The 72,089-nt window shown below is 36.2% G+C and overlaps 1 protein-coding gene and 1 non-coding gene across 2 annotated transcripts; one reads left to right on the forward strand and one right to left on the reverse strand.

Annotated features, from left to right (window-relative positions):
• Positions 1 to 29,319: 29,319 nt before the first annotated feature.
• On the forward strand, positions 29,320 to 29,426 carry LOC121218069 (small nucleolar RNA R71). Its single transcript, XR_005914334.1, has one exon. It is a non-coding gene; the product is annotated as a small nucleolar RNA R71 (small nucleolar RNA).
• Positions 29,427 to 49,030: 19,604 nt separating this feature from the next.
• On the reverse strand, positions 49,031 to 50,577 carry LOC107902287 (uncharacterized). The gene is made up of 3 exons (XM_041092709.1): positions 50,312 to 50,577; positions 49,262 to 50,059; positions 49,031 to 49,214 (listed from the first exon to the last, which is right to left on the reverse strand). The coding sequence occupies exons 1-3, from the start codon at positions 50,575 to 50,577 to the stop codon at positions 49,031 to 49,033; spliced, it is 1,248 nt and encodes a 415-aa protein (XP_040948643.1).
• Between the last annotated feature and the right edge of the window lie 21,512 nt (positions 50,578 to 72,089).

A 72,089-nucleotide genomic window follows, 5' to 3' on the forward strand; every position in this document is an offset into this window, starting at 1 on the left:
ATGGCTTACCTAATATAAGATAGAAAATGCACAACTGCAAATTTCACCTATTTACATCATCATTTACAACACAACATCAACTAAGCACTTGATCATAATAAGCTTATCACAAACTCAAAACATCAAAGAACCAAGATTTTATATAAGCCCTAAACATGCCATTTATAACCATTAGCTGAAATAACCAAAACCTACCAAAATGGTCGGCGGATAGTGTGAAAGAGCTTCGACAAGATTCCAACCGATCGATCTTTCCGATGACCTACAGGATAGAGAAAAATTACTATATAAAGAACCAATGCCTAGTAAACTCGTATAAAGGAAACTTAAACTTACCGAACATTTTAAGTTGAAAAACAAAGCATAATGTAACACCCCGAACCCGAGACCGACACCGGAGTCGAACACGAGGTGTTAGCAGACTTTAAACCCTTTATAAAAATATTTCTCAGACACTGCCAATCTGCGTACTAGTCGCTTTAAAAATCATATCTTGAGTTTCACAACTCAAAAATCAGTTTCGTGATTTTCCCTGAAACTAGACTCATATGCCCATCTACATATTTTTTTCTAGAATTTTTGGTCGGGCCAATTAGTACAGTTTATTAGTCAAAGTCTCCCATGTTACAGGGATCGACTACACTGACCTTTGCGCATTACGACCTGGATATCTCCCTGCACAGAGCTTCAATACTGATGCCGTTTGTTTCTATAGAAACTAGACTCAGAGAGGAATCTATACATATATCGTATGACTCCTAATTGTCTCTGGTTAATTTATAATGAATTTCCAAAGTCGGAACAGAGAATCCAGAAACCGTTCTGGCCCTGTCTCACGAGAACCTGAATATCTCTTAACATACTGTCCATATGATCTTTTCGTTGCTTCTATATGAAAATAGACTCATCGAGCTTCGAATACATAATTTATTCATCAATTAATCCCACTCCTACTATTTTTAGTGATTTTTCAATCTCACGTCACTGCTGCTGCCAGCATCTGTTATGAAAGCAACTATGCCTATTTCGTGATTTCTCCTTGATCTAACTAGTGATTGGTCATACATATCACAAATTATGATCATGACTAGCCATGCCAAAGGCTAATCATTGTCAAACATCCCCCTACTACACTATTGCCATATCGTGAATTTTAACACCAAAATAATCAACCATGACATATGGCATAAAAATCGTATTACCAAGACTTACGACCCAACATTAGAACCAAATTCAACCGAACATTATGCCATTTTCGCATGGCTAAAAGTTTACATACCAAATTTCAACAAAACATATTAGCCTATACATGCCGAAATGTTCTCTTAGACCAACTAAGAAGAAAATACCAAAGGTTGCTAGCCGGTGTGATGACTTCGACGATGGCACGATCACGCAAAAAGAGACGAGTCCAAGAAACCTAGAATAGGTGACAAGCAAACACCGAATGAGTATATAACTCAGTAAGCCATAAGCATTCCACAACCATCCATTAATAAAATTATCACAACAGGAAACAATGAAATGAGGTTAAGTACTCCATCCATACCAAACTATACCATAGTTCCTTAAACCCTATGGTTCAATCTCATACCAAGTCCTACATTGGCCTTTCATACATCATTTTATTTTCGTTATAATCATACAATTAAACGAACTTTCACCTATTCCACAATGAACCTTATGTACGTGACTTCAACTATAATCGTCACATAGGTTCAAAACTTACCAAGCTCAACTCCAAATATAAACATAGCGCCTATTAGCCATGAACTCAAGGTACTTACCTTTTCCGCTGTCCAAAATTGACTCGGTAAAGTCGCACCCTTCATGTAAATAATTTATAGAAAATATATATTGAGTTCGCACACATAGTGCTTAATAATCAACCGCGCACACTTAGTGCCATGTACTTTAAACTCACACACTTAGTGCCATGCATTTCAAGTTCGCACACTTACCTTTTCCGCTGTCCAAAATCGACTCGGTAAAGTCGCACCCTTAATGTAAATAATTTATAGAAAATATATATTGGGTTCGCACACATAGTGCTCAATAATCAACCGCGCACACTTAGTGCCATGCACTTTAAACTCACACACTTAGTGCCATGCATTTCAAGTTCGCACACTTACCTTTTCCGCTGTCCAAAATCGACTCGGTAAAGTCGCACCCTCAATGTAAATAATTTATAGAAAATATATATTGGGTTCGCACACATAGTGCTTAATAATCAACCGCGCACACTTAGTGCCATGTACTTTAAACTCGCACACTTAGTGCTGTACAATTTAAACCCGCACACTTAGTGCCAATCTCATGACCGTGAACACTTATTGCCCGCACACTTAGTGCCGAAAACCAGCCACTCAATAGGCTTCACTTCCTTTTTACATTCGACAAATTTCATCTCTACTTACATATTCATTTGTATACATTTCATCTCATTAAACACAATGGTTTAGGTATTACGATCTTTTAATCAATACCAAAGATATGCTTAATGACTTACTTGTGTTGGGTAAGATGGTTCCAACTCGGCTACTCGATGATCTTTTCTTTGCCTTTGCTCGATTCTCCTCCTTTAACTCCTTGAGCTTAATCAATAAATCAACTAGTTTAACCGCCTTGCTAAATATTTACAATCCAATTACACATGCATATGTATGTTAGTATATTCGGCAATCACCCTTACTAATCACCCACTTGATCAATTATAGAGAATCAAAGTTAATATCACAATGTGTACCCTATATGGCCCATTATACATAATCAATTTTAACATCATCTATATATTTACTCATATGGCCGAATATACCTAATCATACATACACCTAACCAAAAAATAATTTCTAAAATCTTTATATCATTTATACACTAGTAAAGCATCCTCTCCCTTTCCATCAATTTAGCACATGCATTACTCATTAACCTACAAAAATTATATTCGGCCTTAGCACACAACTTGCTAGCCGATTCTTCCCCATCTAGCAACCAATGCACATATGTGCTCACTCAAAAATGCTAAAAAAAAAAGAGATTCAAGAATCATCAATCCACCATCACATGCATCATTAACAAGCTTCATATTTAGCATGCAACGGCATTAACACAAACTCCACCTAGGCCGAATCTTAACTCATCTTCATGCCTCATCACCACAACATCAAACATCAAAATACCAACCAAGAATGTAACATGCATGGCCGAATATCATCTCCATCATTTAACAAAGTTTGAACCATGGCTAGGTAGATTTCAAACTTACAACTTAAAATATACATGAATCTCAAAGAATAATATCAAACATACCTCAATCTAGTTACATGCATGGCCAAACTTCCTCCTAATTCTTTTCCAAACCAAACATGAAGCAAGAACTTCTTCCTCCTCCCTTAGAATTTTCGGTCAAAAGAGGATGAAAAAGGATGAACAAAATTTTTCTTTTCCTTTCTTTAGCTCACGGCAATGGGGGGGAAACAACCACTCATTTTTTCTGTTTTTCCTTTCTTTATTACCCATATTCCTTATTTTATTTTTTTCCTACATACCTCACTAGGCCAACATGTTCCCAACATGTTTCCACCCATAGCATGGCCAACCACTAGCTCAAATTTTGGGTAATTTGACATGCAAACCCATCATTTTCACAACATGCATTAATAGACCATTACAAATTAGCCTATCATATTTTCACCATGTCTCATATCGATCCCTATTTAATAATTTCTCATGCAATTGGCAAAATTGGAGAATGAAACTTCCACATACTCATGTACACACATAATAAGCATAGAATATGGAAATTAATTATTTTTATGACTCGGTTTTGTGGTCCCAAAACCACTTCCCGACTAGGGTCAATTTTGGGCTGTTACAACTCTCCCCCACTTAAGAAATTTTCGTCCCCAAAAATCTTACCGGTAAATAGGTTTGGGTATCGTTCTTTCATCGAGCTCTCGATTTCCCAAGTAGCTTCCTCTATCCCATGTTTGAGCCATAACACCTTCACTAATGGAACCCTTTTGTTTCGCAACTCTTTCACTTCACGAGCTAGGATACGTATCGGTTCTTCTTCATAACTCATATCGGCTTGAATTTCAACCTCTGATGGGCTAATTATATGCGATGGATCAGATCGATAGCGTCGAAGCATCGAAACATGAAAGACGTCGTGAATCTTTTCAAGCTCAGGGGGCAAAATCAATCTATACGCAACCGGACCAACTCTTTCGGAGATCTCGTACGGCCCAATGAATCTCGGGCTCAACTTGCCCTTACGGCCAAACCTGAGTACCTTTTTCCAAGGCGAAACTTTAAGGAACACTTTATCTCCCACCTGATATTCAATGTCCTTTCGTTTCAAGTCCGCATACGATTTCTGACGATCTGTGGCTGCCTTCAGACTTTCACGGATTACCTTTACTTTCTGTTCGGCATCTTTAATCAAATCAACTCCGAAAATTTTACTTTCACCGAGCTCGGTCCAAAACAATGGTGTACGGCATTTACGACCGTACAAAGCCTCGTAAGGTGCCATCTTAATACTTGATTGAAAACTATTGTTGTAAGCGAATTCAATCAAAGGTACATACCGTTCCCATGAACCACTAAACTCAAGGATGCAGCATCTCAGCATATCCTCGAGTATCTGAATTATCCGCTCGGATTGACCATCGGTTTGGGGATGAAAAGCGGTGCTAAAATGCAGCTTGGTACCCAAAGCTTCTTGCAGTTTCTTCCAAAATCGCGAGGTGAATCTCGGATCTCTATCCGACACGATAGAAATAGGTACTCCATGTACTCTCACAATCTGAGAAACATACAATTCGGCTAGTTTATCCAATGAAAAATCCGTACGCACGGGGATAAAGTGAGCCGACTTAGTCAGTCTATCAACAACAACCCAAATCGCATCCTTCTTACTTGTTGACAATGGTAGTCCGGACACAAAGTCCATTGTGACTCGATCCCATTTCCACTCGGGTATCATGATTGGCTGAAGTAATCCTGAAGGCACTTGATGTTCCGCTTTCACTTGTTGACATATTAAACATCTCGAAACAAAGTCGGAGATGTCCCGTTTCATACCATGCCACCAAAATCGACGTTTCAAATCGTTGTACATTTTCGTACTCCCCGGGTGAATTGACATTCGGCTACAATGGGCTTCGTTCAGAAACATCGAAATGAGTTTCGAATTTCTTGGAACACACAAACGACTTTTGAACCTCAAACAATCGTCCTCATCAATTTGAAATTCGGATTCCATATTCGGAATACATTCAGCCCGTTTTGCAACCAATTCATCGTCGACTTTCTGAGCTTCACGAATTTGATGAATCAATGATGGTTTGGCCTTTAATTCAGCTACTAACACATTGTCGGGTAGAACAGACAAGTGCACATTCATCGCTCGTAAAGCAAACAGCGATTTCCGGCTTAAGGCGTCCGCAACCACATTAGCCTTTCCCGGGTGGTAATCAATGACAAGCTCGTAATCTTTCAACAACTCAAGCCAACGTCTTTGTCGCAGATTTAAGTCTCTTTGAGTCATCAAATATTTGAGACTTTTGTGATCCGAAAATACATGGCACTTTTCGCCAAACAAGTAATGTCGCCATATTTTCAAAGCGAATACGATGGCGGCTAGTTCGAGATCATGGGTTGGATAATTTCTCTCGTGTGGCTTCAATTGTCTCGACGCATAGGCCACAACTCGGCCTTCTTGCATCAATACGCAACCCAACCCGAGTAGGGATGCGTCACTATAAATGACAAACTCTTTCCCTGATTCGGGTTGCACTAAAATTGGAGCTTCAGTCAAATGAGTTTTCAGTTGATCGAAGCCTTTCTGACATTTCTCCATCCATTCGAACTTAGCATCCTTTTGAAGTAGCTTCGTCATTGGTGTGGCTATCATCGAGAAACCTTTGACAAATCATCGGTAATAACCGGCGAGTCCCAAAAAGCTCCGAACCTCAGTACTATTTCTCGGAGGTTTCCAGTTAAGTATGGCTGAGATTTTGTTCGGGTCAACACGAATACCCGATGCGGATACCACATGACCCAAGAAGCTAACCTCTCTTAACCAGAACTCACACTTACTGAACTTAGCATATAACTTCTTATCCCGCAAAACTTGCAACACTAATCTCAAGTGTTCAGCATGTTCGATCTCATCTCTTGAATAAACCAAGATGTCATCAATGAACACAACTACGAACCGATCCAAATATGGTCTGAAGATCAGATTCATCAAATCCATAAATACTGCAGGGGCATTAGTGAGCCCAAACGGCATCACTAAGAACTCGTAGTGACCGTACCTCGTTCTGAAAGCAGTTTTGGGTATGTCCGAATCTCGAATTCGCAACTGATAATAGCCCGATCTCAAATCTATTTTTGAGAACACTGAGGCTCCCTTCAGTTGGTCGAACAAATCATCGATGCGCGGCAACGGATATTTGTTCTTTATCGTCACTTTATTCAGTTGACGATAGTCAATGCACAATCTCATGGTTCCGTCCTTCTTTTTCACGAACAATACTGGTGCACCCCAAGGTGAGAAACTTGGTCGAGCAAAACCTCTATCCGTTAATTCTTGCAACTGAGATTTTAACTCTTTTAACTCGGTTGGTGCCATACGATACGGAGCTATCGAAATCGGCGTAGTCCCAGGTACAAGCTCAATACCAAACTCTACCTCCCGAACAGGTGGTAAACCCGGTAATTCTTCAGGAAAAACATCCGGGTATTCACAAACCACCCGCACAGATTCGGGTTTCTTTTCTAATTCTTTATCATCAAGTACATACGCAAGGTATGCTTCGCACCCTTTTCTTACATATTTCTGGGCCAACATTGCTGATATTACAGCTGGCAACCCCTTCAAATCCGTAGACTCAACTCGGATTACCTCGTTATTTGTGCACCTCAAATCAATAGTCTTGCTTTTGCAATTCACAACCGCATCATGCGCGGTCAGCCAATCCAAACCAAGAATAACATCAAATTCGTCAAATGGCAAAAGCATCAAGTCCGCCGGAAAACAAGAACCTCGAATTACTAGGGGACATCTCTTACACACTTTGTCGACAAGCACGTAACGACCCAAGGGATTTGACACCCGAATTACGAACTCAGTAGACTCAACAGGTAGAGTCTTACTGGATGCTAAGGTTTCACATACATATGAATGAGTAGAGCCAGGGTCAATCAATGCAATCACATTAGTATCAAAGAGAGTGAAGGTACCAGTGATGACGTCAGGGGAGGATGCCTCCTCTCGTGCGCGGATGGCATATGCTCTAGCAGGAGTGCGGTTCTCGGCTCGAACAGCCGTATCAGAGGCCCCTCTCTGACTACCACCCCTACCTCCTAAAATTCTCGGTGGTCTACCTCTAGTTGTCACTCCACTAGGTCTTGCACCTTGAATCTTATTCTTCTCATCAAGCTCCGTGCAATCTCTAATGAAGTGGTCCTTCAAACCGCATCCGTAACAGGCCCTGTTAATAGACTTACCCCAACATTCACCTATGTGTCATCTTCCACATTGGGGACATTCAGGTTTCTCTAGACAATTATTGCCCACACTAGCTACCGAAGTAGCTCGGGAGTCCGTCGATGGTCTTGCTCTGATGGAAATTCCCGCAGTGTCCTCGACTTATTAGTGTCCTCCCTGAACTTCTTTACGGCTGAGAACGGAGCTTTACCCGTTGATCTTTTACGGTAGTCTCTAGCTTCAAATTCAGCCTTCTTCTTCTCCTTTCCAAGTTCTTCCGCCTTGCAGGCTCGTTCGACTAGTGTTACGAATTCTTTTATTTCCAAAATACCCATTAGTAGCTTTAAATCTTCATTCAATCCTTCTTCGAATCTTTTGCACATAGCAACCTCATCAGCTACACACTCCCGGGCATACCTACTGAGTCTTACGAATTCATGTTCGTATTCAGATACTGTCATACGGCCTTGCTTGAGTTCCAAGAATTCCTTACGCTTTTGATCAATGAACCGTTGACCAATATATTTCTTTGAAATTCCGTCTGAAAGAAGTCCCAAGTTACTCGTTCGTTTGGGACTATGGAAATCAGGGTCCTCCACCAATAGTAGGCTGAGTCCCGCAACAAGGATATAGCACACTTTAGACATTCATCGGGTGTGCATGACAGTTCATCAAACACCCGAATGGTATTATCAAGCCAGAACTCGGCCCTTTCAGCATCATCAGTAACTATGGCCCTGAACTCCTCAGCCCCGCGCTTCCTAATCAAGTCTACAGGTGGCTTACTCAGCCTCACAGGATTAGTAACTGATGGCATTACTGGCTCCGGGGGTGGATTATTCAAATTCGGGAATTGTTGGACAGCCGGATTGGTTCGGGCATACTGCGCGACCCACTCATTCATCATGGTAAAGAAGGCTTGTTTAGCCCCCTCACCTTGATTATTCGCAGATGACTGAGGTTCAACAGGCGGTGTCCCTCGTGCAGGAGCAGCCGCTACACTTTCAATGTCATCCGCCAAGGTTCTCTCTACACCGGGATCCATTTACTAATCAAAACATAAATTTTAACCGTCAGAAGTCATCACACAGTTAAACATTAACATTCGGCATGTATAGCTAGACTCATACGTGCTATGGTAGTCCTAGAACCGACTAAACCATAGCTCTGATACCAATCAAATGTAACACCCCGAACCCGAGACCGACACCGGAGTCGAACACGAGGTGTTAGCAGACTTTAAACCCTTTATAAAAATATTTCTCAGACACTGCCAATCTGCGTACTAGTCGCTTTAAAAATCATATCTTGAGTTTCACAACTCGAAAATAAGTTTCGTGATTTTTCCCTGAAACTAGACTCATATGCCCATCTACATATATTTTTCTAGAATTTTTGGTCGGGCCAATTAGTACAGTTTATTAGTCAAAGTCTCCCATGTTACAGGGATCGACTACACTGACCTTTGTGCATTACGACCTGGATATCTCCCTGCACAGAGCTTCAATACTGATTCCGTTTGTTTCTATAGAAACTAGACTCAGAGAGGAATCTATCCATATATGGTATGACTCCTAATTGTCTCTGGTTAATTTATAATGAATTTCCAAAGTCGGAACAGGGAATCCAGAAACTGTTCTGGCCCTGTCTCACGAGAACCTGAATATCTCTTAACATACTGTTCATATGATCTTTTCGTTGCTTGTATATGAAAATAGACTCATCGAGCTTCGAATACATAATTTATTCATCAATTAATCCCACTCCTACTATTTTTAGTGATTTTTCAATCTCACGTCACTGCTGCTGCCAGCATCTGTTATGAAAGCAACTATGCCCATTTCGTGATTTCTCCTTGATCTAACTAGTGATTCGTCATACATATCACAAATTATGATCATGACTAGCCATGCCAAAGGCTAATAATTGTCAAACATCCCCCTACTACACTATTGCCATGTAACACCCCGAACCCGAGTCCGACACCGGAGTCGAACACGAGGTGTTAACAAACTTTGAAAAATTTCCAGACACTGCCCAATCTGTGTACTAGTCGCTTTAAAAATCATATCTTGAGCTTCACAACTCGAAAATCAGTTTCGTGATTTTTCCCTGAAACTAGACTCATATTCCCATCTACATATTTTTTTCTAGAATTTTTGATCGGGCCAATTAGTACAGTTTATTAGTTAAATTCTCCCATGTTACAGGAATCGACTACCCTGACCTTTGCGCATTACGACTTGGATATCTCCTTGTACAGGGCTCCAATACTGATTCAGTTTGTTTCTATAGAAACTAGACTCAGAGAGGAATCTATACATATATGGTATTACTCCTAATTATCTCTGGTTAATTTATAATCAATTTCCAAAGTCGGAACAAGGAACCCAGAACCCGTTCTGACCCTGTCTCACGAGAACCTTAATATCTCTTAACATACTGTCCATATGATTGTTTCGTTACTTTCCTATGAAAGTAGATTCTTCAAGGTTTGTTTACATAATTTATTCACTATTTAATTCCATTCCTACTATTTTTAGTGATTTTCCAAATCTACGTCACTGATGCTGTCAGCATCTACCTTTAAGGTAGGCTTTACCTATTTCATGGTTCAACTAGCCCTTTTTGCATACATAGCACAATTTATGAAAGTGATTAACCATCCCCGTGGCCAATCCTTGTCAAGCATATCCACACTAAATGATTATAACATTATACTTAAACACATATAAGCCATTTTCACATGGCTATCCAAAACTTATACATCACATAAAGTACTCGAAAACAACAATGGGTCGTCCTAAACATGCCATATCAAAATTCAACCAAAAGAGTACCCAAAAGAGCCTTTGATAGTGTGGGCGACTTCGACTTCAAGATCCCGAGTCCGATAGCTGGAGAACCAAAAATCTATAAAACAGAGGAGCAATGGAACGAAGTAAGCAATTTATGCTTAGTAAGTTTTGAGCAAGGAATTCCAGCATAACGAAAGAATAGCACACATTTAGCTAAACGGAATATTTCATAATACACAATTTTCCGATATCAAACTTACTTCACAACGTTAACCCTTATGTACATACACAAAAGACCAACTTAGCCGAAGGCCGGTAGCTCGTTCATCAACTGAGCGAATATTTATTTGTAAGGGCTCGATTAAATTCAACACATACGTAACATATCCCAATATTGGGATGTTTTTCGAGTATTAGCTGAAATTTTACAGCAAGCTCATTCATTACCAAAATCACGTACCTTCGGAATTTAACCGGATATAGCTCCTCGTTCAAGTGCCTTCGGGACATAGCCCGGTTATAGTAACTCATACAATGCCTTCGGGACTTAACCCGGATTTTTAAACTCGCACGAATGCCTTCGGGACTTAACCCGGAATTAGTATCTCGCACAAAGGCCTTCGGGACTTAACCCGGAATTAATAACTCGCACAAATGCCTTCGGATCTTATTCCGGATATAGTCACTTAGCACAAAGCCTTCGGGACTTAGCCCGGACAGCATTCAATTAATCATGCACATCTAACAATAATTCATGGCACATTCGTATTTCATTTTCATTTGCAAAACTCAAACACAAGGCACATATCATCCTTGCACGTTCGGCTCAATAGCCACACATAGAGCATGATTTTCATTTGCTTAAAACATGATTTAATCACATCGTAATTTAAGCTCTCTTACTCAAGAACTTACCTCGGGTGTTGTCGAACGATTCCGCTAACTATTCGACCACTTTTTCCTTCCCTTTATCGGATCTATTTCCCCTTTGCTCTTGAGCTTAATTAAACAAATAAATTGATTTCATCATTTAGGCATCGAAAAGATGAACACAAGGCACTTAGCCCATATTTATACATTAGACATTAAAGTCACATACATGTGAAATCATGCATCAACACAACATATTAGCTAATTTTTCCCCCTTGGCCGAATATGCATGTCTATTTTTGGGGTCGATTTCAACACTTAATACACACATACACACACTAGTAAAGCATCCTCCCCCTTTCCATCAATTTAACACATGCATTGCTCATTAACATGCAAAGTTACATTCGGCCTTAGCACACAACTTGCTAGCCGATTCTTCTCCATTTAGCAACCAATGCACATATGTGCTCACACAAAAATGCTAAAAAGGAGGTTCAAGAATCATCAAGTCATCATCACATGCATCATTAACAAACTTCATATTTAGCATGCAATGGCATTAACACAACCTCCACCTAGGCCGAATTTTAACTCATCCTCTTGCCTCATCACCACCACATCAAACATCAACCAAGAATGATGCATCCATGGTCAAATGTCATTTCCATCTAGCAAGATTTAGACCATGGGCTAGGTAGAACTCAAGCTAACAACTAAAACATGCATGCATCTCATGGAACATCATCAAACATACCTTAGCCTAGCTACATGCATGGCCGAACCTCTTCACCTTTCTTCTTCCTTCCTCCTTAAAATTATTGGCCAAGGATGAACCAAAGGATGAGAAATTTTTTTTTTCTTTGTTTTTCTTTCTAGTTTCGGCAAGTATGAAGATGAGAAAAGGATGAACAAAAATTCTCTCCTTTCTTTTCTTTAGCTCACGGCAATGGGGGGGACAAACAACTACACACACATTTTTTTTTTGTATTCACCATACTCCTTTTCATTATTTTATGCCCATGCCCCTTATTTTATTTGTTTTATCCCAACATTTTATGACACAAATTAACATATTTTATTTGTGCCATACTTATGCCATAATTTCCATAAAAAAAAATTGCACAATTGCTCATCATGCCCATCATGGCCGGCCACCTTGTTTTAAGGTGGGAAATTTGACATGCAAATCCACCTATTTCATACTATAAGTTATTTGGCCACTACAAATTAGCCTATAGCATTTGCAAAAATTTTCACATGAGTCACATTTCAAAATTTCACTCACAATTGGCAAAATCAAAGCATGAAATTTTCACACATGCACTTTCACATGAAATAAACATAGGATATAACATCTAATTATTATTGTGACTCGGTTTAGCGGTCCCGAAACCACTTCCCGACTAGGGTCAATTTTGGGCTGTCACATGCCATATCATGAATTTTAACACCAAAATAATCAACCATGACATATGGCATAAAAATCGTATTACCAAGACTTACGACCCAACATTAGAACCAAATTCAACCGAACATTATGCCATTTTCGCATGGCTAAAAGTTTACATACCAAATTTCAACAAAACATATTAGCCTATACATGCCGAAATGTTCTCTTAGACCAACTAAGAAGAAAATACCAAAGGTTGCTAGCCGGTGTGATGACTTCGACGACGGCACGATCACGCAAAAAGAGACGAGTCCAAGAAACCTAGAATAGGTGACAAGCAAACACCGAATGAGTATATAACTCAGTAAGCCATAAGCATTCCACAACCATCCATTAATAAAATTATCACAACAGGAAACAATGAAATGAGGTTAAGTACTCCATCCATACCAAACTATACCATAGTTCCTTAAACCCTATGGTTCAATCTCATACCAAGTCCTACATTGGCCTTTCATACATCATTTTATTTTCGTTATAATCATACAATTAAACGAACTTTCACCTATTCCACAATGAACCTTATGTACGTGACTTCAACTATAATCGTCACATAGGTTCAAAACTTACCAAGCTCAACTCCAAATATAAACATAGCGCCTATTAGCCATGAACTCAAGGTACTTACCTTTTCCGCTGTCCAAAATTGACTCGGTAAAGTCGCACCCTTCATGTAAATAATTTATAGAAAATATATATTGAGTTCGCACACATAGTGCTTAATAATCAACCACGCACACTTAGTGCCATGTACTTTAAACTCACACACTTAGTGCCATGCATTTCAAGTTCGCACACTTACCTTTTCCGCTGTCCAAAATCGACTCGGTAAAGTCGCACCCTTAATGTAAATAATTTATAGAAAATATATATTGGGTTCGCACACATAGTGCTCAATAATCAACCGCGCACACTTAGTGCCATGCACTTTAAACTCACACACTTAGTGCCATGCATTTCAAGTTCGCACACTTACCTTTTCCGCTGTCCAAAATCGACTCGGTAAAGTCGCACCCTTAATGTAAATAATTTATAGAAAATATATATTGGGTTCGCACACATAGTGCTTAATAATCAACCGCGCACACTTAGTGCCATGTACTTTAAACTCGCACACTTAGTGCTGTACAATTTAAACCCGCACACTTAGTGCCAATCTCATGACCGTGAACACTTATTGCCCGCACACTTAGTGCCGAAAACCAGCCACTCAATAGGCTTCACTTCCTTTTTACATTCGACAAATTTCATCTCTACTTACATATTCATTTGTATACATTTCATCTCATTAAACACAATGATGTGGGTATTACGATCCTTTAATCAATACCAAAGATATGCTTAATGACTTACTTGTGTTGGGTAAGATGGTTCCAACTCGGCTACTCGATGATCTTTTCTTTGCCTTTGCTCGATTCTCCTCCTTTAACTCCTTGAGCTTAATCAATAAATCAACTAGTTTAACCGCCTTGCTAAATATTTACAATCCAATTACACATGCATATGTATGTTAGTATATTCGGCAATCACCCTTACTAATCACCCACTTGATCAATTATAGAGAATCAAAGTTAATATCACAATGTGTACCCTATATGGCCCATTATACATAATCAATTTTAACATCATCTATATATTTACTCATATGGCCGAATATACCTAATCATACATACACCTAACCAAAAAATAATTTCTAAAATCTTTATATCATTTATACACTAGTAAAGCATCCTCTCCCTTTCCATCAATTTAGCACATGCATTACTCATTAACCTACAAAAATTATATTCGGCCTTAGCACACAACTTGCTAGCCGATTCTTCCCCATCTCGCAACCAATGCACATATGTGCTCACTCAAAAATGCTAAAAAAAAAGAGATTCAAGAATCATCAATCCACCATCACATGCATCATTAACAAGCTTCATATTTAGCATGCAATGACATTAACACAAACTCCACCTAGGCCGAATCTTAACTCATCTTCATGCCTCATCACCACAACATCAAACATCAAACATCAAAATACCAACCAAGAATGTAACATGCATGGCCGAATATCATCTCCATCATTTAACAAAGTTTGAACCATGGCTAGGTAGATTTCAAACTTACAACTTAAAATATACATGAATCTCAAAGAATAATATCAAACTTACCTCAATCTAGTTACATGCATGGCCAAACTTCCTCCTAATTCTCTTCCAAACCAAACATGAAGCAAGAACCTCGTCCTCCTCCCTTAGAATTTTCGGTCAAAAGAGGATGAAAAAGGATGAACAAAATTTTTCTTTTCCTTTCTTTAGCTCACGGCAATGGGGGGGAACAACCACTCATTTTTTTTGTTTTTCCTTTCTTTATTACCCATATTCCTTATTTTATTTTTTTCCTACATACCTCACTAGGCCAACATGTTCCCAGCATGTTTCCACCCATAGCATGGCCAACCACTAGCTCAAATTTTGGGTAATTTGACATGCAAACCCATCATTTTCACAACATGCATTAATAGACCATTACAAATTAGCCTATCATATTTTCACCATGTCTCATATCGATCCCTATTTAATAATTTCTCATGCAATTGGCAAAATTGGAGAATGAAACTTCCACATACTCATGTACACACATAATAAGCATAGAATATGGAAATTAATTATTTTTATGACTCGATTTTGTGGTCCCGAAACCACTTCCCGACTAGGGTCAATTTTAGGCTGTTACACATGATTTCATTATGTCATAGGCCAACTTTCCTTTCTTATGCACACTACCTCACAAGGTTTGTTGGTGTAACATTGCATATATAAATCCAATCAAAGCATGGCATAAAACATATCTAACATTTCACTTTCATAATTCATCACTCATACATATATAATAAACCATATTTTCCTTTCAACTACACATTTAATCATAATCCATATCATTACTCAAAAAATCATGGTTCATTTCCTGTAATCACAAAACCTTTAAATTTTTATTTACCAATTGAACCAAATAGAATATCATCAGATACTTGGGAAATGCTCACACAAAGTGTGCATGTACATGTAACTGTAAACGTCACTATAATGCTGACATGAGCTGTGAAGTGGATCTACTCACATGAGCTGTGGGTTAGGATGTTAGCTACACAATGCTGCTCACACGAGCTCTGGAGAATTCACAACAAATGCAAGACCTCATCCATTGGTAGGACAACCAAGACCAACACCTGAAACCATATAATCCCTAGTGCCATGTCAATTGTATCTAAGAATTCTCAAGGTTCAAACAGAATAGTTTTATATATCAATCCTTTAACTTCTTCCCATTATATCATTTCAATTATATATATCCATGCAACTCACATTTTTCACCAATATCCATCAAATAAATAAACATTACATATTAATCCAAATCACTAATTAACATGCATATTCACTAATAATTAAAAAAAGTATATCATTAACAAATCATTCATTCAAATTAGAAATTTATCATTTTACCATTATACGAACTTACCTCGACTACAACAGTTGTAAAAACTAAATCAAGAACTAATCTGAGGCTTTAGCTTTTCCACGATTCAAGTATTGTTGTTGCATATCTTGATCTAAACAATATTTTAATTCAATTGCACAATTTAATTTACTTAAAATAACTAATTCAAGCCTATAATCCATTTTAAGCTAAAATTATGAAATTACCCCTAACATTTTAACTTTTGTGCAATTTAGTCCCTAATCTCAAAACATGCAAATTCACCATTTTTAACCAAAAACCATGCTAGGTGATTTTTAATAGATTCACAAACAACCATATTTTTTTCTCTTTCACATAATTACCATTAAATTTTACTATTTTCTTAAATAGGTCCTTAAACACCAATTCATCAAAAATCACTTAACAAAATAAGTTTATTCAACAACCAAGCTTAGTATTATATCAACCAAATTCAAAAAACAATCGAACTCATTCATGGTGAGTCCCTAAACCTTTAACAGTTTTACAAATTGACTATCGGGATAGCTAGACTAAGCTAAAATGAGCTAAAAACATAAAAATTACTAAAAACGGGCATCAAACACATACCATGCATGAGTGATTTAACTTGGCTAAATGTTCTCCATTCAAAAATGGCATTAAATGTGTAATGCCCCAAAAATCTAAGTATTTAATTTTTGCATGATTTGACACAAATTGCTTGTTTGCTTTAATGGTTAAGTGAATTCGGTGTGTATCGGGGTGTTTGAGAAGCCTGGGTTCAAGTCTTGGCTTTTGCAAAATTTTTAGTTTTGCTCTTGAATGAATTTGGACTTGGGCATATAGGCCTTATAAATATTAATGTTGGTTTTAGACACAAAAAGAGCTTGTAGTCTAGTGGCAAGGTGGCGTGTTGTGTAACTTTGAGGTCTGAGGTTCAAGTCTTGGATTGTGCAATGGAGTATTTACTTTGGTACTTGAGCTGTGTAGGTAGTGGAGTTGGACTGAAACACAACTAAGGGGAGTTTTAATGGAATTTGAATGGAGTGGTTGGGGGAGTTGAGGAGAATTTGGTGGAGTGATTCAAGGAGGGATGAGGGGAGTGATTTTAGGAGAAAATTAAGGAATTTGATTAGTGGAAGTATGTGCCGTTCGGGGTAATTCAACCCTTGAGATTTTAGCTAGGGAAAAGATTGTTATTTTTGGTATTTGGAAAAACTTTTTGGGGAGCATTTACCGAATTTGGTCTTTAGGTACTAAAGATATTTAGTTTTTGGGTCAGTTTCGTGTTTCACGAATTAGCTTTCGGTGCCAAATTTTGCCAAATTTTGGGATGTATTTCTCGGGTTTGTTCACTTTTCTTTTCTGCTCTTTTCTTCTCTTTTTCCCTTTCCTCTTGTTGCCGAATCCTCCCTTCTCTCTCTTTCCCTCTTTTATTCTCTGTTGGCTGAATCTCTCTTCTCTTCTCTTCTTCTTCTTTGGCTGAATCTCTCTTCTCTTCTCTTCTCTTCTTCTTCTTTGGCTGAATAACTTCTTTGTTTTCATGCTTCTTGCCATTCTTGTGCTGCAGGTTTTTAACTATCAGTAAGTGGTTATACTCCTCACTTAGGTAAATTTGTTATCTTCTTTTCTTTTTCTCAAAATTCAATACTCTTCTTTTTTACTGTTTGATTGCCTATGGTTGATTTCTTACTCATATGGTGTTAGTCGTTACGGTCTTAGGGTTTCCTTTGAGGAGTAGTGGTTTGTAAGTGATTTGAAATAGTCACAACCTTTGTGCTCAACGTTCAATCAAGGTAAGGAGGGTGTTTTGGATTAAGTGTAATAAGAGGGCGTTTTACCCTAGTAATTAATGGACTAACTTTGGGTCATGCTTGCTTTTAGGTGGGCATACATGGAGATTTGTGCTCTTCTCGTAAACAGGTGTATAATCACCCCACTGCAACTGTAGATCGACAAAAAGCTAAAGAACTAAAAATAGACGTTTGAGACCGTACAGGCGTGCTATCGCTCGAGTGGTAAGCCCAACTTGTGATTCATGGGCAGATGACCGAAATACCTCCATAAAGGGTAAAATGACCGAAATACCCCCGAAGGGTAAAATGATTAAAATTTTGCCAATGGTTAAAATGACCGAAATACCCTCGAAAGGTAAAATGACCGGCACTAATATTATGTTGGCTGGATTGGGATGAGTTACATTATCACACTGTTATTGTATTAGGCTAAGGCCCACACTATTACTATATCGAGCTAAGGCCCACACTGTACTATTACTGCATGTGGTAGGCTGACTGTTTGGTAGGGGATTACACATTGAGTTTCGTAAACTCACCCTCTCCTTTTAACTATGTAGGTAATCCTCAACCATAGGTGATTCGGTGCTGCGAGGGACTTAGAGGTGGCCACACAATTGTTGCTGTTTAGACTTGCTTTTATTTTAATTTAACTTATATATTGGGTTTTGTTTTTGTAATAAGGCCTTTAAGTTTGTTTAAATTTTTAATTAGGCTTTTGCTTACTTATTTTCAACTGCTTGTTTAGGAGAAGACAGATTTTCAAAATAATTATTATTTTTGAAGACAAGAGACCTAAACAACAGAGTTTCAAAAGCTTCCACAATTTTAGATCAACTTACTATAACAAAATCAAGACAATAGGGTAAACCTTTTGGCTAGAAGATTTGTTAAATAAAAGTTAAGAGGTTTTTACACTTAAAAATGAAATTTTTACCAACAAGACCAATTTTCAAAAGACACTTCAATGTGACACGTCAGATTCGACTATAACGTCTAGGTCGGGTTTGGGGTGTTACATTTAGTGGCATCAGATCCAGGTTGCAAAACTCGACTGTGGAATGGGTTTTGAAAATGTTTGGAGTTTTTTGGAAAATTATTTCTGAAGTATTTTGGATGGTTTACATGTGTGGCACACTGAGTCTCCAGCATCGAATCTGTAAGTTTCTTTATACTGTAGACTGTTTGAACTAAAATACGTTAAGAGATTACTATAGGTAGTAGGACTGTGCTGAAACTCTTAAATTAGAGAGAACTGAGACTGTAGGAAAACTAGAAATTGAAGGGAGGCTCTTGAATTACGAAAACAAACTCTGATTATTGCTTCTCATAAGACATCTATTAATAATTACTGGAATTACTAACTAATACATAAAAATTTGTAAACAGATTATATGTTATTCGATATAAGCACTAGAGGTGCTCAGGGAAGGGGTACATGAGGCCGTGGTAGAGGCCGAGGAAGTGCTAGGGCTGGGTCTTCAGCGTTAGACCACATGCCTAATTTTGGGGCTAGGGAAGCACCGGCTTCACCGGTGACTGAGACTGGATCATTCGATCAAGCGGCTGGGGATGATGGACTATTCGAAGCTATGTTTCGTATTTTGGAAAAGGTCACAGGGACCAGTAATGGTGTTATGGGCCGTGGCTCAATTTCTGAAGGACTCCAGTCGAATAGGGCAAAAATTTTCAGGGGTGGTTCTGGAGTATCCCCTAATGTGGCTGAATACTGGTTGGAAGCCAGAGAGAGAATAATGGATGACCTCGACTACATTACCGAGTAAAAACTAAAAGGTGCAATGTCTTTACTGCGAGATGAAGCTTATCAATGGTGGCTTACCGTGAGAGAAGGTACTCAGGCCGACCGGTTAACGTGGGATTTCTTTAATGTGCCATTTCAAGGAAAGTATGTGGGCACAAGTTATGTGGACGCCCAAAGAAAAGAATTTTTGAGTTTGATCCAGTGGGAATAAAACTGTGGCGGAATATGAGGCAGAGTTTCTACGACTGAGTCGTTATGCTCGTGGGATAGTAACGACTGAATATGAACGCTGTGTGCAATTTGAGGACGACCTCCAGGATGAGTTGTGAGTCTTGATAGCTCCACAGAGGGAGCGGGATTTTGCTACCCTAGTTGAAAAGGTGAAAATCACCGAGGATGTGAAGTGCTCTGAGCGCCAGAACCGTGAGAAGGATAGGGGAAAATATAAGAGGGATTTAGAGCCCTCAAGTTTTTCTAGAAGGCCTAAAAAGAAGGACTGGTTTGATGGGCCAGTCTAAGTTGGGGCTCCTACTACAAAACCACAGTCTTGTGTTGATTTTGGAAGACATCATCTGGGTGAGTGCTGGAAGAAGATTGGGGCATGTTTCAGATGTGGGTCTATGGAGCATCAAGTTAAGAATTGTCCTCAGAGGCCTATTCAGATGCAATCTGTAGGTTAGGGTTTTGTGCAGCCAGCGGGAGGTGGTCAGCAGCCACCGAGAGGCCGTGGGCAGGTTAGAGGTGAAAATGGTGTGGGACGAGGTCGTGGAGTGCTGGCAGAGGTGTTGGTAATTTTGAGGCGAGGTAACCAGCACTGGCCTATGCTGCTCATCACCGAGAGGATGGTCATGCTCCAGATGTTATAACCGATATGTTCCTAATTCATAATGTACCTTACACTGCTCTAATTAATAAAGGGTCTACGCATTCATACATTGCATGCACTGTGTCTCGCACCTTGGGTATCATGTGTGAAAGTATTGGTAATAAGATGAGTGTGTCAAGTCCACTGGGACAATCAATAAGGGTAGCAAGTTGTTCAGAGATATACCCCTAGAGGTTCAAGGAGTTATATTTCTAGCGAATTTGATGGAGCTACCCTTTGGTGAATTTGACCTAATCTTGGGGATGGATTGGTTGGTTAAACATCGTGCAAGTTTGGATTGTGCTGCTAAGCGTATGGTATTAAAGACTACTGAGGATGAGGAGGTGGTTGTGATTGGGGAGCAAAGGGACTTTCTGTCTAATGTGATCTCTGCATTAAAGGCCAAAAAATTGGTTCGCAAGGGTTGTGAGGCGGTTCTAGCCTATATGGGTGTATCTGATTCTGAGGGTCCTTCTGTTGGAGATGTCAAAACTGTTAAGGATTTTTTCGATGTATTTCCTGATGAGCTCCCTGGGTTGCCTCCGAGCCGCGAAGTTGAATTTGGAATTAAGCTCCTTCAAGGAATAGCTCTAATGTCCATCGCCCCTTATAGGATGGCACCGAAAGAGCTGGTGGAATTAAAAGCTCAAATCCAAGAATTGTTGGATCGAGGTTTCATTTGACCTAGCGTGTCTCCGTGGTGACCACCAGTGTTGTTCGTAAAGAAGAAGGGTGGGACCATGCGCATATGCATCGACTATCGGTAATTCAATAAACTGACTATCAAGAATAAGTATCCTTTGCCGTGGATAAATGATTTATTTAATCAATTGCAAAGAGCTTTGGTTTTCTCTAAAATAGATCTTCATTCTGGGTACCATCAGCTGAGAGTTAAGGAGGCTGATGTGTATAAGACTGTGTTTAGGACTTGTTATGGTCATTACGAGTTTCTAGTGATGCCATTCGGGTAGACGAATGCACCAGCTACCTTCATGGACTTGTTGAACTGAGTATTCCAGCCCTAACTGGACCAGTTCGTGGTGGTATTTATAGATGATATCTTGGTGTATTCGAGAACCGAGGATGAACATGGTGCACATCTCTGAATTGTTCTGTAGATTCTAAAAGAGAAACAATTGTATGCTAAGTTTAGCAAGTGTGAGTTCTGGCTGCGAGAAGTGACATTTCTGGAAGTTGGCTAAACTGTATGTGGCTAAACTGTATCTACCCATTTCATACCAATCCGTACTGATTACTCTTTGCAGAAGTTGGCTAAACTGTATGTGGATGAGATTGTAAGACTGCATGGGGTATCAGTTTTCATTATATCAGACAGAGATCCTCGCTTCATGTCTCAATTCTGGAAGAAGTTACACGAGGGTCAGACAGATGGTCAATCGAAAAGAGTGATTCAAGTATTGGAGGATATGTTAAGGTGTTGTGTATTGGATTTCTAAGGCAGTTGGGAAGACTATTTGCCATTAGTAGAGTTTGCGTATAATAATAGCTATCAATCCAGTATTCAAATGGCACCGTATGAGGCGTTATATGGTTGAAGGTTTCGTACTCCTACCTGTTGGACTGAGCTAGGTGAGTGACGAGTTCTAGGGCTTGAGTTAGTTTTTGATACAAAAGAAAAGACAAAACTGATTCGAGACCGGTTGAAGGAAGCATCTGATAGACAGAAGTCGTATGCGGATTTTAAATGTCGAGAGATTGAGTATTCTATGGGGGACTTCGTATTTCTTAAGGTCTCCCTATGGAAAAAGATATTGAGGTTTGGGCGGAAGGGTAAACTTAGCCCTGGGTACATTAGGTCTTACCGTATACTAAATCGTGTGGGCCAGTTGCATATCAACTTGAGATGCCTTCAGAATTAGACCGGATTCACAATGTTTTCTGCGTCTCCATGCTGAGGTGTTATCGCTCTGAACTCACACACATAATACCAGTTGAGGAGATCGAGGATAGGCCAGATCTAACCTTCGATGAGGAGCCAGTGCAGATATTGGACGGTGAGGTTAAAGTATTGAGGAAGAAATCTATTCCGCTAGACAAAGTGCTTTGGCATAATCATAGTTCAGAAGAAGCCACGTGGGAACCTGAGGAGGTGGTGCGTCAACAATACCTTCATCTATTCTTATCAGGTATATTTTGAGGTCAAAATTTTGCATGATTTGACACAAATTGCTTGTTTGCTTTAATGGTTAAGTGATTTTGGTGTGCATGAGGGTGTTTGAGAAGCCTAGGTTCAAGTCTTGGCTTTTGTAGAATTTTTAGTTTTGCTCTTAAATGAATCTGGACTTAGGCATATAGGCCTTATAAATATTAGTGTTGGTTTTAGACACAAAAAGAGCTTATGGTCTAGTGGCAAGGTGGCGTGTTATGTAACTGTGAGGTCTGAGGTTCAAGTCCTAGGTTGTGCAATAGAGTATTTATTTTGCTACTCGAGCTGTGTAGGTAGTGCAGTTGGACTGAAACACAGCTACAGGGAGTTTGAATGGAATTTGAATAGAGTGGTTGGGGGGAGTTGAGGAGAATTTGGTGGAGTGATTCAATGAGGGATAAGGGGAGTGATTTTAGGAGAAAATTAAGGAATTTGATTAGGGGGAGTGCGTGCCGTTCGGGGTAATTGAACCATTGAGAATTAGGCTATGGGGAAAAAGATTGTTAGTTTTGGCATTTAGAAGAACTTTTTGGGGAGCATCTGTCGAATTTGGTCTTTAGGTATTAAAAATATTCGATTTTTGGGTCAGTTTCGTGTTTCACCTATTAGCTTTTGGTGCCAAATTTTGGGAAGTACCTCTCGAGTTTGTTCACTTTTCTTTTCTACTCTTTTCTTCTCTTTTTCCTTCTCCTCTTGTTGTCGAATCCTCCCTTCTCTCTCTTTCCCTTTGTCTTCTCTGTTGGCTGAATCTCTCTTCTCTTCTTTTCCCTTCTTTGGTCGAATAACCTGTTTGTTTTCATCGGTTTATCTCTATCAGGTTTTTCTCCTTTTACCTCCTAGACGAATATTACCCATTCACTGTATCGTTCTCAACGTTGATGTTTCTCCCCTGCTTATTGCCGTTCTTGTGCTGCAGGTTTTTGACCATCGGTAAGTGGTTATACTCCTCACTTGAGTAAACTTGTTCTCTTCTTTTCTTTTCCTCAAAACCGAATACTTTTCTTCTTTACTCTTTGATTGCATATGGTTGATTTCTTCCTCATATGGTGTTACTCGTTGCGGTCTTAGGTTTTCCTTCGAGGAGTGGTGGTTTGTATGTGATTTCAAATAGTCGCAACCTTTGTGCTTAACATTCAATCAAGATAAGGAGGGTGTTTTGGATTAAGTGTAATAAGAGGGTGTTTTACCCTAGAAATTAATGGACTAACTTTGGGTCATGTTTGCTTCTAGGTGGGCGTACGTGGAGATTTGTGCTCTTCTCGTAAACAGGTGTGTAATCACCACACTACAACTGTAGATCGACGAAAAGCTAAAAAGCCGTAAACACAATGTTTGAGACCACACGGGCATGCAATCGCTTGAGTGGTAAGCCCAACTTGTGATTCATGGGTAGATGACCGAAATACCCCTGAAGGGTAAAATGGCCGAAATACCCCCGAAGGGTAAAATGATCAAAATACCCCTAAAAGGTAAAATGACCGTTATACCCCTAGAAGTCGAAATGACTGTATGGCCTTATGTATGTATGACCGATTTGCTCTATGATATGTATGTTATAATTGAATATGATACTCTGCATACACGTATGATTTATGACATGACATACTGCATGGGGTTGGGATGTTGATATGGGGAAGTATACTGTACTGGTGGCTTTGCCACATATACTGTTACTGGCAGCTTTGCTGCGATATTGGTGTGTTGGCTGGGTGGGTCGATTTTATCCCCACATGGTGTGTTGGTGGTACGGAGTGGTGTGTTGGCTGGATTGGGATATGTTACATTATCACACTATTACTGTTTGGGCTAAGGGCCACACTGTACTATTACTGCATAGGGCTCAGGCCCAAACTGTTACTGCATGTGGTAGGCTGACTGTTTGGCAGGGGATTACACACTAAGTTTTCTAAACTCACCCTCTCCTTTTAACTGTGTAGGTAATCCTCAGCCATAGGCGATTCGATGCTGCGAGGGACTTGGAGGTGGCCACACAACTGTTGCTATTTACACTTGCTTTTATTTTAATTTAACTTATATATTGGGTTCTATTTTTGTAATAAGGCCTTTAAGTTTGTTTAAATTTTTAATTGGGCTTTTGCTTACTTATTTTAAACTGCTAGTTTAGGAGAAGCCGGATTTTCAGAATAATTATTGTTTTCAATGACACGAGACCTAAACAATAGAGTTTCAAAAGCTTCCACGATTTTAGATCAACTTACTATAACAAAAGCAGGACAGCAGGGTAAACGTTTTAGCTAGAAGATTTGTTAAATAATAATTAAGAGGTTTTTAAACTTAGAAATGTATTTTTTACCAACAAGACCAATTTTCGAAAGACACTTCAATATGACACGTCAAATTCGAACATAACGTCTAGGCGGGGTTTGGGGTGTTACAAAACGACTCGGAGAACAACATCAAATAACCATGATCTTTTTGTTTTCTTTATTATAATATTAACTTAAATTTTTCTTTAATTAATTAAATAAACATATATTAATATTACAATTATCTACCAACTGCACTTACCAATTAATTATGGCATAATTTCCACATAAACTCGTCTAACTTTAATAGCTAATCAATTAGCTAATAAAAATTAATTTTTTTTGTTTTTATGATTTAGTCATTTTTACTTAATTTACTATTTAAATGTTAAAATTTTTTAACCAAATTTTAATATGACCCTAATAACACTCTGTAAATATTTAATAAAATATTTATGAGCTCATTTTATAGAATTGAGGTCTCGATACCTCCTTTTCTAGAACCACTTGACTTTAGGGATATACCACTTGAACCTAATTATTCGTTCAAATAACATAAATTATCAAATAAAAATTTATTATAACACTATACTTTACTTTTAAATATTAAATAATAATATTTACAGACCCGCTCATCAGATTTATGGCCCCAAAACTACTATTTTCGACAGCACAGAAAAATGGACTGTTACAGTCAGTGAGAATGAATTCACATGGGATATACACTGGGAATTAAAAGATGCAAAACTAGCAAAGTCTAAACTAAAAGAATAGATCTACCATAATCTGGAGTTGACAACAGTGGACTTGGTTGAAAACAATGAAGATGAATCAAAAGAAAAAGGGTTGGATGACGCTGAACAAGAGAATAAGGAAATAACCTGGGAACTTGATTGGTGGCGTCAAAGTAGAGGACAACTAGAGCATGTCATCCCTACTACAACAAAAATGGTTCCTTCTATTGTCAAACCATTAGAACAAAAATTGAAACCATTACCTGAACATTTGAAATATGGGTATTTGGGAGAGAAGAACGCCTAACCTGTAATAATAGTTGTAGGACTAACTTCTAAATAGGAAGGAGCACTACTAAGTGTATTGAGGACACAGAAAAGAGAAGTTGGATGGACTATTTTTGATGTGAAAGGGATTAACCCTGCATTATGTTAACATAAGATCAGATCGGAAGAAGGAACGAAACTAGTGGTGGATGCATGACATCAGCTAAATCCAACCATGAAAGAAGTGGTGGAAAAGAAATTACTTAAATGGTTGGATGCTGGTATTGTGTATGCAATTTCTGATAGTGAATAGGTTAGCCTTACACACTGTGTTCCAAAGAAAGGTGGGCTAAAAATTATAGAAAATGATAACAATGAGTTAATCCCAACAAGGATGGTCACTGGTTGGAGGGTATCCATTGATTATCGGAAACTAAATGATGCAACAAAAAAAGATCATTTTCCTATTTCTTTTATTAATCAAATGCTAGACAAATTTGAAGGTAAAGAATATTATTGTTTTCTTGATGGATACTCGAGATATCATCAGATTCACATACATCCAGATGATCAAGAAATAACTACATTCACATGCCCTTTCAGGACATACGCTTTTAAAGGGATTCCATTCGAATTATGCAATGCCCTAATAACATTCATGAGATGCATGACCTCTATTTTTGCTTATATGCTAAATGAAGGCATCGATGTATTCATGGATGATTTTTCAATTTGGTGTTTAATTGGGAAAATTATCATTTTATGGTAAAAGAAGGGTTGTTGTTAGGACATCAAATATAAAAAAAGGTTTGGACGTGCACAAAGAAAAAATTAATGTTATCAAGAATCTCCCCAATCCCACTATAGTCTGGGGGTAAGAAATTTCTTAGGACATGTTTGGTTTTTCAAACGACTCATAAAAGATTTCGCTCATATATCTAAACCATTGAATCAACTCCTCCAGACGGAAATACCTTTTATGTTTGACTTGGACTGCAGTAAAGCTTTCAGGGTAATAAAAGAAAATTTCATCTCTGCCCTTATTATCGTTACTCTTGATTGGTCAAAACCCTTTATTATATCGTGCGATGCTAGTGATTATGTTCTAAGAGCAATGCTAGGTCAAACAAAAAAATCTTTTACGCTATTCATTATGCAAGTAAGACACTTAATTGAGCACAGTGTAATTACACTACTTCAGCCATAGAAAAATAAAGTTTATGTCCACACTGACCATTCTATATTAAAATATGTTATGAAAAAGAAATAAACAAAAGCTAGACTAATGAGGTGGATGTTATTGCTTCAAGAATTTGATTTGTGGACAATGGATAGGAAAGGAACGAAAAATTAAATTCCACTTGTCCAGGATAGTAAATGAAATAGAGAAGTAAAATTGTGAAGAAATGAAAGAAACCTTTATTGATGAGCCGTTATTTAAGGTAGACATACATTAGGCAAAGTATAAAGATAATAAGATACTCTGGCAATCAGATTACATGAATTACATTGCCAAAGGGGTTTTGTGATCAAGGTATCCTAACAGTAAAAGAAGATAATCACGCATGAGTCAAGAAATTATATTTGGAAAGATTCTTACATATTTCCACAATGCACAGATCAATTAGTACGACAATCTATGGCTGAAGAAGAAATAAATTATATCTTACAAGGGTGCCATAGCTCACCATGTGGTGGGCAATTCAGAGGAAAAAGAACTACTTAGAAGATACTACAATCATGATTTTACTGGCCAACTATGAATAGAGATGCTTATGAATTTGTGCAAGGGTGTGATAGATGTCAAAGGATAGGAAGTATATTGAAAAAAGATGAAATGCCACAAATAGGGATCCTTGAAGTAGAGATATTTGATGTTTGGGGGATTGATTTTATGGGACCATTCCCAAGTTCTTTTGGAAATCAGTATATTTTGTTAGTTGTTGATTACATTTCTAAATGGGTTGAAGCGATAGCCTTACATACAAATGACATGAGATCGGTAGTCAAATTCTTAAGGAAAAATGTCTTCGTTAGTTATGGAACACCCTAAGCTTTGCTCAATAATGAAGGATTTTATTTTTGCGGCAAGTAGTTTGAAGCAGCCTTAGCCAAATACAGTTTGAGATATCGAATGACCACAACATACCATCCACAGGCTAATGGACAAGCAGAGGTGTCTAATCAAGGGATTAAGCAGACTTTGGAAAGGATGGTCGATCCAAATAAGAAAGATTGGGTAGCAAGATTAGATGATGCATTATAGGCTTATAGAACAGCATACAAAACCCCTCTAGGCATGTCCCCTTAGAAATTGGTTTATGGAAAACAAATTGTCATTTGCCAATTAACTAGAAAAGAAAGCATACCGAGCAATAAAAGAATTGAATCTAGACCCAGAATTGGCCAAGAAAAAAAGACTATTTCAGTTGCAGGAGCTAGAAGAATTCTGGTTTCTGGCCTATGAAAATGCCAAACTGTATAAGGAGAGAAGCAAGTGTCGATATGATGCTTGGATAAAAAAATAAGAGTTCTCACTAGGACAAAAGGTATTTTTGTTTAATTTAAGATTGAAATTATTCCCTGGTAAACTTAAATCAAGATTGATAGGCTCGTATAGTATAAACCAAGTGACACCTCATGGGGCAATCGGACTGATCAAAAAAAAGGGCAAACTTTTCTCGTCAGTGGACAAAGAGTAAAACATTATTTTGGTGGGACGACGAAAGAAGTAATTGAAACATAAAAGTTGCAATGAAAGGTTTTATAGAGTCAAACTAAAAGAGGAGAAATTCTAGGAAAGGAATGGGATATAAATAAAGAAAGTAAAATAAACGAGGGTATAGCAACAACAATCACAACAGACAAAAACTGCTCTCCATGTCGTGACACCAGACCACTACTTGATTACTCCAACTGAAATTAGGATGTTGTTTCCATCTTGGATTGTATGTATGGGAATATGAGTTACTGTTTTCATTGAAATTCCCATGTAACATACTAAAGCTGGGTTCAATGGGCATTCATCAAAAACATGATCTTCCCCATAACAAACATATGTCAACTTTGTTGCTTTCATTTCCTACACTACAACTTGTCTCTTCAATGTTTTAATCATATTAGTTAGGGATGATACCTGAGATGTTAAGGAAGTTATCGCATGAAGCTCCATAGCTCTAGCAACTCTTCTGCCTGTACTCACTCTTGTAGTTGAAGATTGATAATCATTGTTAGCTATCCTTTCCTGAATTTCATATGCCTCATTATACGATTTATCTAGAAAAGTCCCATTGGCAGATGCATCAACTACTCTTTGTGTATATGCATTCAGTCAATTATAAAACATTTTCATTTGCATCAAATGTTGGAAACCATGTATCGGGCATTTTCTAATGAATTCCTTGAATCACTCCCAAGCTTCATACAATGTCTCATCTTCAGATTACTGAAAAGATGTAATATCATTCTTGAATTTGGAATTCATGTTTGGAGGATTGTATGGCAACAAAAACCTTTGACAAAGTTCATTCCAAGATGCCATCGTTCCTAATGAAAAAGCATTCAACCATGATCTGGCACGATCTCTCAATTAATAAGGAAATAGCTTGAGTCTTAGGGCATCTTCAAGAACACCCTGCTGCCTGAATGTATCATAGACCTCCAAAAAAAGTCTTAAATGCAGTCACGGGTCTTCAATAGGTAATACATTGAATTGTCCTACTGTTTGTAGCATTTGAAACATCACTAGTTTCAATTCAAATTGCTGAGCTTGAGTATGTGCCCTAACAATTCATGGATTCATATCATCCAAGATTGGCACTACATGTTCTCTAATGGGTTTTTCCCTATCATCTATCACACAAGGAATATCAACATCCCTACCATTTGGATATAATGGATCTTCTCTGCCTGGATCATTTCCAATCCTTACCATCTCTCTCAATTCTTTTCTCCTTCTTCTCAAGGTTCTCTCAATTTCAGGATCAAAATAATACTCTTCATTCTCAAGAATACCTCTACTCATAAACTAGCAACAAACCTGAAAAAAAACAAAAAAAAAACTAAGTAAGCTAAAACCAACAAAATTAAATATATAATAACAAACCAAAATTCACCAATTTTGCCTATCCCCGGCAATGGCACCAAAAACTTATTGCGTGTGAATATATAATGCAAATGTGCAAGTATATGTTGAATATTGGCAATATCCCACATTAGGAAAAGATAGAAAGGGAGGGGGTTTTGTTTGTTATATATAGAACCCCTCCCCCTTAGGTTTCATCATCCCAAAAATCTCATTTTGAAAATCCAAGTAGCTAATTGTAACTTGGTGTTGATCTTCTCTTTTGTAATATTTCTAGCGGAAATATTAATTTGGTAGTGTCCGAGGACGTAAGCTAAATTGGCCGAACCTCGTTAAATTCTAGTGTTTTATTTCTTATTTGTTTGCTTATATTTAATAGCTTTATGTTGGTTATATTTATTTAGTTATTATTGTATAAATAACTAAGTGAGTTCTGTCTAGCTGTTGGGTTTTAAGTGGGACCATTTGTGACCCCTCCAATTTAACTGGGAATTTTCTTAGTATAATTGTTGGCATAATAATTATCTAAATATTTTTGATAATATTGTTATTAATATTATCGTTGCTTCCGTAATAATTGGTATCAGAGCCAAGGTTTTGTAGTATGCTCTGTGTTTGCAGCTTAGTCTGATCTTACACATCAGAAACATTTCCTAAAGCTTGTGGGTATTCCGCATTTGGTGGCTATTAAATAGAAGCTATGGCAAAAATGACAGAAGAAAAACCATCCACATCAACAACTTCCACCTCGTACATTTTGTCGAGGGTTGGAACTGCAAATACGAGATTTGTAGTGGAAATTTTTTATGGAACAGGTCATTTCGGCATGTGGCAAAGTGAGCTTCTAGATGCCCTCTTTCAACAAGGTCTAGATATTGCCATTGAGGAAGAGAAACCAGAAGGGGTTGATGATAAAGAAGGGAAGACCATCAACCGATTGGCATGTGGTACAATTCGATCATGTCTTTCCATAGAGCAGAAGTATACATTCAGTAAAGAGACTTCTGCAAGTAAAATGTGGAAAGCATTGGAGGAGAAATTCCTGAAGAAGAACAGTCAAAATAAGTTGCATATGAAGAAAAGACTGTTTTGTTTCAGTTATGTTCCTGGTAACACGATGAACGAGCACATTACCAATTTTAATCAGCTGGTGGCTGATTTGTTGAATTTGGATGTGACTTTTGAAGACGAAGACTTGGCGTTAATGTTGTTGGAATCGCTTCCTGAGGAGTTTGAGTACCTTAAAACTACTCTACTTCATGGAAAGTCAGAAGTAACTTTCAATGAAGTAACTGCTGCATTGTATAGCTATGAACTACACCGAAAGGATAAGTTGAAAGGTTCAGGTGAAGCAGCAGTGGAAGCATTGGTAACAAGAGGTCATCAGCAAAGTCAGTCTAAGGGGAAGAGAAGAAAGTCCAAAGGTCGAGCTGTTGCCAAAGATGAATGTTCCTTTTGCAAAGAAAAAGGACATTGGAAGAAAGATTGTCCAAAATTGAAGAAAAAAGGGAAGACTCCGCAAGATGCAAATGTTGCAGAATGCAATAGTGAAGCAGAGTCAGACTTTTCTCTTAGTATGACATCTTCAACATCACATGCAGATGAGTGGATCATGGATTCTGGTTGTTCCTATCATATGTGTCCCATTTGGGAATGGTTCTTTGAATTTCAAAAACTAGATGGAGGGGTTGTTTACATGGGTAATGATAGCATATGTAGAATAGCCGGGATAGGTTCAATTAAACTGAGGAATCATGATGGATCTACTAGAATTTTGCGGGATGTACGATATGTCCCAAAGTTGAAGAAGAATCTCATCTCTTTGGGGTCTTTAGAATCTAAAGGCCTAGTTGTGACAATACGAGATGGAGTTCTTAAAGCAACTTCAGGAGCATTGGTGATGTTGAAAGACATAAGAAAGAACAATCTATATTACTACCAAGGTAGTACAGTGGTCGGGACAACAGCAGCAGCAATTTCGAGTACCAAGAAGGACGCTGAGGCAACACAGCTGTGGCATATGCGTTTGGGCCATGCTGGTGAAAAATCCTTGCAAACTCTAGCCAAGCAAGGATTATTGAAAGGTACAAAGACTTGCAAACTTGAATTTTGCGAGCATTGTGTTTTGGGAAAACAACGAAGGGTGAAATTTGGCACTGAGATTCACAATACCAAAGGTATTCTAGATTATGTACATTCTGATGTATGGGGACCGTCCAAGACTCCATCACTTGGAGGAAGACATTATTTTGTCACCTTTATTGATAATTTTTCCAGAAGAGTTTGGGTGTTTCCTATGAAGAACAAAGATGAGGTGCTTGAAGTTTTCCTTAAGTGGAAAACTAAAGTTGAAAATCAAACAGGAAGGAAGATTAAGGTTCTCCGATCAGACAATGGTGGAGAATATAAAAGCGATCCATTCCTGAAGATATGCCAAGATTGTGGCATAGTAAGGCACTTCACCATAGGTGGAACACCGCAACAGAATGGGGTGGCAGAGCGTATGAATCGAACGCTTGTGGAGAAAGTTCGATGTATGTTATCTAATGCTGGATTAGATAGAAAGTTTTGGGCTGAGGCTGTGACGTACGCTCAACATCTCATCAATCATTTGCCATCATCTGCTATAAATGGCAAGACTCCTTTGGAGGAATGGTATGGAAAACCTGCTACTGATTATGACACCTTGCGTATTTTTGGTTCTATTGCATATTATCATGTGAAAGAATCAAAGTTAGATCCAAGAGCAAATAAGGCTCTATTCATGGGCTTCAATGCTGGTGTTAAGGGATATCGTTTGTCGTGTCTAGAGGCAAAGAAGATGATAATCAGTAGGGATGTTACCTTTGATGAATCTGCCATGTTGAATAAGGTAAATCCAGAAGGAGTGAGTAGTACTTCACAGCAAGTGGAGTGTACTCCGCAGCAGGTGGAGTTTGAGCAGAGTGTGGTAATTCCAGCAGAAGGTGCCACTAGTGATTCTTCATTGGCAGATGTAGAGTTAGATGAGGAAGAGGTTCCTACCAAAGAACCTCAACAGCAATTAGAGCCAATTGCAGTCAGAAGGCAGAGACGAGAAATTCAGAAACCTACTCGTTTCACTGACATGGTAGCTTATGCACTTCCAGTTGTTGATAATGTTCCATCCACTTACACCGAAGCCATTCAAAGTTCAGAGAATGATAGATGGTTAGGTGCAATGGAAGAGGAAATGCAATCTCTGGAGAAAAACAAGACGTGGAAGCTGGCACAACTACCAAAAGGGAAGAAGGCGATTGGTTGCAAATGGGTATTTGCAAAGAAAGAAGGATTTCCTGACAAAGAAGATGTTCGTTACAAGGCAAGGTTGGTGGCTAAAGGCTACGCTCAGAAGGAGGGAATTGACTATAATAAGGTATTTTCTCCAGTTGTTAAACATTCCTCCATTAGAATTTTGTTGGCCTTGGTAGCGCAGTTGAATTTGGAGCTAGCTCAACTTGATGTGAAGACCGCGTTTCTACACGGTGATTTGAAGGAGGAAATCTATGTGACTCAGCCAGATGGATACAGGGTTGCTGGTAAAGAAAATTGGGTTTGTAAACTTAGCAAATCGTTCTACGGATTGAAACAATCTCCGAGACAATGGTACAAACGATTTGACAGGTTCATGAAGGACCAGAAGTACAAAAGAAGCAAATACGATCATTGTGTGTATTTGTGCAAGCTTCAAGATAGTTCCTACATCTACTTACTCTTGTATGTTGATGATATGCTGATTGCAGCAAAGAGCCAAATGGAGATTGATAGACTGAAGGCTCAGTTGAGTAAAGAGTTTGAGATGAAGGATTTAGGGGAAGCCAAGAAGATTCTCAGCATGGAAATAACTCGGGATAGAAAGAGGGGCAAACTTTGGCTGTCACAAAAACAGTATTTGGAGAAGGTACTACAATGTTTCGGTATGTCTGAGGGTACAAAACCTGTAAGTACCCCACTTGCTCCTCATTTTAAACTGAGTAACCAGTTATCTCCAACGACTAAGGAAGAACGAAAGTACATGGCAAAAGTCCCATATGCAAATGCAGTTGGAAGCTTGTTGTATGCAATGGTATGTACGAACCAGATATTTCACAGGCTGTTAGTGTTGTTAGCAGGTACATGCATGATCTGGGCAGGGGTCATTGGCAAGCTGTGAAATGGATTCTGCGGTATCTCCAAAATACCATAGATGTCGGATTGACATTTGAGCGGGATGAATCACTTGGTCAATGCATAGTTGGATATTGCGATTCTAATTATGCAGGTGATTTGGATAAGCGACGGTCTACAACTGGCTATTTGTTTACTTTAGCAAAAGCGCCAGTTAGTTGGAAATCTACCTTACAGTCCACAGTGGCTTTGTCTACAACAGAGGCAGAGTATATGGCAATTACAGAGGCTGTGAAGGAAGCAATTTGGCTTCACGGATTGCTTAAAGACTTGGAAGTTGGTCAGAAACAACTTAAGGTATATTCTGACAGTCAGAGTGCTATTCATTTAGCAAAGAATCAAGTCTTTCATGCACGAACAAAGCACATAGACGTTCACTATCACTTTGTACGGGAAATTCTCGAAGAAGAGGAGATACTTCTCTAAAAGATTCACACTACAGAGAATCCTGCAGATATGCTGACTAAGGTGGTTACAAGGGCCAAGTTTGAACATTGTTTAGACTTGATCAATGTCCGACACATTTGATATGGCATCGTTGGCGCAAATTTGAAGACACTATTGAAGTTTGTGTTATGAGAAGATGTTCGAAGATGTGGAATATCGCCAAGGTGGAGATTTGTTGAATATTGGCAATATCCCACATTAGGAAAAGATAGAAAGGGAGGGGGTTTGGTTTGTTATATATAGAACCCCTCCCCCTTAGGTTTCATCATCCCAAAAATCTCATTTTAAAAATCCAAGTAGCTAATTGTAACTTGGTGTTGATCTTCTCTTTTGTAATATTTCTAGCAGAAATATTAATTTGGTAGTGTCCGAGGACGTAAGCTAAATTGGTCGAACCTCGATAAATTCTGGTGTTTTATTTCCTATTTGTTTGCTTATATTTAATAGCTTTATGTTGGTTATATTTCTTTAGTTATTATTGCTATAAATAACTAAGTGAGTTCTGTCTAGTTCTTGGGTTTTAAGTGGGACCATTTGTGACCCCTCCAATTTAACTGGGAATTTTCTTAGTATAATTGTTGGCATAATAATTATCTAAATATTTTTGATAATATTGTTATTAATATTATCGTCGCTTCCGCAACAGTATACACGCTGAATCAATTAATAAAGTGATAAGTGAGATTGTCTCTACATGGATCAGAATAGGTAAAAAGATGGTTGAGTTATCACTATAAACTATATTAATTAGTCTTCTAGCAAAGTAAACAAAATAATGATTTGAAGTTGGGTATTAATGTATGGAATAGAAAAATAAAATAATGAATAAAATGTTGTGGTAAATCTATGAGACAAAGCTGAGAGGATTGATGTTGTTGAATGGGAAGGTTGGAATTATTTGGATTATATCTTAATAACATAATAATGTGATGTCAAAATCTTGACCAAATTATTGTTCAGAGTATAACTACTACATTTTGCGCCCTTCGAAAGCTAGAATTAAAGCTATCATTCTAAGTTTTTGTACGTCTACAAGTCTCAAGAACAATACCTAACAATATTCTTCCTTAATCTATACAAATCACAACTCTATGTCTAGAGAGCTACGAGTATTCACTCGAGTACTCGCTCGTATCATTCGATTATGGTCCAACTTATTTAAACTTTTCAGAATTAAATCAAGTCTAAGGATATACCATTCATTCATCAGTGTCTAGAGACAAACTGAATAAAATAGTAGATCTACTCAAAATATCAACATGATCATTAAATGTATCAAGATAGATCATGTAATTCCAACCCAAATGAAATTAGCTCATGGTTTGGGATTTAAAATCTAAAATTAGAATAGCATTCAACATTATCATTAACAGTTTAGAAATCATAGAAATTAATCAATAGAATGAAGGTAGAACTACAGGAAACTTTTGCCACTACAACTTTTACTTCGATGGTACTGAATTATGCAGGACCCAAGGTTGATTGCTTGTCAATTTGGTTGCATCTCTGGTCTCCTCTTATGCTGTTACCCTCTCCTTCCCTTTGGAATTTCTCACAATTTTTCTAGAAAGAAAAATTCTCCCCTAATTCACCTCTAAGATTCTCATGTAAAATCCCCTTTAAGACCCTTTCTTTATAGGGTAGGTCCCCCTCTCTTAGCATACATTTTTCTCCCTCTTTTTCCGGTGAATTTATCCGATACACGTTTAGATGGTTGAAAGTGATGAGGACTGAGTGTTGTGTCAACATTGTCCTGGAATTTCCATGGCATTTGCGCTAGCCGCAAGGGAAAGCTGAGCCAAAGTTTTATTAGACCATACATGATACATAAGAGGATTGGACCAGTGGCTTATTGATTGAAATTACCTCCGGAGCTAAACTGTAGTCATGGCGTATTCCAAGTTGCTAAGCTAAGGCAATATCGATCTGATCCATCTCATGTGGTTCTGATCGAAGAGGTCGAGGTGAGATTAGATCTGTCTTATGAGGAAGAGCAAATTCAGATTTCGGACTGAGTGGTCAAGGTGTTAACGAAAAAGTAGATTCCTCTAGTTAAAGTCTTATGGGAAAATCATAGGAAAAAATTAGCCACTTGGGAACCCAAGGATGGAATGTGAGGATAATATCCTCAACTGTTCTTATAAGGTAAATTTCGAGGACAAAATTTATTTTAAAAAGGGTAGAGTTGTCACATTCTATATTTTTATTATTTTTTTTGATTCACTAATAATCAAGTATGTAGTCAAGTGGTAAGGAGCTTAATTAGATTCCTAGAGATCTTAGGTTCAATTCCCCTCACCACATAGTATTTTTAGAATTTTTAGCATTTAAAAGGGATGGTCAACCCCCATTTGGTCCACCCCATTGTTCCCATGCTTAGGAAGATTCTTCCCTTGTTTAGCTAGTCAACATTCCCCCAATAGCCCCTTTTTCACTCTCTTGATCCACCTTTCATGCCCTTGTCCCCCTAGTTGCCATTTCACCCTCCCTTACCATGCTATGATCGTCCTATGCACCTAGACACCCACCATTCACTTTTCTTTTTTATTCTAACAGTTGGCTCCCCTCTTTTTCCTCTTCCTTCAACCACCATATTTTTGTTATTTTCCACCAAAACACCACCATCGACCACCATATTTTCAACAAACCACCACCACGATCTCACAAAGACTTCTCCTCTCTTCCATGCCTCCTCCATGGCTGCCTTTGGATGCACCAACGTACAAAGTAAAAATCCTTCCCAAAATATGTTAAAAAGGCAGTATCCATAAGTATACGGGTCAAGTTACAATGGAGTAGGTGAGTACTCCAAGGATCATACCCAAGTGAGGCAAGCACTAAGTTAAATCTAACCTAAGCACAAATAGGTCTACTTAGTACTTTAGATAGATTATATAACAACGAAATATAATGAAAAGCTTTTGGGATTTTTTATAATAATAATAATGAACAAACACAAATAAATAGTGGGAAATTAAATAGTAGAATTTGTCAAATTTGAACATGGGTGATTAGCTCACTTCAGCAATCATAATCAACTATCGCTTTGGGCTTCTTGTTCAATCAACTAGTTGATACCCTGATAGGATCTTTCGATCTTCCATGAGAATAACAAGTTGGCAAGAACTACTTATCTCTTGACCTCATAATTTAGATCAGTTTGGGGTTATGGTGTTCACGGATAGGCCATACAAATTTTGGGTTAATTCCCACTTTGATGACTTCCTAGGGTCATCAAGCTTAGGGTTTAAGTTCTTCCTCTCCTAAACAACTGATCCGATAAAAGAACCCTACAAAGTAGTTAATTAATCATACCTCCACTCGCTAATCCTCATGGATCTCATAAATAGTATAAACTTGATATATAAAATAGGCATGAATAACAATTCAAGGATAGAAAGTTTAAAATAAGCCTGATTTGAATTGCATATAATGCTGAATCATCATAGAGTTTGATCAAGTTCAAAAATTTGATCTCTCAATAAAAGTAAAGAACAAAACTGAAATTAACCTAAAAGCTTAAGAAAAGGAAAGGACTAAAATCTAAAATTGTGAAGAAAATCATACAATATGAAAAGTTGTACATAACATTTGTTAAATCAGCCTATTTATAGACTTAGAGTGGTTGTGGCCCTTAACCCTAGTTCAGCTGTAGTTTTCATGCTTAATGTTTGATTGCGCAAACCAAAACACCCCTACTTGTAATTATTTCCCATATAGAGTCAATGACGCGACACACCAGGTCCTGTGTCGGCATCGAAGGCAATATGTTCATCTTCAACGAATCTTTAGGGGTGTATCGTGGAATCATTAGGCTGTGTCACGACACCGAAGGCAATCTTGAAATTATTCTATTTTGTTCCTTATGTTTCGACATCCATCTTTTTGCGTTGCAACCCAATGACTTGTATCGAGTTAGTACACCTTCTAATGGCCTCCTGCACACTCACAAAGCATATTAGCTCAACCTTACGCCTTATTTGGCACCTAAGGTCAATAAGAAACTCAAATTTCACAATTTATTAAATTAAATAAAGTAGTAAAATTTAACTAAAATCTAACTCTAGTTGATACGAGTCACAAGGCTCAAAATAGGATCATGAGCGTGATGGCCTCAAATTTCCTTAAGGCCCAATAACAAGGTCAAAAACTAAGCAAATTCGAAAAAGATTGAATGGGACTATCCAAGACTTTTTTACCAAGGCCCTAGTTGTGTACACGACTGAAAAAGAAACTCAAGATTCACTTTCATATTTTCAAGAAAATAAAGAAACTAAATCGTCGTTGTAACACCTGTAACCCATATCCGTCCCCGGAATAGGGTTTTGGAGCATTATCGAATATTAAAATTCAAAACAATAAAAAAATTTAAAACATTGAATTCACATTGTCAATCATAGAAAACCAATGAAATACATAAATATTGTCCCTTATTCGAGCCCTCGAGGCCTCAAATCACATTAGAAACAAGTCGGGACTAAATCAGAAACATATAGAATTTTTTGAAAAAAGATAAAAATCTTCAAACTATAGGGGTCATACGGTTGAGACACATGTCAGGGTCTTAGGTCGTGTGAGCATTCGAAGTGGGGAAACATGGTTGTGTCCCAGTTTGTGTCCGTGCCTGTGTAAAACTCTAACTTAGGTCACACGGCCAAGCCACACGCCCATGTGCCAGGAAGTGTACCCTTCGAAATAGCCACACACACCCATGTACCAGGTCATGTGCTAGGCCGTGTAAGTGCCTGACTTGCAAACCCTTTGAAAGCTACAGGGAACAAACAGCCGTGTCACCTGGCCGTGTGTCATACACGGTTGAGACACATGCCCATGTCTCTGGTCGTGTGGACAAAAAATAAGCCATTTCCAAGCCATTTTTCTCACCTAAAAAGCACATACCTACATTCAATTTTCCACATATAAATAGGCCTTCAAGTTGCACTTAAAACATGCATAACCAAGCTAAATCAATATGGCATATATTCATACAACCAATATGCCCAAAGGGCACCTCAATCACAACAACTAACATGTACTTTATAGATGCCTAATTTAGGCACAAAATAACTAACTTGTAATCCATTTCATACCAATATTTACTTCTATGTTCACTTATTTTACCCACTCATTATACCAATTTGGCCATTCAATGTTCATTAACAAGCATTAATACAAATAGCCATAAATGTCATCTACATCTAATATACAAAAATAACCACATTCAAACATATCTAAGAACAACACATAGCATATATTTTAGTTACCATTCCATCTTCCACCATTCAAGCACCAAATGTATATATTTGTTAACATAACAAATTAATTCCTGAAACATTAAAACCATTCACAAGTGTCTGCCTTCATAACATTATATCAAGTCAAAAGATTTATATATACAAACCTAGAAAACAAGATATCTAAACACATAACTTCGTAGTTCATCATTATACCAAAACAACTAGACACATATATATACATATATAGCCACATATACATGCCACAACCCTAAAGAGTTCAAAAGCTACCAACAGAAATGGATAGTATGAGCCGAAGGTTTGATCCGTCCAATGTCAGCAAAAGTGTTTTACAAAACGACACACAAAAACGTATAAGCTTATGATGCTTAGTAAGAACAAAACAAATTAATTAACTTAACATTATTTGAACAAAACACTTATTTTACGTGATTGAAGTTACTGGAATGTAATCAAGGCACGTAACTGCAAATCAGGGGTACCGAAGTACAACAAGGGCACGTATGTGCAATCAAGGGTACCAAAGTACAACAGGGGCACGTATGTACGATCAGGGAATACTTACATAACAATTAACTACTTAATTATAAAATAAAATACATACCAAAATTCAATTATACAATTTATGACTATGAACTTACCTCAACAACTAGCGCGTAGGAGTATGATCGACTAATCTACAAATTTCGTCTTTCATTGATTTAAATCTTGTTGAGTTTTATCTTGATCTAAATAAATAAATTCAACCAATTTAATAACTATTCTATTCAATTCAATCCAAAATCACATTTTTACACAATTACAGTTTTACCCGTAATTTTTTTTATTTCTTTATAATTTAGTCTTTAAGTTCGTACAATGAAATTCATGCAATTTCACCCCTACCCAAGCCTAGTTGCATTTCATACAAGCTCCTAACAAGCCCACATTTCATTATTTCACAATTTACACCATGGACATTTCACATTTTATAATTCAATCTCTAATTGACAAATTCATTAAAAATCACTTAACAAAAGTTGTTTATCTAACAACAAGGTTTCATTTTCTATCATCAAACTTCACAAAAAGAAACATAAATTCATTCATGGAAAAACTTGAATCTTTTAAAATTTTTACAAATTAGTCCCTGGGATAGCTAGATTAAGCTACAACGACTCCAGAAGAGTATAAATCATTAAAACAAGACCGAAATTCACTTACATGCATTAGAAAACCCTAGCTGAAAACACAAGCTCCTTCCATGGAGTTTTTCACCCTTATTTTCGGTGAAAAAGATGAACCAACAAGATGACATTTTTGTTTTCATTATTTTACTTAGTTTATTTATTAAAATTTATTTATTAAACTACAACTTTAACCTTAATTATTAACCCTTAAAACCATTAAATAAGTGTTCATATTTGTCCACTAATAATAATGGGATAATTACCATTTAAGGACTCACACTTTAAGGTTCTATAGCCATTTAATAACTTTAGCTACTAGAACTGCACTTTTTCACCTTTTACGATTTAATCTTTTTTATCGAATTAAGCATGCAAACAATAAAATTTCTTAATGAAATTTTTATATGGTAATACTAACTTGTTGTAAAAATTATAATAATAAAATAAATATTTTCACGTAAGTTTTGTGGTCCTGAAACCACTATTTCAATATCACTAAAAACGGGTTGTTACAGTCGTCCAACTTTTTTGTTTCAGACAATTTCAAGAATAAAATAAATTAGGATTTCAAATCTTAGAAATCTTGGTCCAAGAAACTAAATCTTGTAGCCAAGGTGCATTGGATTTCATGTATGAGCTTGAACGAGCTAATTTCAAAAGCAAACGAATCACATGACCAAGTTCTTAAAAAGTTGGCTCATTAAGATGTCTACAAGCCCATCTTAAAGTTTGGAAAATATTTTAAGTGAATATTAGGCCAAATCATCAAAGTTTCCCAAATTGTAAAATATTTGAACTATAGGTTCAATTTTATTTTTATAGGTGGATCATCATGTAAGAATTCAGCCCAAAGAGCCCATTTAATTCATTTGGTTGAATTCTCATTAAAAGTCCAGACTTAGAATTATTTGTCTTTTTTATTTGATGATTTGTCATGTTAATTATTACATTAGGGTTAGGAAAACTTATTTTCAGAGCTTATAGGTAGCATGGACGTTCACCCGTATACACACAAAATTGATTTATGTTTTCTTTTTGAGTTAATAATAATTCTCTTTGAGCTTTTCTTTAAGAATTGCTTTTGAGTTTCTTTTAGAAGTTGTTTTAACAATCTTTCAAGTTGTGGGAATCATCTTCAAGCTTTTTCTTGCCAAGATCTTTTTCTAGGAGGGGGAATTAGAGCCATTGAAAGGACTTGTGGATTGTTAATGTTTCTAAGGCTTTATAGGAGGTCACCTTCTCTTTTCTATCATTAATTTATCGTTTCTTGCTTATTTAAGTTAGTTCTTGCTATTTTGGTTTTTTGATTGTATTGGTTTTTGTCTTACGTTAAAGTTGCTTCAGGAAAGACGTTCTCCTATCTTGCTCCATCAAGAAACACATCAAAATTAGGAGTTTTAATCTTTTCTTATTGTTTCAAACATTCTTGCAGAAAACAATTAGCTTTTGTCCTTTAAATCACTTCTACCAAATCCGTTTGTGTTTTGTTTGTTTAGATCTGGTTGGGAAATTTTCTTAAGGTTCAAGGATGGTTTCTTTCCATTCAAGAAACCCTAATCCATTCTCTCTTGGACTCTTTACCAGCCGATTCAAATTTTTTTGTTTTAATTTCATTTGACTATCCTTTGTGACAAACTAATTTGTATTCATTGTTTCTTGATTTACTTTACGTTCGTATAGAGATCTAGGATACATCTACGAATTAGAAAAGGTATGACCCTATTCCACAATCATTCGTCTCATTCCTTATCATTTGGTATCATATTTGGGCATTTTGGGTGTAACAACCCGATTCTAGGCCTAGTCAAAATAGTGGTTTCGGGACTACAAATCCGACGAGAGAAAATATGATTATTATTATATTTTCATGGTCTACAATTTTACGAAAAAGTTTTGTTAAAATTTTGTTCGAAAATTTCGACGTTTGGGCACTCAATTTAGTCAAAAGGACTAAATTGTAAAAAGTGCAAAAGTTGAGTTCAACATGTTAGAAGTGTCTAATTGTTATGAAATTATAAATTGGGGGTCCTTATATGGTAATTAGACCATTATTTAATTAATGGACAAAAGTAGACATAAGAAATGGGTGAAATAGATTTTTTTTAAGTTAAGGGCATTTTAGTCATTTAGTAATAAAAAGAAATAAAATGGGAAAAAGATGGAAAATGGTGTCCATCTTCATTAAGTTGCTGCCAAAATTTGGAAGACACCATAGCTAGGGTTTCTTTGCTTTCTCAAGCTCATAGTAAGTGCATCCTAGCCTCGTTTTTAATGTTCTTTACATTTTTGAAATCCTCGTAGCTCGGTTTAGCTTATTTTACTGTTAATTCATGTTAGGGTTTATATTTGGAAAAATACCCATAGGTGAAAAGTGTTTATTTTGCTGTTTTATGGTGGAATATGAAGCTAGAAATTATGTTAAACAACTTTTGCTAAGCGATTTTAAACGAAAACGGGTAAATTGACATAATCGGTAAAAATGGTTAATGTTCAAAAGTATGTGTTAGAGTGAGAATTTGATGTTTCCATAGAAGGGAAAAGTGTTCAGCATGTCATAAAACATAATAATAAGTGATGAAGTTAAATTTCCGAGCTTGGGGACAAAAGTGTAATTATGCAAAAGTTTGGGGGCAAAATTGTAATTTTTCAAAAAGTTGGGTGGTGGATTATTTTAATAAATGTGAACATTAAACGAGTTAAATTTGCTATTATAGATCAAGAGAGACGGGAAGATTATCTCAAACGAGGAAAAGAAAAAATAGTGGAGTGAATTGCAAAATTACGATATTTTGCACCGAGGTAAGTAAACATGTGACTTAATGTATTATTTTGGTATTATTTGATATGTGCTGAGATTTATTTGAATATAAAATAAATGTTTGGCAAGATTCCAAAAATGTTGTTAAATTGGGAAAGGTGGTAAGGAGTTGCAAAACACAGTTTTTGGTTGAACACTCAGAATAGGCCGGAGCATATTGCATATAAAGGGGTTGCTGTGTGCTGATTCCCCGATTCATTGGTGGTTACTAAGTGCTGATTCCACCGTATTTTAAATGTGAAAGGGGGTTGCTAAGTGCTGATTCCCCCAAGGGGTTGCTGTGTGCTGATTCCCCGATTCATTGGTGGTTGCTAAGTGCTGATTCCACCGTATTTTAAATGTGAAAGGGGGTTGCTAAGTGCTAATTCCCCCGAGGGGTTGCTAAGTGCTAATTCCCCTATTCATTGGTGGTTGCTAAGTGCTGATTCCACCGCATCTGAAATGTGAAGGGGGTTGCTAAGTGCTGATTCCCCCAAGGGGTTGCTGTGTGCTGATTCCCCGATTCATTGGTGGTTGCTAAGTGCGGAATCCACTGATAACGGTTAACATTCCGAGTGTTCAATGAGTAAATTGGGAAGGTGAATATTCATATATGTGGTGGACAAGTTTATGGGAGGAATATTGGGTTTGATACTTAATCAACCCATGTATAAGATGGGAGGAAAATCAAAAATACAAAAAGAGACAATTTGAATGCAAAACTGTTTTGAATGGCAGCAGTTGGGCAACTATGAAAAATCACCATAAATGGTTGAAAATGAATTAGAGGTTAAATAATATATGAAATTGAAGCTGAATGAGTCTATTTTCATATGAAAGAAATAGAGAAAGCAAAAGAGTTGTATTTTTGGAGATATTTGAATTTTACAGAGACAGGGCTGGATTGATTTCGAAATCCCCTGTTCCAACTTTGGAAAATCACAAAAAACTATAAAAAAAATAATTATGGCTTGAAATCTATATGCCTAGATTCCTTTTTGAGTCTATTTTTAATAGAAACAAACTAGAACATTGTTTGAAACTTTTACAGAGAGTTATGTGAATTTTTGTAAGGGGAGGTCAGGACTGTCGGGCAGTGAAACAGGGGAAGATTTAAAGAATAAACTGTACTAATTGGCCCGACCAAAAATTCTGAAAATTTTATGATAGAAATATATATGAGTCTAGTTTCAAGGAAAATTTACAGAATTAAATTTGGAGCCCTGTAGCTCCGGATAAAAATAAATTAGTGGTCATGACACAGAAAACCAGCTTGCTGGAAATTACACAAACAATGAAATTTATTTGTGAATAAATTTATACTATGGTGTAGTCATGTGAGTAATTTATTTATTTGTCATATGTTTACTTACTAAGCTATATGCTTACTCGTTTTTATTTTTCCCTGGATTATAGTGATTTCCATCAACTCGGAATTGGGACGGAGTCAGACAATCATTTACACTATCATCCACGTTTGGGTATTTTGCTACTAGTATTCCGAAAATTATGGCATGTATAGACGACTTATGTAATGGGGCGTCACCATGTAAATATATGTTATGGTTCGATTTAAAATGTAGTGTTTATTAATGGTTAAATTGTGTATGTTTATACAACTGAACTTGGTTGGAATATTGAATTGTATTTGAAAACTTGCAGGAGGTTTAAGCAAAAATAAGCAGAAATGCTGTCGAAATTTTTTTAAAAAATTTAGTAATACCTCATACTCTGTTCCGATCAGGAATGCGGGTAAGGGGTGTTACATTGGGTGTTCATGGTTGATTTCTAAACTTATTTACATGGTAAAACAGCCTATAAGCAGTTTTTACCCAGAATGGTTTTCAAAAAAAAATATTTTTGAGTGAATAAATGTTTTTAAATTGATCTAAAATTTTTTATACTGATTCTTGTCACTGTATTACAGCATAAAAAATATTTCCCATGAAAAAAAGTGATAAAAAAGTATAAAAAAGGGAAAATACAAAAAGAAATTAAATATAAAAAAAATATTCTGTGGATTGAATTTTGTGCCAAAAATTTCCAGATCAAGTTTACAGTATTTTAGGAGACTCTAGTTTAAATTTCATGACTTTTGGAAATCAGGAACACCTCGAACGAAGTTTGTCAATTTCCTTCACAATATTTTGGGTTTCCAGGTTTCAACAATTTTCATTGACTCTTAGAATTATGTTTTCATTTGTTTTTTCTTTTTATTGTTCCTATACACATTCTAACACTTTATTTTTTCTTGTGTTAGTAGGTTAAAGCATGTTGCACATTCCTTCCTTTGTGCAACAAAAACCGTTGGTGTCTAGCCACTTTTGGACTCCTTGTGCTGTTAGGATATTTGGTAGCTAGATTCTTTAACATTCTCATTGATTGTCATAAATACTCCTAAAGGAATCACAAGATTAATTATTACCTCATTGATAATTTGATTTTTATTTCTAAGTTCATAACAGTAAGTTTTATTTAATTTTTTTCTTGAGTGTTGTGTTCTTTTTAGACTATCATAATGATTCACAATACTATGATTGGAAAGTTGCGAAGGCAAATAGATGAACTATTTAAAAATGGGAGATGGTCAAATGAAAAGAGGAGTATGATTAATCCCTCACCTGTTGTGAAATGTTATTGGTGTAGTTCAAAAAATCATAAGGGTTTCTAATGTCCAATTAAATATCCAAATAGAGAAAATAAGATTGAACTATCAGCTTTTATGCAATGTTATTGGTGTAGCTCAAAAAATCATAAGGTTCTCCAATGTCCAATTAAATATCCAACAAGAGAAGAAAGTAAGTATGACTTTTTACCCTTTGTTGATTCTTACTTTAGTGGAAAAGAGATATGTGATGGCGAATTTTCTGAACCGAAAAAAAATGATAGTGATAATTTTTTTCTCAAATCTATGGAATTAGATGAGACAGAAATGTTATGTTCTCCTTTTGAGATGTATTGTACTAAATTGAATATTCATAATACTTGTGATGGAGATATGGGAAGTGAGGAAAAATCACATGAAAAGACTGAGAGAAAATATACCTTGAGTGATAAAAGTCTACTTGATGGTCCAAATTTGGTGAGTAAAAATCCATATGAGGTAAAATTGGAGAGTTCTCATGAGGAAAAAGAATATGAAAAGAAAGAAAATACCCATACAAAACTGAGCAATGATTATGTTTTAACTTACCTCAACTCAAATTTGTTTAGTGGTGTTCCTTTATTGTAGGACTTTAAGGATCCATTTACGAACTCTCAATTATATTACTCTGCCATCTATAAACGATTTCACTTGTGGAAGAGATGTATGCTAAACATTTAGAGCACGTTTGGTTCGCTGTATTGGATTAGAGGTGTATTGGATTGGATTAGAGGTGTAATGGAATAGAGGTGTAATAGCAAATCAACTGTATGGTTGAATGTAATGGAATAGAGGCGTAATAGTAAAACTGTGTTTGGTTGAATGTAATAGAGGTGTAATAGCATAATGGAGAAAACTAAAATGACTAGAATACCCTTAGCATAAATTTGTTTTGGTAAATGATTATTGTTATTGTTATTTGAATTTTAATAAGATTATTTATTATCAAAAATAAATAATTTAATCATATTTAAACATAATTATTATTTAATATATTTTAATTAAAATATATAATTTAATAAAATGGTTAATAATTAGCAGAAATTTGTTTTGGTAAATTATTTTATTTAAATTTTAATAAGATTAATATCAATAATAAATAATTTAATCATATTTAAACATAATTATTATTAAATATATTTTAATTAAAATATATAATTTAATAAAATTCTTAATAATTAATATTCTTATATGAATTTACTCAAACCATAATATATGATACTGTAAAATATAAATTAACATAATTATTATTAAATATATTATAACTATATTTGCTGCAACATCATAGAAATTCAATACCGTAAATCACTCCAATTTTCCTATTTAAACTCTATAACTATATTTGCTGCAACATCATAGAAATTCAATGGAAGCAAACTAGACTAAAAGCAGATAATAGCCAAATGTTTCCATTTTTTCTTTTTCATGTTTTTAAGATGCAGGCATACATTGAAAGCAGATATGCACACTTCAGGCACAGTATTCATCATACAATTTGAAGAAAAACACTGCTACAAACAACGGCTTTTAGATAAACTTTACAAAGGTAAACACATCATTAGCACAAATTCATAGCGGCCACCTATTGGAGAGATCTTGGCTGATGATCCGATGACCCAGAACCAAGCTATGACTGATCCTGATGCCAGACCAACTACTAGAAATAACACCATAACGATGCCAGAAGTCTCTGCGTGTTGTATCTGGACAGATTTGGGAGCCATGATCATTAACACACTTGTCAAGTAGCCATTAGTTAGACCTAGATTTGCCATTTCAAACTAAAACAAAATCCCATGATTTGCCACAAGTTAAAGACCAAGTCTCTCAATAAGTGCCACTTCAAGATCTCATTTTCTTTTGATATAACTCTTAAAATTCATTTTTACTATGCTTTTCCATTTAAAACAAACTTTAACATGTTTCTGCATTCCTATTTGTTTAAAAGAAAGATCCATGCAATTTCCTTATTAAAAATAATTCAGCTTCGCAAAACACTGGTCTCATGCAATTGATCAAAAACATGATTTACAGTGACCTGCAATAGGTCAATCCAAAATGCATTTAAGGTTAGCAACCTGCCTGCAGCAGCAAATGACCATTTACATGCAAAACTATGGCATATCAGAGTAGATATTCAATGGCAAGAAAATGAAAAGTTTCTAACAATAACCAGTACGAGAACACACCCTAAAACCATCGGTGTGAGTATATATAAATAACATTAGAAAGCAGCAAATACAGGAACCATCACAAGTGGATGTGCATTGTGCATAGTGCAGAGACTGGAAACAATGACTAACAGTCTAAAACAATCAACTACAATGTTGTCTGTTGTATTGAGACAGTATTGGAGTTATCCAACATAAGACTCGATTATAACGAAGTAAAATCTTACAAACTGCTTAAAGAACCAATTTCATGAAGAAATACGGGATTATGAACCCAAAGTACATCAAAGATTTGATATGTGCCCTCAACTATACAAAATTTAACAATTAAGTGCCCACAATAGACATGGATACTTCCTCGAGCTCTTTTAAGTAAGGAACAACGTATTTCTCTCTGAACTTCTTGTCAGGCATCTTATAAATTGTAGTCATGTTAACTTTCCTTCTTAGCGAATTCTTACTTTCCAGAGTCTCAATAACCAGTAACCGAGGCTTCAGCCTACGCTCAAGGCTACAAATAAGCACCATTGGGTGGCTTATTATAAATGAAATACCTACATTCGTTCTATTAAGCAAAAGTCAGTGACTTGCTTAATCTTCCTTTCAGATACAGCAAACACCTGTGGTGTCCTCCTAAAAGTAGACATGATATCATCTTCAGAGAAACCCAATTTCCTAAAAAGCTTCAATTTGAGTTCCCAATTCTCTTCACTCATTGAACTTAACATCCTAATAGCAGCAAGAAACATATTTGACTTCCTATCAAACCCCAAGGCATCCGCCCTTTCAACAAACTGCTTAATGCTCTCAGGTTTAAGCAAGAAAAATCTAGGAAAGCTGAACACATATGAAACAATTTGCGATGAACAAATCCCGCAATTTCTCAAGAACTCTATATTAGGCATCATAGTCTTTTGCAAATCAGATTTGAGAAACCAAGCAGAAGTTTTCAATAACTTAACAACATCATCATTCGATCCTAAAATAGTCTTTAAATCAGAAATAGAAGGTGCAATCCTATCATCCACGCTTCTAGTCAAAATCCAGGGATCACTAGCTACAATATCAGCAACATCATGTGTTGAAAATCCTAAATCCTGGAAAATCTTGAACTTGGGTTTAATGGTTTTCTCAAAACTAGAATATAGAAGGTTAGGCTTTCTTTTGACCACTGCTTCAATATGGGATTTAGAGAAACCGCTTTCTTTCAAGAAGGAAATTATAGTATCACACTTACGAGGATCCTTCACATAGGTTAGGGAAGATGCAGTCTTGACGGCAAGTTCAGGGGAAAAGCTGTGTTTCTCAACCAAAAATGGAGTTAGACCTGGGTCAACTCTGGAGTTAGCCGAGGCCCTTGTTGGTACCGGAAACCGAAGGTCACAGACCAGAACAATACTAAACAGCTAAATTTCTGAGCCTTCAAATAATGAAGAACAAGTTCCTTAGAAATAGACCAATGACTCCTTTAAGTACCAATCTAATAAACTTTACCAACTTTCAAGAATTCATGGATCAACAAAATTAAATTAACATCCATATCTACAGTTAGTCAAAAAGTTGGTCGTTAAATTACCAGAACCGCCGGATCCCACAACGATAGCCTACATGTAGCGTTCAGGCAATTCTCCAGCCACTCCAATGAGCCCACCTTGAACAAGCGCATCGCCTATACCCGCCAGAGCGAGAAGACCGACCGTGACGTAGAATTTGTCATACAATCCGACCTGACCCTTAATATAAACCGCATCCATAACAGGCACGACGAGCAGGGAAACCACGAAAATGCCCAAACCAACATTGATCCGCATGTAAGCTTTACTCTTGTGAGCATAAAATACAATGACCAAGAGGCAAGCAAGGCCGACGACCATGTAAACGACGGCGAAAACACGGTGGACGGAAGCTTCCGGGTAGAGGTAGGAAAAGTAATCGACGGCAGTGATGAAGCTATTCCATGGGAGGATAAAGCCAACGCCCAAAGTGAAGTAGATGATGTAGCCCAAATTGAATTTATCTTCTGGTTATAGGAATGTGCGGAGGAGAAATTATGAGGATAGAAGAGGAGAGGGTCGGGTAGGGAGGGAGGGTAAAACAGAGAGTTGGGGAGGGAAGCCAGACGTAATACCTATTACTCAATTTGGGAAGGGATTAGAAAAGCAGGGAATTTGGGGATTAGGTCGGGATTGTATTACGCCCGTAATACCTATTACAGCGAACCAAACGCCGGATTAGGGGCGTAATGTAATAGGCGCGTAATCGGTCAGTAATGGATTACCTAATACATTGAACCAAACACAGCGTTATAATTCTCCACAAGTGCTACAAGGTAAGAAATGTAAGAAAACAATAAAGAACGCATATCTTGAACGTTTTTGATAAGCATACTACTGATTTTGTTTGTAAAATATTTTCTTACAACATGCTTTCTCGTTGGTCAAATTTCATTAAACCTTGGTCTGACAATTCAACTACTTTTATGGGTTTATCTAAATTTGTAAAGGTTACAAATAGTAATTTAGTTGCATTAAATAAGTTTTTAAAGCATTTTACCTATTTTCGGTAACACCCTTAACTCGTATCCGTCAACGGACTAGGGTTACGGAGCATTACCAGAATTTTCAATTCAAACAAACTCAAACCTCAAACATTTCAATTCTTATAGATAATCATATAAAATCCAATTCCAAACATAAATTTTTTCCCTTTTATGAGCCTTTGAAGCCTAAAAAGATATCATAAACGAATTGGGACTAAATCGGAAACATATGAACTTTTTGGAAAATGATAAAAAAAAATTTCAAACTGTAGGGGTCACACGGCCAAGGGACACGCCGATGTCTTAGGTCGTGTGGACATTTGAAGTAGGGACACATGGCCGTGTCCCAACCCGTGTCCCAGCCCGTGTAACTCACTAACTTGGGTCACAAGGCCAAGCCACGCACCCGCGTCCTTCTTGATGATAATAACTATCTGCTATGGCGTCAGCAGGTTTTGTTAGCAGTAAAAACGTATAAACTTCAATGTTTCTTGGACTCTCAAACGGTTTCTCCTACTCAGTTTATTTTCGATGACAGTGGTGCGCTTCTTGAGAATCCAGAGTTTGAACGCTTCGAACACCAAGATAGTGCCCTTGCATCCTGGTTGCTATCGTCAGTTAGTCAAGCAGTCCTCACTCACCTTATTGGTATGGATACCAGCGCTAAAATCTAGAATGCAATTGTAACTTTATATGGTAGTAAAACCACTTCAATACAAGGGTGACCTAAGCATGAAAGAGTTCTTGATGAAGATCAAAGGCTGCTGTGACAACCTTACTAGTTGTGGTGAGGTTATCAGCGAACACGAGCATATAACTGCCATTCTCAATGGTCTCTCGCCAGAATTTGAATAGATGATTACTATCATTGTAGCAAGCCAAATTCCATACACAGTACAAGGTGTAACAACTATGCTTATTGATGCTAAAGCTAGGCAGCAGGTTGCTCTTTGTGAAACTCCATGTTCTGCTAATGTGGTTTCTCATCAACCATCTAACCGTGTTGTTCACAATGATTCTATGCCTTCTTATCGGCCAAACTCAGCAGCTCGAGGTCGTGGGCGAGGTCGTTCTTCTACCTCACGAATCCAATGTCAGTTGTGTGGAAAAGCTGGCCACCTTGTTGATCGTTGCTATTATCGGTTTGACTCTTCCTACAAGAGTACAAACTACAGACCTCCTCCTCAAGCAAATTTCTGCATGGTTAGCTCGGGACCTTCTTTTGCACCGTGTCCTCCTCAGGCGAATATCTGCATGGTTGGTTCGGGACCTTATGTTGCGCCTTGGAGCTCACCTTGGAGTTCACCAGGTTTGTTTTCCTCACCTCACTCTTCGTTTAGTTGGCCTAATCAACTTGCTGGCAGTTCTTCACAGCAGGTTAGTATGCCTTCATCTGGTGCATCACAACCTCAAGCATATATTGCAACGCCTGAAACAGTTGGTGATAACTCCTGGTACCCGAATTTTGGCGCTAGGCATCACCTTACACATTCTGCTGCCTCACTTGGTGACAGTGCAACTTACAAAAGACCAGGTAAGGTGTATGTAGGGAATAGTTCAGCCCTTTTTGTTTTGTCTACTAGACAGTCCTCCCTGCTCACTCGTCCTCGTCTCTTATACATGCGATCTTTGTTTTTTGTACCGGGCATTACTAAAAATTTGTTGTCAGTGTCCAAATTCACAAAAAATAATCAGGTGATGTTTGAATTTCTTCCTACACAGTGCCAGGTCCGTGATTTAAAAACCAGAGAGGTTCTTTTTCGAGACTCAGTGCACAATGGCTTATATAAACTGCATCTCAACAATCCTGTCAAAGATGATTTGCTCTCTACACAGGCTCAGTGTCTTACAACTAGTTCAATGCTGCCTCTCAGTGTTTGGCACTCTAGATTAGGGCACCCCTGTCGAGCCATACTTACAAAGGCTCTTATGCATTGTAATGTACAGTTTGAAGATAATAATAAAATTGTTGAATGTGTTGCTTGTCACCTGGGAAAAGAACATAAGCTTCATTTTCCAAAATCAGTCACTGAGTACACTTCTCCTCTTCATCTGGTTCTTGCTGATGTTTGGGGACCGGCCCCAGTTGTGTGTAATGGCTTTCGATACTATGTTGTTTTCATGGATGCTTTTACACGTTACACCTGGTGTATTTTTTGAAGAAGAAATCCGATGTCTTCAATGTGTTTCCACAGTTTCATAGACAGGCTGAAAGAATCTTAGGCTGTAAACTGAAAGCCTTGCAAATAGATGGGGGAGGGGAATTTCAAATGCTGAAGAGCTATCTAGCTGAGCAAGGGATCATGCAGCGTCTCACCTATCCCTACACTTCTGTGCAAAATGGCCTGTTTGAGCGTAAACATAGGCAGATAGTTGAAGCAGGCCTGTCCATACTAGCTCATGCGTCCATGCCTTTGGTTTTTGGAATGAAGCTTTCTGCAGTGCGGTGTATCTGATCAATCGACTACCTTCTTCTCCCTTAGGTAACATTTCCCTATATGAAAAATTGTTTCACACACAACCCAACTACACTTTCCTTCGAACCTTTGGCTACTTATGTTTTCCTAACCTTAGACCATTCAACAAAACAAAGTTGTAGTTTCGGTCAACCCCATGTGTGTTTTTAAGTTACTCACCTTCACATAAATGGTACAAGTGTCAAGACACTACTGGTCGAATTTATATTTCACGAAGTGTCACCTTTCATGAGTCTACATTTCCATACAAAACTAAAAATGTTGCAACAGTCTTATCTGTCTCTACTCCCTCATCCAGTTTTAAAATACTTGTCTTAACCCCAACCTTAAGTTCCTGTGTTAACTCATCACCTATTGCTTCCCCTAATACTCATCCTACAGCACTTAGTCAACCTACATCACCTAGCCCTGAGCTCAATTCACTTAGTATAGCACAGACACTATTTGCTCTGCCTACACTACATAGATCTCCTACTTCTAAGCAGTCACAGTCCTTCACACCTGCCTCGTCTATTCTATCTGCTCTAGTCAATACTCATGTCATGATTACCAGGACCAAAGCTGGAATTTTTAAACCAAAGGCGTATATGAGCACCTCATCTCCCGTATCTAGCGCTGTTCCTAGTAACATTCATGATGCAATGAAATCTGCACGTTGGCAGGCAGCAGTTCATATTGAGTTGCAGGCTTTGCTTCGTAATAACACATAGGTCATTTGCCCTCTACCAGAAAATCGACCAGTAGTTGGGTGCAAGTGGTTGTTTAAGGTCAAAACAAAGGCAAATGGGTCTATAGACAGGTATAAAGCTCGATTGGTAGCGAAAGGGTTTTCTCAGCATGTAGGGCTTGATTTTCATGACACTTTTAGTCTGATGGTTCGGGGCTCTACCATTCGCACTATACTTGCTCTTGCTGTTATGCAGGGGTGGTCGTTGAGGCAGGTTGATATTAATAACACCTTCCTTAATGGTGAATTGTTTGAAGAAATATACATGGAGCAACCTCCTGGTTTTGAGGTTTCCAATGGCACTGGGCAAAAGCTTGTATGTAGACTGAACAAAGCGCTCTATGGTCTTTGCCAGGCTCCTCGCGTATGGTTTCAGACCCTCAAGTAGTACCTTGTCAATAGGCTTGGTTTTCGAGCATCCAAAATTATACTCTTCATTGTTTATTCAGGTGTCAGCAGGGGCTTACCTACTGCTCATGGTCTATGTTGATGATATTGTGCTCATTGGCAACTCTGGGCGATACATAGGAGATGTGGTAAGCTAGCTTCATAATAAATCTGCTCTCAAAGACATGGGAGACCTTAGTTTCTTCTTAGGAATTGATGTGAAACACATGCCACAGGGAATGTTGCTTAGTTTGAAGAAGTATGTCACTGAGCTACTTCAAAAAGCTGGTATGATTGAGGTAGCAACTACACCTACGCCCATTGTGAGCACTCCTAAGTTAGTTACTTCAAACAATAGTCCTCATTTTCCTGATGTTCACCTGTATCGAAGTGTAGTAGGTATGCTTCAATATGTATGCATCACACGTCCTGACCTATCATTTTGTGTTAATAAGCTTAGTCAGTATATGAATGTTCCAAGTAATACTCATTGGAGAGCTGTCAAACAAGTGTTGTGGTATTTGGTTGGTACATTGGACCATGGTTTGTATTTCCTGAAAGGTCAACCAGAGCTGGTGTGTTACTCTGATGCAGACTGGGCTTCATCTATGGATGATCGCCGCTCTACTTCTAGGTATGTTGTGTACATAGGGTCTAATCCGGTTGCTTGGTGCTTGAAGAAGCAGTCATTGGTGTCCAGATCCTCAGCTGAAGCAGAATATCGCAGTCTAGCCAACTGTGCGTCGGAACTGTTGTGGATCAAGTAGTTGCTAGATGAAGTGGGCATATCAGTGTCTAAAACACCAGTCATTTGGTGTGATAATTCTGCTACAGTTTCGGTGGCTGAAAACCCCATGCATCATGCCAGGATGAAACATGTTGAGATAGATCACCATTTTGTTTGTGAAAAAAATTCTTGCTAGACTTCTTCAAGTTAATTTTGTTTCGTCTGCTCAACAGGTTGCTGATGTACTAAAAAAGCCCATTACACCTAAGCACTTTGCTTTCTTTAGGCGTGCTCTTTGAGTTGTGCCTTTTAGTGAACTTGATGTTCAAAAGCCAAACAAACCAAGGGAATGATAGAGTAGTTAATAAAGTTAGTTAGCAGTTGTGAAAACTGCTATTCATCAATTAGCAGTTAGGCAGTTAGTGAGCACACGTTGATATACGTTGGTGTATAAATATGTGAGAATTCAGTATGTAGTAATCATCAGAATATACAATGAATTGCTTTTGAATCATTCATTATTGTTCTCTCCTTGTTCATTAGTATAGTTTAACATGGAACCCCTAATCAAATCTATTTCTAATTGTGGCGATCTTACTATTCGTAGGGAGGATTTTATGCCTCACCCTCCACGTAAAAACACGGATCTTCGGTAAAGTGTCGAGCTTCCATAAGGCTTTCCAAAAATACCTATGTGGGCCATATCCCATTTCTTTCAACAACAGCCAGGATAGGCAGACTTTAAAGTAAATCACCCATGAGGGTTATGGAACCATATCATTTTATCTTCCTGGTCCTCATTTCCGATGGGCATGTTGCAAATCTTGTCACCCCAGTCATGCCCGTATACTTTTTTGACTTTGTTTACATTCCACCTTCTACTGTCCGCATGCCAAAGAACTTTCACACTCTTTTCATTTTGATTTACAGTATTGCTTGTAATAGTGTCCCAATTGAGCCCTTCCAGACCCCAATTGTCAACCGGAATATCAATCTTCCCGCCATTACCAATCTGCCATCCAAAATCGACTTTAAAAGCTTCCACCGCAGTCGCAATGCTTGACCAAGTAAAAGAGGCTTTGTCTACCTTTTTTGCAATAAAGATGTTGCCATCAGGGAAATACTTTGAAGACAGAACTTTGAAGCAAAGAGAGTCTGAGTCTCCACACTTGACGCCCTAAGAGAGCCAAGTTGAATAATCGAATATCTCTAATTCCAAGTCCCCCCATAGCCTTCAGTTTGCACAAAGTCTTCCATGGAATCATTGTCCATAATCTACCTTTTCTCTTTTCTCGCCCACCACATTCTGCTAAGCTTAGCCTGAATTTCATCAATGACACCTTTTGGAGCCAAAAAAATCGACATAACATACGTAGGGATAGATTGAAGACCCGCTTTAATGAAGACTTCTTTTTCCCCCATACGGGAGCAGTCTCTTTGTCCAACTGTTTATCCTGCAAGACAGTCTATTAGTAATCTCTTGAAAAGCTGTTGTTTTCTTCTTACCAATTGGAACAGGAAGGCCTAAGTAATTATTTAAATTTTCCACCACCGTCATGCCAAGGAGTCCCCTAAGGATTGTTCTCTGATCACGTGAGGTGTTTGGACTAAAGAGGACCATTAACTTTTCGAAATTAATCTCTTGCCCTGAAAAATTAGAGAAGTTATGAAGCATGTTCACAAGGCTCTCCACATCACTCTTTTTATTCCTGACAAACAAAAGTGCATCATCAGCAAAGAACAGGTGATTTATTCTAGGCATTAAAAATTTAGTTGGGGCAATTTAGATATTAAAATTTAATAATGACAATTTAAATATTTCGTAAAAGAATTATTTTTTATAATTTTTAAATTTTTTATTACATTTAAATTATCTGTGATTTTATTGTTATTTAATGTTTCAAATATATTTTTTAATAGTTTTAAATTTTATTGTTATATTTTAATTATTTGTGATTAATTTCTACTCAATGTCCAAACAAATTCATTTATGTTTAATTTTTTTATTTTTTTTAAATTATATTTTTATATAATTTTTAACTTCATCAAGAGTAAATAGGATAATTTAAGTTTTTTAATAAAATATTTAAAATTATAATTTTTTTACTACTATTATTTAATTTATTTATTGTACTTTAAACGTTATTTTATATGGTATACTTAATTGTGTCTTTTAAGTTTTGCTAGCGGTGATAATTTTGTATCTTAAAGTTTAATTATTGTATTTTTTAATAAGGTCACTTTATAATTAAGTTTTTTTTTTAATTGTGAGCTATATATTTTGGATGTTGCAATATGTATAAATATCCCATTTAAATTATTTGCGATTTTGTTATTACTTAATGTTCAATTTTTTTAAAAATATTTTATTTTGTAATTATTTGTGATTAATTTCTACTTAATGTCTAAAATAAATTCATTTATGTCTAATTATTTTAATTTTTTAAATTATGTTTTTATATATTTTTCAATTCAAGAGTAGATAGAATAATTTAAGGTTTCTAATAAAATTATTAAAATTACGGATTTCTTACTGCTATTGATTTATTTTATTTATTTCACTTTAAAAGTTATTTTATAAGATATTTTTAATTTTGTTTTTTTAAAGTTTCTTAGAAGTTATAATTTTGTACCTTAAAATTTAATTATTGAATTTTTAATAAGGCCACTTTATAAGTTTTTTTAATTCTAAGTTACATAATTTTACTGCTTTATTATTAATAATTATCAAGTTTGATAATTATAATTAAATTTAGTCATTGAACTATTCAAATTTTTTTCTTTAAGTCATTGGGTTGTTGTTTTTTTTTTTAAGTTCCACTAGCGAGCTCCAAATGACGATTAGACGACCCATACGGTGGATCAGTACCCATCGACAAGTAGAAGAAAATACTTTAGATCCAAGTCGATCTGAAGGTAAGTGTCAGAGAGTGGAAAAAAAAACTATTTGAATTTTGGTTCGTAGATTCGTTAACTATTACATGAAAAAAACCGAACTGTAGAAGATAATGCAAAAGAAAGCTTTAGGTTAGTGCAGGTAGTGTGAACAGAGAAAACCATATAGCATTGATTTTAACAACTCGGAGACTTAGATAAAAACTTTTGAATAGTTCAGTGACCAAACTGAAAACATATATATAGTGTAGTGACTAATGATGTAGCTACCCTATATAAACATTAATGAATTTATAAATAATCTTATAGTAGGCAACAAAGTACTATGAAACTCAAAATATTTGGAAAACAAAATCTACAAAAGGTAAAAATAAAATAAACAAAAGTAAAAATTAATGTTTTCAATGTAATGTTTGTTATTATGTTTTTAAATTTTTTTTTCTTATTGTGTGATTTGTTGATGTTTTTATTTTATTTTATTGAAACTTCTTTTAATTAAAAATAAAGAAAAAATAGTCATTGATTTTTTTTATGTTTTCAACTTGTTTGAAATAAAAAAATGTACTAATTTTAGTTAATTTGATTAACTGTTCAAATTAACTAAAATATTTAGTTGGTTAATAGGATTAAGAAAAAAATCGATTCAATTAACGATTTCAAATTTTCGGTTAATGGTAGTTTGGCTTAGGTATTAACTGAACTAATTGTTTTAACACCCTTAACTCTTTGCCCAAAGGTGAATGAGAGATAGAGAGAAACTATTTTCAACCAACTGTTTGAACACCCTTAACTCTTTGCCCAAAGCTGAATGGGAGATAGAGAGAATCTATTTTCAACCAACAATTGAAGATGAAGGGAGAGAAAGCAAAAAATAAGGGGATGGTGGAGGTTGTATATGACAAAAAGAGTGAATCGAGGATGATTTTTAGGTCTCTAATATTCAAATAAGATATGGGGATGATATTTATAATATTTTAAAATTTGTATTTTTAAATTATATATTTATTTATAAATTTTAAATAGAAATAGGATTAATTTGACAAAAGGTATAATCTTTGAGTTATTGTGGAGTGTGCCTTGCATTTCTGGACATATTGCAGGCACTTAATGCAACCAGAACCGAAGCAGAGGCGATGTCTCGACGAGGAAGCATAGGACACCAAAACGACGAGAGGGCAAAGTCCCTATGAGGAAGCATATGATGTAAACTCCTAAACTCGACTTAAACATTATGGTTGAATCATGAAGGTCACATGGGGACACCTAAACTATGAATCTACCCTATCTTTGGTTGAAAACATCAAATACATTCTTTTTTTTATAAAAAACCGAGGTTACCTTTGTTATTTTGGGAAACGTTCATTTAATAAGTTCAACTTTTATTAAGTCAAGTTAATAACATTGGTGTGGTTTTAAGAAAAACACATTGCTCAGCACTACAGTTGAAAGACCTTATTAAGTTTGGTTACAGCGGAAAAATAATTAAAAATCTGATTATTTATTAAGTCGAGTAACACGCTCAGTCAAATTTCATAATATTCCTATAAATCAATTTAAAGTATGAAGTTATGCATGCATGAAAATCCCCAAAACAAAAATAACCCAAACTACAGTTCAAATAGCTTTACAGTATAAAACCAAATAAATTTAGGAAATTATATCAAAAATAAAATTAAATAGAATCTAAGTCTGAAATCTGTCGTACGTCCGCATGCCATGTTCGATCCTAGTCTTGTTCATTACCTGAGAGCTTTGAAGTAATGGGGTGAGTTAACTAGCTCAGTGTGAGTCTAATCAATAAGCACATTCAACAATCGTTTAGGATAAATCACACAGAACATCCATGTAACATATTCGTAACAAACATATCAACATTAGAATGAGTTATGGAATTATCATAATGCAAGAATGAATTCCTACCCCGACCATCCGCTACACACCACGAGTTCCCCAAAACTTGTCTGCCAAACTCCAAACAGCGCAAGCAAAGCTCAATGTGGTTAAACCACATATAAACATAATGCAGACATTTTTCCATTTAACATATAATGCGATAAAATCACCAATCTCCATAATACTCCCGCTGTAATACACTAACTACATATAAATGCAAACTTAATATGTCACCAGAACTCCACGGAACTCCTTTTTCAACCACAATATCCCACCCCATGCATGTGCGATATGTCATACAATATTTCAATCAAATGCATGTTTCATACGTATTCTTTTAGTGGCATAGATTACATGCCATAATTATAATGTTCACATATCAATCATTCAGTTTCACCATCAATACGGTGACATTTAATCATATCATCAATCGTTAACACTATGGGAAAATATTTCCAATGCATGTATAACAATTTTTCCATTCAATACTTTTCATGGCATTTTACCCAACAAGATTTCGGGCATTCAATATATATTTCCAAAATAACACATGCTATACTTACAATCAATCACGCATCTTATCAAGAAACCTTTCATATCAATATCAAACAATTAACTATTCAGTCAACCAAACAATTTTGCAAACATGCCATTTAGTCAAGGCTAGTAATGTACTTGATTTAGCCAGTTTAACACATTCATTTAGTCACTTAACTAAGCTCGACCAGCAAGCTTAATCCACATTTAGATCATATTTAATATTATCAAAACAGTCAAGTTAACAAGTTAGGACCCATACCTTATTTCACACTACTACAGCACACTGACAAAACCCATAGTTTCTCCTTAAGACCTTAAATCGAGCCTAAATTGAAAATCAACATTTCATCAAATTCATATACTGCTTAATCAACCCTAAAACACTTTTTTATGGGTTCAAATCAAACAACATAACTATAACCAATTTTCAGATCTAAATTAACTAGGTTTCTTACATTGGTTTGATGAGAAACATACGCGCGAATGTCTAATAGCTTCACTATCGGTTTAGGGAGTTTGGGTCGACACCTAACACCATTAAATACTGAGAAATAAGTAGCTATACAATCATAAAATTCTTTAATCCAATAAGTTATCAATTTCCCCAACAATTACGCCGAAACTATGTACTAGCTGACAAACTACCACTGTAACACCCCTAACTCGTCTCCGTCGTCAGATTAGGGTTACAAAGTATTACGGCACATATCATAACAATTACTAACATTTAACCATTCAAAAATAAAATTAAATAACAAATATTCAAATTCAAACGTCATTCATAGCGTAAATACAATTATTGACCTTAAATCGGGCTTACAGGGCCTTAAAATAATTTAAGAACAACCAGAGACTAATTTGAAACAAAACTGAAAGTTTTAGAAAAATTCAAAATTTTTGAAAACAAGGGTCACACAGCTTTGATGGGCATGTGACAAATCGTGTGACAAACCGTGTAATTTTCGAAATGATTTCACACGGCTGTGTGCCAGACCGTATAATAATCGAAATACCCTCACATGGCCATGTTGCAGGTTGTGTGCTAAACCATGTTCAATTTGATGTTGGATCACATGGTCGTGTCGCAGGCCGTGTCCCAAACAGTGTGGCACACTAACTTAAAATACACGTCTATGTAAAGAGACCCTATGCAACACACAGCCGTGTGACAGCCCGTGTCCCAGGCCATGCACCCTTAATTTTTCCTTCAAATGCAAGTTTACCAAAACATGCTTACTTGAACATGAAACAACTCATTTACCATCAATCAAAACCTATTCAAAATAAATTTAAACAAGCCCAAAACATGGCAAAATCATCCAACTTAAGTGCCTAACCAATGTGCCCTCATTGACACCACAATTTAATATCCAAATCAAATTCACATTTCATACCAATTTAGATTTCATTCAAAGTTCTCAAATATTTATAATATCTCATGCCAAATTTACCATTACCATTCAAACCACTCACAACCAATATACCATATTTCAAATACTTCCTTGAGACTTATGCCAAATAGCCAAAATTAAGTTCACAGGTAACATATTTAAAACACATACTAAAACCAAAGGCACATACACAAGAAAACTAATATCAAGTTTAAACAATTTCACATCAACCTAATATGTAGCACATGAAATAAGTATTCAAAATATATATACAAAATACACCTATTACATGCCATATAACCCAAAGGTAAACATGTCAAAATCTACCAATAGATATTTGGATAATGTGATCTTTAGGTTGATCCGATCTCCCGATCCCACCAAATGTTATCTACAAAGAAACAAGAAAAATGACACAAGTAAGCTTCAATAAAGCTTAGTATGTTCAACGATCGAAACGATAAGACTTACATTATTAACAGATCAATTATACAATAGAAAGATTAATAAACAATAATCCTGTCATTCACAATCATTCAACAAGTGAGCTTATATATATGTATGAGTTTTATAATCCATTCAATCACACGAGATCATTCAATATCAAGTCACAATAATATCGAAAAGTCATACAAACATTTATATAATTCCATAACACAATAACGTGGTTAACCATCTAGAACACTCAGACGAGCTAAACCAACCGAGAACATAGCTGGGCACCAAGTACCCAGCCTGTAGGCTAACATCCCCCTGAAACACACCAAGTGATAGACTTCGGTATAATCAGTGGACAGTAACAAGTCAGGAATCATCATCTCATCACAAGTCAATCCCATATAACGTGCAATATAACCTATTGGCATGCCAATTGTATCCTATCCTATGTTCATCCGGGCTCGATACAAGTAATTGCATCATATTTTACAAATCAATTACATTTCTCACCTTAAATTATCTTTATAATTATAGCATTATATAAACATATATATACGAATATTGAATAAATCATAACTAACAAGCCAATATAATATTACAATTTATTCTAATTTAAACCGTACGAACTTACCAAGGCTAACAGCAAAGATGACAACACCAGGGACTATTCAACAATTTTCTCTTTTCCATAATTATCTATCGGTTCTTAATCTATACAGTAATTTCTATTTCAATTGTCACTCCCAAATAAATTGTAAAAGTCCATTTCATACATATGATTTCTTAATTGACATTTTTCATAAATTCCCTAAAATTTTGCACTTTGTTCAATTTAGTCCATAATCCCAAAACTTTAACATTTATCACAATTAAATCAAACTCAAGATAGTCAAATTCTCTCTCATACATAAATAGCCCATAATTACTCAAATTTCTCAAGTCTTTCATTCTAAATTTTTCATTTTATCAATTTAGTCCTTAAACTTTAAAATAAACTAAAATCACTTTACAAAATAGTCTTAACCAACAACAAATACTTCAAATTCATCATTTAACATCAAGAATAACAAATATTCATCAATGGAGAAAGTCAAAATCTTTAACAATTTCAAAAACGGGGATACGAGTTAGCTTGACCTAGTTGCAACGATATCAAAAACATAAAAATGATAAGAAATATGTAAGAAATTCACTCACATGCAAGGAAATATGGTGACCTAACCTTCAAACCCTTTAATGAAGTTTTCTACGTTTCAGATTTGGAGGAAAATGGTTTTGGAAGATGAACATTTTAATTATTATATGTTTTATTTACTTTATTGTTAAATTAACACTAAAGTTTAATAAGTAAAATGTATAAAATTTACCTACTCACTGACCCACTATATAAAAATGATATATTTACCATCTAAAACCTTCATCTTATATTAATTAAGCCATTTCATCATTTTAATTGAATAACGATTAAGTTTTACATCTTTTACAATTTAGTCCTTTTTCTTTAATTCATTAATTAAATAATAAATTTTCTAGACCAAAACTTCACATACATAAATAGTAACTCCATAGATATTTAATAAAAATATTTACGGGTTTGGTTTTCAAAAATGATGTCTTGATACCTTATTTTATAAAACCACTTGACTTTTAAGACAACCACTTATACTAACGATTTATTCGATTAACTAAAATTTCATCAAATCGAAATATATTATAAATTATAATTAACTCATATAATTTAAATACTAATTTTTAAAGATTTAATCATAAGATTTGTAGTCCCGAAACTACTATTTCTAACACCATTGAAATCAGGTTATTAGCACCACACTTGCGCTTCTTGAATTGTCATATCTAAGTCATCAAATGATCAAGATTGAATTTCCCTAAGACACATATGATTAAAGGAATGTTAGGAAGGGTTCTTAGGACAAAAATATTTTTGGAAATAGATGGGAAAATTAAAGAAAACAATAACCCCCTTTTGCTGCCTTTAGGCTCAGCTCACCACCACCAATGGTGGCAATTGGGGTTGATTTAAAAAGTCAATTGAAATCAATTTTAAAGGTTTCAAAAATACCCATAAATCATTAAAATTCCCTTTAACTCCAGATCTAGAAATTTGGGTATTCCCTTGAAAGATTCAATAAGAAAATCAAAGAAAAGAGGCATTTACACAAGCTAAAAGAGAAGGGCGGCAATGGCACTTCTTGAGCAACAACGGGGATTGTTCTTGGAGGTCAAAGATTTCAAATTTATCCTTGTAAAAATAAGGAAAAATGGCAGCTAGAAGGAGGGGAGAATGGCGCAAGAACTTGTGGAAAAAAAAAGAAAAAGAAGATAGTGGTTTTAGGTGGTTTGGGCGGCAGCAACAAGAGGAAAAGAAAGAAAAAATTGAAGAGAAGAGAGGAAAGAAATAGGGAAGGCAGCTAGGGTGGAGTAAAAATAATTAAAAGTGATATTTATACCTAGGTTTAACTAGGTATGGATGTCACACTTAAAGGAAAAAAAAAGGTTTTTTGCAAAATTAAATTATTTGCACAGGAAAGGAATTAAACTTGGGACCTCAATTTAATTTCCATGCTTCCTCATTGTTCATTTAACCATTGGGATAAATACTCATATTTGAAATGATTTTACATTCCTATTCAGCTAAAATTTGGAATGTTACATGTGACATTGCAACGACACCACGTATTCCTCAAGCAACGCAACTGCATTTTTACAGCTAATGAGGACTTTTTCTTCCACTCAAACTCTGATTACTCAAGAGAAGTTTTATTCAAATTAATCTTCTATTTTTAGCCTATAAATAGAGTCATTATAATTCTAATAGATGATATCATAACAGAACATTAGAGAGAAAACCAGAAGATAGTTTTAGAAAGCTTTAAGGGAATTTTGTGTTTTAGCCAGAGTGTCTTGTATTCGAGGTTAGGGTTTATTTTGAATTTCACCATCTTGTACTCTTTATTTGTTTACTCATCAATGAAGTCTCATTTGCCTGTGATTTTTCATTCTCTTGATTAGAGGAGTTTTTCCTCGTAAATTTGTGTGCCCAATTTTCTCTATTCCTTCTTTCTCGTTGTTTATATAGGTCAACACCAAATAAATTGGTATCAGATCTTGGTTAGAATTCCAAAAATAACCCGTTTAAAGATGATGTCAATAAGATTCAATATCAAGCAATTCAATGGGATCACAAATTTTAGTTTATGGCAGGTTTGGATGATTGAAATATTGGTTCAGAATGACTTGAAAAAGGTTTTTACAAGGCAAAAGCCCACGGATTCGGATCAATCGGAATGAGATGATGTAACAGTCCATTTTTGGTAAAATTAGAATAGTGGTTTCGGGACCACAAGTCTAACAAGTAAATATTTATTTTATTATTATTTTGTTGTTTACGGGACTATATTAAGGTTGTGTTAAAATTTTGTCAAGAAATTTTGACATTTGTATGCTTAATTATGTGAAAAGAACTAAATCGTAAAAGGTGCAAAAGTAGAGTTCTAATAGTTAAAGATGCCAAATAGCTATGAAATTTTAATCTAAGGGTTTAGGATGGTAATTTTACCAATTAACCTCATAGTGGATATTTATGGCCTTTGTTTTATTAAAATTATTAAAATTTTTAAGGGTAAAATGGTAAAATGATAATTAAAACATAAACAAAAGTGAAGAAAAGGATGATATCATCTTTTTCATTGAAAAACCTAATCGAAAATCACCATTAGAAAGGCGGTTGATATTCAGCCAAGCTCTCCCATTGCATGTAAGTGTAATTTTGCCCCGTTTTAAATTATATTTATGTTTCTGAGATCGTTGTAGCTTAATCTAGCTAGCCTGGGGATCAATTTGCAAAATTGTTAAAGAATTAGGGTTTTACATGAATTATATTGCATGATTCTTGATGTTTTATGAAAGACTATTGGTCCTTGTTGATAAATAAACAAGTTTTGTAAAGTGATTTTTGATGAAAATATCATTTGGGGACTTATTTGTAAAAATAGTAAAAGTACATAGTAAAATTGTGAAACGATTATTTTTTTGAGTTGATATGGATTCATAATAAATTCGACTAGCATAGTTTAGGGATGAAAATGATTAAATTTCAATTTATGAGCTTAAGGACTAAATTGTAAAAAAGTTAAAATGTTAGGGGTAAACTAGTAATTTTGCAAAAATGTGAAATATAGATTAAATTGAATGGTAGAAGTATTAAATGGATTGAATTTGTATATTTAGATCAAGATAGACCTCGTACGGATTTAGATCAAGGAAAAGTGAAAGCCTCGGATTGATCAACTTCGTTTTTACACTTAAATCGTCGTTGTAAGTTCGTATGATTAAATATAGTTTTAATGTTATTTTGATCCATATGTTATTGTGTTATTTTTTATGTAATTAAATGTTGTATATCCAACGATGTCACGATGATTATCGAGCTCCATTTGAACCTTAGGAATTCGTAGGATACAAATGACATGTCATTAGGGTTTTTATGTTTCGAGTACTGGTCTTGAATGTCCTACCGATGGCTGAGATCCTGCATTTGTTCTGGATACTCCACTGCTCATGTGAGCAGCATTGTGGAGCTTACATTTTGACCTACAACTCGTGTGAGCAGGCCCATTTCGTAACTCGTATGAGCAATGATGTAAAGGAAAGGAAAGGTTACGGTTATATGTTTAGCACACTTCGTGTGAGCTATCCTGCGTATCTGATGATATTCTAAACGGTTCAACGGGCATGAAAAGGAAAGGAATGGTAAGTGTTAAAAATGAACAATGTCATGCATTTATGAACATGATTGAAATGGTAAGTTTCATTGAAAGTATGATATGTCAAAGATATTGATGAATTCAAAGGAAATATGTTTATGTATAATGGCTTACCTTATGTTAAATTCAAGGGAATTATGTTTGAATATACTAACATGTGTTATTGATGGTGTTTAGGCTTATGCCAAGATTGTGGTTGGATTATGCTATGTTTAGTTTTGATTTTTATGTATTGAAATGACAAATTATGTTTATGTTTTACGAACTTACTAAGCATTATGTGCTTACATTGATTCCTTTCCTATGTTTTTTTATAGATAATCAGAAGCTCGACCAGTTTGGAAGTTTGTCAAAGACCTATCACACTATCCAACGATTATATAGGTAGTTTTTGATGTTTTGGCCAAGGTTATAATGGCATGTATAGGCAGACTTGTGTTTTATGTTTAGTTGAATGCCTAGATGTTTATTTTGGTATGTATGAGTTGGTTGTTTTGGTACATATGATGCTTGAATGGTAGATATCAAATGGTAAGTTTATGTTGAAGTGATATAGGTCAAGTTGTGAAATGTTTTGTGATGGAATTGAATTAGGTGTTTATGAATGAAATATAGTCAAGTATATGTATATATTTAGGTAAATTTGTATGTTTACATTTGAAGTACCTTGTATGGCATATTGGTTGAATGGATTTGATCTTTTGAAATCGTCATTTTATGCATGTTTTGGTAAGGTTTTGATGCTTTGAATGTGTGCACAAAATGCCTTTAGGTATATGCTTGATTGGGTGATGAAAATGGCTTGATTTTGGCCAATTTCATGTCCATACGGCCTGAAACACAGGCGTGTGACTCAGCCGTGTGTGACACACATCCATGTGACACGATCGTTTGCCCCCTATAGGTTTTTAAGGCTCACAAGTTAGGCAGTTACACGGCATTGCACATGGGCATGTGGGGCTAATTCGAGTGTTACACAACCTAGCACACAGGGGTGTGGCTTGGTCGTGTGACCCAACTCAGAGAGTTACACGGGGTGAGGACACGGGCTGGGACACAGTCGTGTGTCCCTATTTTGAATATTACACGACCTGAGACACAGGAGTGTGTCTCAGTCGTAGGTACACGACCTGGCCACACGGCCGTGTGAACCCTGCAGTTCAGATTTTCTAACTTTTTCATATACTTTTTAATTGATTCCAATTTAGTCCTAAATTTGTTTCTATGTATTTTTAATGCCTTGAGGGCTTGGTTAAGGGACGTTATGTATGTAATTAAATGTATTTTTATTTTATTTTCATTGACATATGAAATGAATGTTTTAATGTTATTTTTGTACAGCAATACTCTGTAACCCTATTTCGACGATAGATACGGGTTAGGGGTGTTACAAATGAGCTTGATGAGAAGGCTCTATCTATAATTAAGTTGCCTCACATACAATGTATGGTAGGAGGTGCTTATGGAGAAAACGACATTTGCCTTATGGAACAAGGTAGAAACTTTGTGTATGACAAAGTCTCTAGCTAATCGATTAGTTTTGAAACATCACCTATACACATTTCGTATGGCTGAAGGTGCATCCATTAGGGCTCACATCAATGAATTCATTACTTTCTTGAATGATCTAAAGAATGTCGAGGCTAATATAGATTATGAAGATCAAATTGTGCTATTATTGTGCTCTTTACCCCTTTCATATAAGATTGTTAGGGAGATACTAATTTATGGTAGAGACAAACTCTTGTTCGAGGACGTGAAGGGAAACTTGTTAAGCAAAGATAAACTCGACAATTAATTAGGTTTGAATAGCAAGTATAACGGGCAACCTTCACATTTTTGGACATTTTATAGGCACATGATACAACCAAAACCAAAGTAGAGGTGGTGTCGCGATGAGAAAGCATGGGATGTTGCAACAAAGCAATGTATTCCTCATGCAACACAAGTTCATTTTTACAGTCAAACAAGACTTTTTCTTCCACTCGAACTCTGATTACTCCAGAGTAGTTTTAGTCAGATTAATCCTATATTTTTAGCCTATAAATGAGTCATTATAATTCAAATAAAGAAGATCATAACACAACATTAGAGAGAAAATCAAGAGAAAGTTTTAGAGACTTTTAAGGGAATTTTGTGTTTTAGCCAGAGAGCTTTGTATTCAGAGTTAGGGTTTGTTTTAAATTTCTTCATCTTGTGCTCTTTGTTTGTTTGCCCATTTGTGAAGTTTCCTTCACTAATGGGTTTTATCATTTTGATTAGAAGAGTTTTTCCACGTAAATTTGTGTGTCCAATTTTCTTTATTCCTTCTTTCTTGTTGTTTATACGGGTCGATCCCCAACAAACTAGTATCAAAGCTTGGTTAAGATTCCAAAAGAACCAGTTAAGAGATGATGACAATGAGATTCGATATTGAGAAGTAAGTATTATAGTTCAGATGACTACAATACTGGTTTAAAATGTCTTGAAGCAAGTATTATAGGGCAAAAGCCCGTAAATTTGGATAAATTGGAATAGGATGAGCTTGACGAGAAGGCTCTATTTATAATTTAGTTGTGCCTCACAAACAATCTATTGTTGGAGGTGTTTATGGAGAAAATGACATTTGCCTCATGGAAGAAGTTAGAAACTCTTTCCACGACAAAGTCTCTCGCTAATTGATTGGTTTTGAAACATTGCCTATACACATTCCTTGTGGCCGAAGGTGCGTCCATTAGGGGTTACATAAGTGAATTCATTTCTCTCTTGAATAATCTGAAGAACGTGAGGCTAATATTGATGGTGAAGATCAGGCTATAATATTATTATGCTCTTTACCCCTTTCATATAAGACTTTCAGGGAGACCTTGATTTCTAGTAGAGATAAACTCTTGTTTGAGGACATGAAGCGAAACTTTTTGAGGAAAGACAAACTCAACAATGAGTTAGGTTCGAATAGCAAGTCAAATGTGCAAGCCTCTCATTTTTGGACATTTTGCAGGCACATGACACAACCAGAATCGAAGTAGAGGTGGTGTCCCAGTGAGGAAACCTGGCGTCACAACGACACGATGTATTCCACAAGCAATACAATCACATTTTTACAGTCAAGCAGGACACTTTCTTCCACTCGAACTCTGATTAATCCAGAGCAGTTTTAGTCAAATTAATCCTATATTTTAGCCTATAAATATAGTCATTATAATTCTAATTGAAGAGATCATAACACAACATTATAGAGAAAATCAAGAGAGAGTTTTAGAGAGCTTTACGGTAATTTTGTGTTTTAGCCAGAGAATTTCGAATTCGTGGTTAGGGTTTGTTTTGAATTTTTCATCTTCTACTCTTCGTTTATTTGGTCATTACTAAAGTCTCCTTTGCTCGTGGTTTTTTATCCTATTAATTAAAAGAGTTTTTCCACGTAAATTCGTGTGTCAAATTTTCTCTGTTCCTTCTTTCTCATTGTTTATACAGGTTGATCCCCAACAAACTAGTATCAGAGCTTGGTTAAAATTCTGAAAAACTCGTTCAGAGATGATGACAATGAGATTTGATATTGAGAAGTTCAATAGGACCACAAATTTTAGTTTATAGCAAGTTCGGATGACAGCAATACTAGTTCAGAACGACCTGAAAAAGGTTGTTATAGGGCAAAATCCCACGGATTCAGATAAGTCAGAATGGGATGAGCTTTATGAGGGGGCTCTATCTATAATTTAGTTGTGCCTAACAAACAATGTGTTGCAAGAGGTGCTTATGGAGAAAACGACATCCACCTTATGAAAGAAGTTAGAAACTCTTTCCATGACAAAGTCTCTAGCTAATAGATTGGAGTTGAAACATCGCCTATACACGTTCCATATTACCGAAGGTACGTCCATTAAGGCTCACATAAGTGAATTAATTACTCTCTTGAACAATTTGAAGAATGTCGAGGCTAATATAAATGTTGAAGACTAGGCTGTGCTATTGTTGTGCTCTTTACCCCTTTGATATAAGACTTTTAGGGAGACCCTGATTTATGGTAGGGATAAACTCTTGTTCAAGGACGTGAAGGGAAACTTGTTAAGTGAAGATAAAGTCGACAATAAGTTAGGTTCGAATAGCAAGTCAAATGGGCAACCTTCGCATTTTAGTTGCGAGAAATAGATTGAAGTCGAGGAATGAAGATAAGACATGTGGCTACTACAAGAAGTTAGGTCTGTAACACCTCATACCTGACCCTATTGCCAGGTCTAGACTATAGGGTGCTACACTCAAAATCTAAAAATCAACTACTTAATTCTTCTTGCAATAAAAATTTCATGTTCATAGAATATATGTATTATGGAAACACAACCATTTATTTAACCTCGCAATATACATGAAATTACTTCCAGTTATATACTTAATCTAATATACAAAAAATATTTTACAAAGTGGCCTTTAACATACTAATTATTTTCTTAGGTTTGAAAATAACATTTTAAGCATAGTCAACTACGACTACGACTATAACCATGAGGCTCTACCTCTAGAATACCCCATTGTATGTATATTACGACTCAGAAAAAAATTAGCCTTAACACGATGAATTTCGTTGTGGCCCCTCTTTGAACTCTCAAATTTT

This window comes from Gossypium hirsutum, chromosome D05 (assembly GCF_007990345.1).
Source record: "Gossypium hirsutum isolate 1008001.06 chromosome D05, Gossypium_hirsutum_v2.1, whole genome shotgun sequence".
Classification (NCBI taxonomy): domain Eukaryota; kingdom Viridiplantae; phylum Streptophyta; class Magnoliopsida; order Malvales; family Malvaceae; genus Gossypium; species Gossypium hirsutum.

What these genes read in the sequence shown, in the direction of transcription:
- LOC107902287 (XM_041092709.1), bottom strand. Translation starts at nt 50,577, where the DNA reads ATGGTCGTCGGCCTTGCTTGCCTCTTGGTCATTGTATTTTATGCTCAC. An exon ending in GAATTGCCTGAACGCTACAT is followed by an intron (nt 50,060 to 50,311) that starts GTAGGCTATCGT and finishes GGTACCAACAAG; the next exon opens with GGCCTCGGCTAACTCCAGAG. An exon ending in TTTTGCTTAATAGAACGAAT is followed by an intron (nt 49,215 to 49,261) that starts GTAGGTATTTCA and finishes GCTTATTTGTAG; the next exon opens with CCTTGAGCGTAGGCTGAAGC.